Source organism: Erigeron canadensis, chromosome 7 (assembly GCF_010389155.1).
Source record: "Erigeron canadensis isolate Cc75 chromosome 7, C_canadensis_v1, whole genome shotgun sequence".
NCBI lineage: Eukaryota > Viridiplantae > Streptophyta > Magnoliopsida > Asterales > Asteraceae > Erigeron > Erigeron canadensis.
Window position 1 is genome coordinate 13,195,496 of NC_057767.1, and position 72,089 is coordinate 13,267,584.

The 72,089-nt window shown below is 37.4% G+C and overlaps 4 protein-coding genes across 4 annotated transcripts; 2 read left to right on the top strand and 2 right to left on the bottom strand.

Annotated features, from left to right (window-relative positions):
• Positions 1-14,570: 14,570 nt before the first annotated feature.
• On the bottom strand, positions 14,571-16,853 carry LOC122608411 (myb-related protein 306-like). The gene is made up of 3 exons (XM_043781517.1): positions 16,721-16,853; positions 15,788-15,917; positions 14,571-15,258 (listed from the first exon to the last, which is right to left on the bottom strand). Exons 1-3 carry the CDS (start codon positions 16,851-16,853, stop codon positions 14,571-14,573), a joined length of 951 nt encoding a protein of 316 aa, XP_043637452.1.
• Positions 16,854-19,316: 2,463 nt separating this feature from the next.
• Positions 19,317-22,127, top strand: LOC122608614 (pentatricopeptide repeat-containing protein At1g74600, chloroplastic). The gene has a single exon (XM_043781708.1). It carries the CDS (start codon positions 19,317-19,319, stop codon positions 21,984-21,986), a length of 2,670 nt encoding a protein of 889 aa, XP_043637643.1. The 3' UTR covers positions 21,987-22,127.
• A 267-nt stretch (positions 22,128-22,394) lies between these two features.
• LOC122608482 (putative pentatricopeptide repeat-containing protein At1g74580) lies at positions 22,395-24,800 on the bottom strand. Its single transcript, XM_043781586.1, has one exon. The coding sequence runs from the start codon at positions 24,798-24,800 to the stop codon at positions 22,503-22,505; it is 2,298 nt and encodes a 765-aa protein (XP_043637521.1). The 3' UTR covers positions 22,395-22,502.
• A 42,624-nt stretch (positions 24,801-67,424) lies between these two features.
• Positions 67,425-72,064, top strand: LOC122607312 (activating signal cointegrator 1). Its single transcript, XM_043780264.1, has 4 exons — positions 67,425-67,695; positions 69,362-70,000; positions 70,425-70,523; positions 71,643-72,064. Exons 1-4 carry the CDS (start codon positions 67,549-67,551, stop codon positions 71,919-71,921), a joined length of 1,164 nt encoding a protein of 387 aa, XP_043636199.1. The 5' UTR covers positions 67,425-67,548; the 3' UTR covers positions 71,922-72,064.
• Positions 72,065-72,089: the final 25 nt, after the last annotated feature.

Consider the following 72,089-nt stretch of genomic DNA (forward strand, 5'->3'; position numbering starts at 1 on the left):
CACAAACCCATTGCTTATAAACATGGTTTTTCAAACAAAAATCGGACCAAATCATCAAGAACAAGAACATAAAAAGTACAATTTTGTTTTGATCAAATTCTCAAAAGATGTTGTTATTACCTGTGTTTTGTTGTTAGAAATGTGTTTTGATCGTCACAAGGAACCCGAAAGTACAAACGATTTCACTCAAACAACCCAAAATCAAGATGGTGATTTTTAGTGTGTGAAAATGGTGGTGGAGAGACTGACTATGTGTTTTTAGTGAGAGAAAGGTGTTTGGAGGTGATGAATGAATAGTGTGGTTTCTCACACTACAATTTCCTATTTATACCTTTTCTAATTGGATGCACTAGGTATTTTCCAAGGGACTACTTGTGAACATTTTGCACTAGAACAATTATGGACATGAACATTTATGAACCGAACCTTCATATTTTATCGAATTAATTAATAATCCATCACATAATCAAGATTTAAGATCAAATTGACCTTCATATAAGCACATATTTTTACGTCTAAGGTACGTCGAGGACTTAAATAAATTGACTGTCTAGCCGCACCAGAATGGCGAAAGTACGATCTAAGGAACTTAATTAGAATATTTATAAGGTGGTTGTTACACTTTTCACCCCGATAGTTAAACACATAAAATAGTTTGAAAGGGGACTATGACTCACCTTGATATGCCGCATATTATACTCATCTATCCAAAATGGGTATTTCCCATCTATAGCTTCCTTGACCATATATCCATTATGTTCCTCCATCATATTTCAAGCCAAGACTATCCCTACGATAGAACTAATATAAGTAAGTATATTGGTAACACTCGCATCAATTGTGGGATCCAAGTATATTGGTAACACTCGCATCGTTTTGGTTGTAGAGATTGATGGTGTAAAAGTTTACTTTTATTACATGCGTAGTTATAAGTTGTTAGGTTCTCGGTAACTTGGCTTCATTTGTGGTTTCACTTGGCATATTAGGTTATCATATATAAATGCCATATTAGGTTATATTATCCTTATTCATCATTTTATGTGTAACCAACTTTAGCACGAATTAGCATTTGTTATATCAATATATAGCTTGGTTAACATAATTACTTATGCCTATCTCACTTAATTATCTTTGTTTTATTTAGATTACACTTATCTCAGGAAATTTGTTTAAGTGTTATGGGCCATTATCAATTGGGCCAAAATGTGATGGGTTTTTAAGTGACTTGGGCTTAGTTTAGTTATTGGCTTAACCTTATTTGGGTTATGTACTTAATGGGTTATATTGGTTATTGGACTTTATGGTTTGTTGGGCCAAGTGGGCCTACTGATTTATGGTTCTATGGGTTTAGTATTTGCGCCGGGTTAGCCCATTATGGTCTTTTAGTGCATCTTTTAGCCCATTATACAAATGGTTATTTTCCTTTCAAATTTTCTGTTTTTAATTCAGATTTTTATGAAATCTTGGATACTATTTTGGGGTCAAGCCGAATTATTTGGACCTTCATGATTTTTTCACAGTGACTTATATGTATCTAGTATTTTTGTTAATTTTTGGTAAATTTTTAGATGATGTTTGGTGTCCTTAAAAATTATCCAAACACAAACTGTCCCGAATGGGCACTGCTTGCGACATCAGAAGTTTTATAAAATTTCTTGATGTTCTGACTGTTAGAAAAATCCCATGATTTTATTTTTAGTTCACAACACATTGAAATTACTTTCCACCAAGTATGACCTCCTGGAGCCTTTTGGTTTAGGAGATAAAAATTGTCAAAGTTCATAAAATATTCAGACAAAATAACAGCTTTGACCAGTTTCAGTAGAAAATTCATATCTTTCGTTCGGTTCAGGATTTTTGAGTGATTCCAGTTGGAGGTTAATCTTAACTCATTTATCTACAACTTTTATTTTGAAAGTGTTTCTTGAAAATGTCTGAAAATGCCCAGTTTATTCGTCCCAAGTGAAAAGATTATTTCTTTCAGATTTATTTTGGGTCCAAACAATCAACCAATGGTCTCTCTTGCTTATTTTATTCTCTTTATCACCTCTCACATGCTTGTTATTTACTTTTACACTATTTTATCATTAAATTTGCAGATTACAAGCTAATTCAAAATCATCTATCATCATTTATAGTTTAATCTTTACCCAAACAACATCAATAAACTTAGTTCTTGCAAAAATCATCTAGCAATGTGATTGCATGTGACTATCTAACCATTTTATGAACAAATCTCTAAACAAATCTTTCATACAACATAAAAATAAGTTTATTTATGAAAATCATAGAAGATATGTTCCATTTATTTCAACACAAATCGATTTTTATATAGGCCTATCAACTAGTTTGAAAGCTTTCTCATGAATCATCACTTTTGGGTCTTATATGAGTTGAATCCTTGAATCTTTCCTCTAGATCTTGACATGCAATGGCATGAAAGGAGAGATTCTATCAACATGCCCTCATTAAGTATATTTTGAAGAAGAAAATCAAGGAAAAACATGGTTTTTGATAAAAACCTTTTAATATAAACAAGAAAAGATTTAATCTAGCAAAAAGGATGAAGATTATACCCTCTTGAACTTGGTTACTTGATGAGAAAGATGGCAGAATTTTCGTGACTCTTAAAGCCTCTAATAACCCTTATTCAAAGCTTAATACCACCCTTAATCCTTGCTTGAATCCACCATTTAGTAATCTAGCTTAAAAACTCTTATTATTAGTATGTTTAAATGGATTTTAGGTGATGTTTTCTTCTTGGATTAGTGGTGGCTGAAAATGGAGAGGGAGGGAGGTAGTGGAGGAGTTGTTCTTGAGAGAAAATGTGTGTGAAGAGTGTGTGAGAAGTGAGAGTTTCAAGAGAGAGAGTTATGAGTGTTTAGTAAATTTGAAATGAGGTTATGTGAATGTGTAAGAGGGGGGGGGGGGCGGCCTATGGGGAGGTAAATGGAGGGTTTTCATTTTTTTTTTTTTTGTATAAAATTAATAGTGTATATATTGTAGTGTAAGTATAGGTTAAGTGGGTATTTATTTTGTAAGTGTTATGTTAGTTAAATGTAGGTAATTAGTTGTTTTGGTTAAAAATATATAAGTGTATATATATGTCATGTATATATGTATGTATGGATATATTCTTGTATTTTTAGTTGGTTACATAAGCTATTAGTTGTAAACTTGTATTTATTTTTAAGCATATATATACTTACTCATTATTTAAGCACTTTATGTACATATAACTTACAAATATTTTCGAGATGGAAATTTTTATTTTCATGACCATATTTACTTAAATTTGGTTTGGTGTTTAGTTTGTTGGACAGTTTATAGGAATTTTGATTGTTATCTCAACTTGTAAGTCTTACATTATTGTTTATAGAACTTAATTGATTAATAATAAAAAGCTTTTGTTCAAAGGTATTTTATGAAGTTCATTTAGAACTAATTTCTTGCTTGAGATTATCTTGAATGATTTTAGTTATTGTTTATGGCATTTCTAAGACATTTCACTGTACTAGAGGGCAATTGTCAATATGCCTAAATGTCTAGAAGGTCAATTTCCCTAACAAACCTCTAGGGATAGATACCTAGATAAATATAAGTACGTTGCCTTAGTCGGAAAATGAGGGTTTTCACATGTTGTGGTCATAAAAGAGCACGAAGGTAAACAAAATCCTGTTTATTATGTTAGTAAAAGTTTGCTAAATGCTGAAACTAGATACTCACACTTAGAAAAACTAATATTAGCTTTAATAATGGCCTCAACCAAACTTAGGCATTACTTTGAAACACATCCTATCCACATAAAAACTAATTATCCTATAAAAAATGTGCTTAGAAAACCAGAATTGTCAGGAAGATTAGCTAAATGGTCTGTTAAGTTAAGTGCATTTAATATAACTTATGAACCTAGAACTGCTATTAAGTCTCAAGCCTTAGCTGATTTTGTGGCTGATTTTACTAATGATTTACAACTTGAAGCTGATTCAGAAGTTAAAATGTTAACTGAAAATTGTGAAAACTGGGTATTACATACTGATTGTGTAGCAAATGTAAGATGAATAGGTTTAGGAATCATACTAAAATCGCCACAGGGGGATATATTACCTCAATCTATTAATTGTGAATTTAATGCTAATAATAATGAAACAGAATATGAAGCTTTAATAGCAGGATTAAAATTAGTCAAAAATATGGGTATTAAACGCTTGCAAGTTTATGTGGATTCTTTGTTGTTAGCAAATCATTTTAATGGATCTTATACGATTAGGGGAGAAAAGTTGATAGCTTATTTAGAAGTAGTAAAAACTTTAGCTAAATTCTTTGATTTCTTTAGCATAGAGCAAGTCCCGAGACAAGAAAACATAGAGGCAGATGCTTTAGCTTATTTAGGATCCTCACTTAATATTCCACCTGATACTAAAATACCTATAATAAAAATAATGAGTCCGGCCATAGAAACATTACAAATCAAAGCAGTTGATGAACAAGTATTAGGAGAACCTAGCTCTGGGGACAATTCAGAATCTTGGATTGAACCAATTATGAAATATTTACTAGAAGGAATTAATCCAAAACAAGAAAATCACAGGGCCTTCAAAACAAAGGTATCATACTTTTCTATTATACAAAATAGATTGTACAGAAAATCACTCGAAGGTCCATATTTAAGATGTTTGGAAAAAGAGGAAGCACGAGAAGTCATGAGAGAAATACATGATGGTGAATGTGGAAATCATTCTGGAGCTAGAGCATTACGTGCTAAGATAGTAAAAACAGGATATTATTGGCCCATTATGGATAGAGATACAAAGGATTACATCAAAAAATGCGATGGTTGTCAAAGGCATGGTAACCTATATCATCAACCAGCTGAACCAATGTATCCCATTGTTTCTTCATGGCCTTTCATGAAATGGGGAATGGATATAGTTGGACCAATGCCAAAGGCACCTTGTGGAAAAAGATTTATGCTAGCAATGACGGATTACTTTTCGAAATGGATAGAAGCTGAAGCTTTTGTTCAAGTAGAAGAAACTAAAGTAATTTCTTTCAGCAAAAGGAATATACTTGCTAGATTTGGAGTACCGGCTGAAATAATTTGTGATAATGGTTCACAATTTCTTGGAAGAAGAACAACTGGATTTTGTGAAAGTTATGGTATAAAAATGATCACTTCTACTCTCGTTCATCCTCAAGCTAATGGACAAGCAGAATCAAGTAATAAGATTATTGTTAATAATCTTAAGAAGAGGTTGAAAGACAAGAAGGGTTTATGGGCAGAAGAGTTACCATTTGTACTATGGGCTGATAGGACTACTGTGAAACATGCAATGGGACATACACCATTTTCTTTGGTATTTGGAACTAATGCAATACTCCCAGCAGAAATGATAGTGCCAACAGCAAGATGCAGTTTGCAGACAATTCAAGATAATAATCAAGCATTATTTGAAGATCTTGACTTAGTTGATGAACTAAGAGAAGCTGCAAAAATTCGTATAGCTGTGTACCAACATTAGGTGACAAAGGCATACAACAAGAACATAAGGATCAGAAGGTTCAAAGTTGGAGACTTAGTATTGAGAGAAGCATTCAAGAATACTACGAAGAAGTCTGATGGAAAGCTTGCGCCAAAATGGGAAGGTCCTTACTTCATACATTCGGAAGCGGGTAAAGGATCTTATTGGCTCCAAGAGCCAGAAGGTAGAATGCTCCAAAGAGCATGGAATGCAATTCACCTTAAAGCTTATTATTAGTAGGAAATTATTGTTTAAATATGGTACTAACTTGAGCGTCGGAGTGGCATTAATCACATTGATTAATGTCTATTCTTAGAATGCAAATTGTTTGGTTTATTTGTGCAAAATTACATTAAGGATCTTGACAAATGAAGATCATGAGTTATTACACAAGGTATAAAGTTGAAATGGTTTCTTACAAAGTTTGAATTCCGTAAAATGAATAAAGGGTCGAAGGGAAACACCTTCTCAAAACGACTGAGGTTTAACAGTACACCTCTTTTCACCCGAGACGCATGTTAGAAAAAAGTTTTAATTGTGGGTAGACCCTCACAATTGGAACTGAAATAAATGGTTGTTGATTTTTTTTTTCAATCAACGGAAAAAAGGGTTCATGATCTTTACGATCATTCGAAAAAGAATAGAGATAATATCTCTGTTAGAATGAAAAATGATTGTTAAAATGAAAATGAGTGATCGATAAAGTTAACAAATGGTATAATGAATAAATTTCCTTGTCAATGTTTTTTATTGTAACAGGGAGATAAATGTCAAAGAGTCTTGCTTTTTGTAAAGGTATGTGACTTTTAAGGTTTTAATATCTTTGTAATATGCATGGAAAATCAAAGCTTGGAAATAAGGTACGACATTCTGAGATAAAGGTTATTTATATTCATTAAACAGTAGGTTACAAAAGATTATATATACATGCTACTGTTAAAATTAAAATTAACTAGGCCATGACCGTGATACCCAAATAAGCCCTAAAAATACGAGCCTCCCTTGAGAATCACATCAGCAAGACTGGTGTTAACTTCTGGAAACTCTTTCTTCAAGGAAACCACAATAGGTATCAGCTTGGCGATCTTCTTCTTGGCCTCGATGAGTTCTTCGCGAGCGACATTGATCTCAGTGTAGGTTTGGAGGATTTATCCTCTGAGGGCTTGAAGATCATCACCCCATTTGGTCATGATTTCTGTGGTGAGTTCCTGTTGAAGCAAACAGGTAGACTTGGATGATAGGAAGCATGAGATGATATCTTGGAGTAGTTTACTGTGGAGCTTTAACTGTTCATCACAGCGGGTGCTGACTTCATCGATATGTTGCAAAATGAAGATAAATATAAAGAAGTAAAGATAAAAAGGATATAAAATGAAAGAGGAATAAAATCTTTTAACCTTATTCATCCAAACTGGAGAAGAAGATGAAGATGTCATTCTTGAAAAACTAAAGGTTTTTTGAGAGAAAAAGTTTTGAAGATTATTAGAGAAAATGAGGGATAAAACTTACGAGGGACGGTTGAATGGTAAATGGGATATATATAGGCAGAAGTGATAAGGGGTCATGGAGACAAAAGAATAGGTTAAACGTCTCATCACCGAGTAAATTAAAGGATTTAACATGATTACCTAACTGTAGCTCTGCAACGCGCCTTCTAAATAATTAATGGGCATAACTCTTCTAGATTCTAGTAACAATAACGAGCGGAGATATTTTTAAAGCTATGGTTATTAAATTTATATTTACTTAGAAATAAGGTTAAATATAAATATGGGGACAATTGTTTGGGGTCAGATTTTCTATAACTATGATCTTGAACAGAGATATTCCTAACATAAATTTATGTTGTACACGATAATATTTTTATGTTTTGCAGGATCCTGGATTCTATAATCAAGATACAAGATATTCAGGAAATGACTAACGGTTGAAAATATATGTACAACGGATTTCATGAAGGAACAGATTAGAAGAATCAACGTGTCAAAAGAGACTCAACGTTCATTTTCCCACTTCAACACGTTGAATAAACAAAACGTGGAAGATCCCAGATATTTTGGATAGTTAGTTAGATGTTAACATTATAAATAGCGAGCGATTGATCGAAGTATAGACACTTAGTATTCGGTATTCACACTTGTAATCACACACACTTATTCACTGCTTTACTTTCATCACTTCGATCAAATCACTCACACATCCATTGTACTTTGATCAACGAAAATAATAAAAGAACATAGGAAGGGTCGATTGCCGGGGTTTTTTACCTAAGATCACTTAACTGGATCTAGGGTTTTTCCCCGTCAACAAAATTCTGGTGTCTTTACTTTTATTTGCATTGTATTAAGATCTTACTTTTATTCGTATTTAGTTAAGATTTATACTTTATTTTGCATTATTTTACATTATCTTCAACCGTTTTCTTATTTACTCAAAGTATTTCGATCTCAAAGATCTTTACAAACTCGTTTTTAGAACAAACTCTTAGTTTATTTATTTTTGATAAGAAAACTTTCCTTTTTACTTGAAGATCCTTGAACACCAAACCCCACTTACAAATCTTCGGTTCATTAGTTGTCTAAAATCTTTTCTAAAATTATCTTAGGTAATTTTTGACCGAAACAACAAGAATTACAAATTTACATGTGCGGATCGAATATCACTATTAAATGTTGCTTAATACATTGTAGAAAGAAAAACCCCTAATATTCTGAATATCTTGCACCTTAGACTCGAATTTGGGTTTTTTCAAGTTAAAGCCCTCACAAAGGAATTTTATTTCCGCTGGGCTAATAACATGTTGTTAATAATAATGTGGATTAATATTCATAAGCTACTAAAAATTTTCATTTCTTTCTTTCTCTTCTATATAAATAAAACATAAAAAATAAATATATTTTAGGAGTATATATACCCCCTATTTAAGATTGTAGCCCGTGTTAGATGTTAATTTTTTAGGACTCATAAATTGTGTTAGGTCCAGTTTTAGCTATAAACTGGAGCTCTCCAGCTGCATCTGAAGAGAATGAAGAATTGTCTGAAATATTAGAAGTCCAGTTGCATTGTACAGTTTAAGCAACTGATGACTTCCTCCAGTTAAGATCTGAAGACTCAAATCTGAAGACCTTCCAATTGAAATCGAAGACAACAAGTGGAAGAAAGGAAATGGCAATGGCAGCGAAGCCCAGTTGATATTTCACCAGATCAATCAACTGGAGATCCTTCAGTGTAAATGCCTTTACAAAGCTTTACACTGATTACGATGAGGACCTTTTACACTACATCCTATTAACCGGACAATAATCTTGTCTGTGGATAAAAGTGCAAAGATGTAGAGTGGTTGAATAAAGTAATATTTTGTCTTACTTTATTTAGCACACACAAAGGATTATTTACTAATACTTTTGTGTGCTGTCAACCATATTTGTACTTCGAAGTTGAGATCCCAATGCTCATACTTCGACTATAAATAGAGGTCCTTGCCCAAGCATTTCAACAACTTTGCAAACACATACATTCTGCAATATTGGTGAACTTGTGCAATATTCTCTCAATCGCAAAAAGGAACATTTCACAACTTCAAGTGTTTTGATTGTTAGGAGAATTTCCAAGTATAGATCAATTGTATTTCATAGGTTGTTAGAATATTTACATCTTTGTATTATCTTGGTTCCGCAACAACATTGTATTTTATTTAACAATCAATAAATAAAATACACTTGAAAAATACATATTGTCTCATCGATATTAATACTTGTCACTTATATCTATTGCATTGTATTTACTTATTTATATTGTCACCTTAATAAGTAAACCTCCAGATTACCTGGTACACAACCACTCTAAACTGGTCACGTCCATATTAAGTGATTGTGTTGCAAAGTACACTCACCATTGACATAGAGGTGTCTTCAGCACCCATCTAGTAATAGTTGAGACTTACAAATTGTCCAAATTACATTTAATGAATGTATATTATACCATCGATTTTTATCTTCTAAAATATCTTAATTACATCCTTTAAATCAAATACATACACAACTCGACGTCAACACCACTACCAACACTCGCCAGTCATCACCACCAACCGCCGCCATTATAGCACCACCGTTGCATTATGCAAGTACCTTTATAAGGTAATATCACAATAAATGCGTAGATCATAACTTATTGTGCAATTTAAAATAATAAAATGGAAACTTACAAACCAAATAGGTTGGATCAGTGGTTGGAGCTCATATCTCTGCAAACAGAGGTCATGAATTCGATCCTCATGTCCAACAATGCTGGAAATCATTTTCTACCTTTGGTAGAACCTGAAGTAGTCTATCTACTTTTGATAGGGGTAAGGTTCTCTACATCTAAACCTCCTCATACAAAGTCGAAGATTTTTTTGATACCCAAAATCTATAAAAGACGACATTAGGAGTTACTGGTTACCTAAAATGGGAAGTTACAGATTAAAAATTAGATTATACAAACAAATTATATAAAAAAAATGAAAAAATAAAAAAACTTTTACTCGTACATTATTCTTTTATTTTCCTCAATATATAATAAAGCTGGCAAATTGCTATGATCAACTTCCCGTTAAACGAGGTCGTTTATACAAATCTCAAAAACACCAAAAGCACACAATAAAAACATACATACGGAGTTACGGACACTCGATCTTACATTCTTCTTCCTTTTTTAAAACACGAGTTCCGTTATTGTGGCCCCGTTTGTAGTATAGGTTGCCTATCTACTTAAAACGGCATTAATGGATTGCGGCCTTTTTGGCCTTATTTTTATGGCGTTTGATATCAAATAATGTCCAATCCAAATCTCGTTAGCTAAGTTACTTTAATAAATGGAAGGTAAACATTAACATAACTTTTCTTCATTTCCCTCTTTTAGGAGGGGCAATGAGTTGTTTCGACGCCATCATATTTAATAGCCAATCATGGTTCGAAACGTACGTTAGTTGGTCGACCATAAGCGAATTTAAATCACATTTAGTGTGCCAACAGAACACATCACACAAGATATAACATGCATAGCCATATGTTTCTATGCCATAAATACTAGTGTCTATTGTCTATTTCTTGTTTTAGTATTTATAAGGGGGGACGAAGTGTCCATTGGGCTATGAACTTGTTGGCCAAGCTGTGCGGAAACACTGTCAACGGCTATAGCGGTTTGTCGTATGGTTGGGTTGGGAAGGTTGGGAAGCTGGTGGGAAATAGAGAGAAGAAAAAAACGACTTTTATCCCCCTTTATTTCAACTTTTTTAAGAAAAAAAAAAAAAAAACTATTAACTTTTACCTTTTTTTAATTACCTAGCTATATATTCACATATGTTTTATTTTAAAAAATAAACAAACATTATAAAATCACACACGCTTTTGTATGAACATGGTACCAAAACAAAAAAAAAAAACAAAACTTTAAGTATAAAAGCTGCAATTTTTGAGTTTGAGACTAAAAGTGCAAAAGCTGTCAACTTGAGGTACCAAAAACGTAACTTTCTCTTCATCTTTTCAGACTTTGTTATTTCTTTAATAATGCTAGGCTAGTAGGCTGAATACTTGTTTGGATCGATGTGATCATGTAGATGTTTATTGTTTTACTTTATTTGTTAGAATATGTTGGAGTATGTTTTACTATTTATCGTAGATCCATGTTTAACTAGTTCTTCATATTATTATTCATTCTATATCTGCATGTATTAGTTTAATTCGGATGATCGGTCTGTAATCATACACTAGGATTAATACATAAGGATGGAAAACACTAGTCGGTCTTTAACTAGTTGTAAAAGGTGATTCACTTGTAACTGAGGGATCCAGAACCATAGTAATTAGGATAAATTGAACATGATGCTTAACAATGTCAGACGCGAACCTTTGACTTGGTAACGAGCACTGTGATCACCGGAGATAATTACTAACTGGTCATGGCTTAAGAGCCGGGTAACTGAAAGATGAACTAGTAACACATACTTTAAGTCATTAATGCTTAAACAATGAATCTAGCGAGAATTTGTTTACAGGGTAGTGTGAGTCTAGACATCACTAGTAATTTAAAAAGTGTATCTAACGAGAATCTGAGCTGTGATTAAGTTTCCAACGGTCTAGCAAGTAGGTAGAATGGTATTTGGTCGTACCATGAGATTGGAGATGCCAAACAAGTATTTTAATTTAATTACTGTTATTAGGTTTTTCAAATATTTACATTGTTTCTTTAGAAACGGCCTGCCCCGGTAACACTGGATTGCATTTTATTTACTTAGTTATTAGGAAATCGTGACAACCCAAACAAGTAATAGAATTACACATTACTAAATTAGGTAGTGCACCCAAGCGAGGGTCACAAGTTCGAATCCCATCTTGAGCGTTGTGGCTGGCCAGGTTTACCGGGTGGGGTGGGCGGGGGAAGGGGATCGGGTAGGCCCACAGTATTCAGTCTGGATACCCGTGGTCCGGCCCTACGTTGTTCTAAAAAAAAAGGTAGTACAAAGCGTCCCTGCGAACGATTCTGTAGCTTATCACTAAACTATAATACACTAACCGGGTTCTCTGCTTGTAAGTGTCTGTGTTTTCTGATAGTTACTTGTACAACATTTTATAAATTTAAATGCATAAATTAAACCACCATCAATTACTATGGTTCTGGATCCCTCATTTATAAGTGAATCACCTGTTACATCTAGTTATAGACTGACTATTGTTTTCATCCTTATGTATTAATCCTAGTATATGATTATTGACCGATCAGTAGAATTAAATCAATACATGCAGATATAGAACCGATAATTATATGAAGAACTAGTTACACATGGATCTACGATAAATAGTAAAACACACTCCAACAGATCTAACAAATAAAGTAAAATAAATAAACATCTACATGATCACATCGATCCAAACAAGTATTCAACCTACTAGCCTACCATTATTAAAGGAATAACAAAGTTTGAAAAGATGAAAGATATTGTTTACCAACTGAAAGTAAAATAAAAGAGTAGATCTAGGTTGAGGATGAAGATCGGAAAGTGTTAAAAGCTCCAAAACTTCCTTGGAATATGCAAAATTGACCTAGGGTTTGATGTAGGCGAATAGGGCTATTGAATCAGCTCTCTTTTAGGGTTTTGAGGGCTGCTTCAGCTTAAATAGTGAAATAAGTCGCTTTGCTGAACAGGGCCGCCCAACGGCGCTGGCAGCTCCTGCTGCTTCTCGTTTCGCTTCGTTCGGCTCCTGATTCACCTTCTTGTGTCTTGTAACTTCATAGGCTTCCATCTTGAGTCACTTGATGTCATTTACCCTCACTTGCATCTTCCGTGAACCTGCATAAACATAGAATCCATTAAGTACCGATAGTTCTGGAATACTAACTCAATTAGACATTGAAATGAAGCCTTTTGATAGGAGTTTTTATCACAAAATGAATGCTCATCACTATTCTCATTAGTCTAATACTTCGAAATAGGTTGATTTATTTAACTTGTTCATAGTTACTAATTGATGTCATGTGTTGTCTATTGATATCATTGGTTAATGTACCAATAATCCAATATATTGATTGTTTAAGGGGTAAGGATTCCCTCAAGTTAGTAATAACTTGAGGGGTAAAGTTTGGAAGATCTCGTCCTTTGATTAAAAATCCAAGGGTGAGATTCAATAATCATTTTTGAATCTTAAACCTTGATTTTTTTATCAAGGGTCAAGATCTTCTTAACTAGGGAATCTCTACCTTTGTTTAAATGTAATCACACCTTTCATACTTCATGCTAGAGTTGCAAGAAAAAACCGATTAACCGGACCGACCCGATTTGTAATTAGTAACCGAAACCGGTTAGTAACGGGAATAGTAAAAAGCGATTATAGGTTACCAGAAACCGTCGGTTACTAACCGATTACTCTTTTAAAAACCAAAACGGATTATTAACCGGCTAATCACATATTATATACATATTATATATATATATAACCGAAAAGATCGCACCATCAGATGATTTCGTAAGCTTTCAATATATTTATATTATATATATATTAATGTTTCTTTCATCAGATCCAACATCAATTTTTGGCTGTTTTTGAGATTTAGGATGATGAATTTTGTTTTGTGTTTAGAAAATGATGTTTATTTGAAATATGGGTTTGTCGCTCAGATTTGTTGGAAATAATTGTTTTTCCCCATTCTTCACCACTTTCTCAATATTATAATGGGTGCTTAAAGAAAACCAAATAGGTTAACTGGTATCGGTCAACCGACTATTATTAATCGAAATCGGTTAGATAGTTTCTAATTTTAAAACCTAAAAACCGGTTATTAACCAGTACAAGTTAACCGTAACCGGTTATTACTGTTTTAAAAAATAACCAAAATCGGTTATTAAAATTAATAACCAAAATCGGTTAACCGTTTCTTGCACCTCTACTTCATGCACGAGGCACGCCTAGGTGCTAAAGCCCATCTGGTCTGAGTATTGGGTCTTTTCTGATATCCAAGCCCAAGCTGAAGGCCATTTAAGTCGGGCGTTTCTTGTTATGGACTATCTCGTTTTTAGATGGTGTTTACTTTTGATTTTTTAAACAGCATTTTAGATTTGTCTTTAATTGGCACAGTGGAGTCAAATAGATATCTAATCTACACATTCATATTCGAAAAAGTGAAAATAAAATAACCTTAAGGCTAAACTAATGAGCAGATTTTCGATACGGTATCAAATTTAAGCAAGCCTTCTAGGCAAAAAGTAAGGGGTAAAGATAAATATATGGTAAGTTAATTTAAGTAAAAAATAAAAGTTTGTGTTCAAATTCAAAAGCCCAAAAAGTGTGAAATAAAAAAAAAATACATGGTATATGTTTGGTAACGAAACTATAAATAATAAGAGTAAAACTTTGGTCAGATTATAAAGAACTATTGTAAAATTTTAGTATTCAACAAATGTATTTTAATTAGGTTATAATTAGTTAATTACTCATAAGCTACACTTACAACTAGAAAATTACATCTTGCTATTAACTGACCCCAAACAGCAAAAACAAACAGTCTTAATGATTCCTAAAACAAGGCATCACTTTCTTCAGTGGACATATTAATAAAACTTTCATCTCCTTGTGCAGCAGCATCATCAAGCAAACAATTCTCCAAAAAACTGAGTGACTGCATTTGAGAATCCATATATGGCTTAATTTCATCTTGGAACAAGCTTGTTGTCTCTGAAATCTCTGAATTACTTAAGTTTTTAAGCCCTTCATTTGATGGGCCACTTAGAATATGCTGGTTGAAGTTACTTATGCTTTCAAAGCTCATTTGTGATGATTTTGGATGATTCTTCAGCCAGTTTGGGAGCAAGCGTGCAATGTTATCGGCACTTAAAGCATACGAGTTGGGACTAATGCTTCCCAATGGTGGAGGTAGGAACTCCGATTGGTCATTAATGGGTGCAATGAGAGTTGTTGCATATGGTGACTGCTGCCATGAAGTCACGGATTTGGTGCCAAGGGATAGAGCGTCGGAAAGGGCTTGTTTAGCCATGTGCATATTAGTTTGGAGCTTTCTCTCCCATTGACCTCTGCCAGTATCGTTGGCTTCTGAGGAGAATGCCGAAGTTGATATACCGTGATTATGGTTTGCTTGGTCGCCATTGGTGCGAAGGTTATGGATTCTCTTTCGAAGATGGGTGTTCCAGTAATTCTTGATATCATTATCTGTTCTTTGTGGAAGGTATGAAGCTATTGCTGCCCATCTGCAAAATCATATATAAAAACACATTAAATGTACCATATATGCTACCAAATGTCTTCATGTATATTGGATTGAAATCTTATTATATATAATATTATACTCTATAAATTTCCCGAAACCATAAATATGCATCTCTTAGATTTGAATTTTAATTCTAATGTCATACATCTATGCCATCTTTTTTTAATAGTATGATTACCAATTAATCTTCTAAAAACAATCAATTCTGAAAATAAATATTATAATGCAAAAAACAAACGAATATTTTAATCCCATTCAACTTCAAACCTAAATTTTTATGTTGTATACTTGTATGCTTCTTTTAAATTTGGATATAAAACTTATAAAAAAAAACACATTGTGACTTTTATAAATTTTATGGAACAAGTTGGTTCATATTTGTGTACATATTCATGTCATTTTTCTGTTTGTAATCTCCTTTGGTAAAGTGTTAACATTTTGATAAAACAAAAAGGATTTCACATTCCAGCAACATTGTATGTGCCTTAGTAGTGTGTATGAGTAAGTACCTATTGCCAAGAAGGGCTTGTAATTGAACGATCTTCTTGTCTTCTTGTTCTGTAAAATTGCCGCGCTTGATTCCAGGTCGAAGATAATTAGTCCATCTCAGTCTACAACTCTTGCTGCATCTTAACAAACCTGTACAAAAGGAACAACAAAGCAAATTACCAAAGTGCAAAATGTTCAAATTCCTATCCAGAAGAAATACAACAGAATAGATAAATACTTTTAAATAAAAGAAATATATTGTATTTGCCGGATAGAACGTAACTTTTACTATTATTAGCGATCAAACTAGGTTGCGTGTCAAAATTATGCCCTGCCTCGTCATTTATATATATTAGACGACTCTGTACACAATATTTTTTAGCCATACTACATCACCGAACAATCTTTAATATACTAGGTGTTGTATTATACAGTTATATAAAACACGTTTGATAATGTACAGCTAAAAAAATTAAAGTAAGAATGGCTTCCCTTATATTTACCATATTACTTGTTATAACGGTAACAATTATGGTTGTGTTTGTTTAGAACTTAATGGACTTAATATAAAAGTACTTGACCCATTAAATGAATCAAAATAATTTGTTTTTGACTAAATAAAAAAAAAAAAACTGTAACAGACATTTTTCAACCATTTAGTCACTTTATCCATTCAGCCAGTTAGTTATCTAAATGCACTTACAAAAGATTAATTACTCTAATGGTCATAATGTTAAAGCATATTGTTATTTAATCTCATATCCAAAATAAAGGCTTCTTTTATGCAAAATCTTGTAATTGTTTTTGTACTTGGCAATTCTGTTTTTAAGTTATCTAAATAATTGACTCAACGACTTATTGCATAGCATTAAAGTTCTAATTCAAACGTTTGGTTATGTATATATTATACTATTCTGATCATAAAATAACTGAAAAGTAATTGTGAAAAATACCAGTGTTAGTAGGAACAGATCTCCAATTGCCAGGACCATTTTGTTGAATATAAGAAACAAGAGTGATATCCTCTTCAGGTGTCCATGGCCCTTTCTTCACTCCTATGTTATCACAACAAGGTGGCCTTACCATTATTGCACCTCTACAATTCTTCAAGCTCTTTTTCACACTCAATGTGTAATAAGTGTTATATGAAGTTGAAAGAAACAAATAGCAAATAGAAGAGTATATAGGGAATAGGATAAACATTGTAGTAACACTATATATAGATATATAGACGAGTATATGATATGAAAAAGGCAGTGACATGTATACTAGTAGCGGTGGTGATGACTCTAAAGGTTGACCATAAAAGAAAGTTTCAAATATAGTCAAAAAGATGACAGTAATAATATCAAAAAGTCAACTGTGTCATTAATGCAGGTAAAAAAATTCTAACTTATTTGAATCTCTGAGTATTTCTACAGCCTTATATGTGGGAGGAATTGAGTTTAAGACATGAAAAGAATATTCGAAGGAATTTCACAATAAAATCCTCTAATAAAACATGTTTGAGTCCTGTAGAGGGGTTAAAGTTTTATCTCAATTAAATGTCATGTATTCGGGGGGTTTAGTTGAGATATTCTCCTTCTACTAGGTATTGAGGTTGAGAGGCTCTCTAGCACAGACCCAGTTAGACAAAACTAGATCTTCTGTTGCGAGCAAATAATCTACACTTTAAAAGAAATTTGAATCTATAAACTTGATAAAGTTAATGTAGATTGACTTTTAAGTGGAGTAATAACTATCAAGACAATGTTCAAAAAAAGATAAATAACTCTCAAGACATATGCTCGACTTGTGAAAACGGTCTTTTTATTCAATCAAAGAGGTCGTCGATTTCTAAAATCGATTTGCACGGTTTTGTCAGTAAGCTTGTGTATTGTCCATCAAAACTTCATATTTTAATAAAATACATATACCATTTATACGAGGATGAAATTTAACCATCTAAAATAACTAAAATATACTTGCACGAAAAGAGATAGAGAATATGTCGCACTCAAAATCTGGTATGTTGTACCTCCCCTTGATTCATTTTCTCATGGAGGCACTACATATACAATATGTGCAGCATACCCCCATAACGAATGCATCACACCCTCGAACCAAAATTTGCAAAAAGACCTTCTGGTTTAAAATGTGTGTCGTACCTAAGATCCCGACAACAAAGTGACCATTTTTACTCGTTGGCAATGTCCTAAATTTCAAACATCCATTTTCATTACTTAACTATGCTTTTCACAACAAACAAGAAGTTTCAAGGAACCATTTAGCATCAAATTAAGACCTAGCAATAATTATTTTAGTACACCATCACAACATGACCTTTTGGTGACAGTTTGGCCAAAGTATCAAGAGCTTGAAAATAGCTAACCCAAACTACCTTCAAAATCAAGCTTTATTTACTGCGCTATTTTTATAATCGATCGTCCTTTCTTGGTTTCTTGTATTTTCACTTCTTGCGACAATAGTGAGTACCATATCTATATGTAGCATTTCACAGCAACATCAACCAATCTAGCCCATCAAGTTGTGTGCACTTATCACACTATAAAATGGTGTGTGCATGTTTAAAAAATCCTCCAAAGTTGTTAGCCTAAAAATCTTCTTAATTAATAGGATTGTGGTATGTCAAAAATCAGGGGTGCGATTAGGAAAGGGAATTAGTAGTATCCACATGTCACCATCTAAAGCTATTAGGAGGATTTTTAGGCTAATTTTTTAAGAGAATAAATCATTTTCCTCAGTGCCGGCTATTAGATGGATCATGTGGTGCAAATGAGCCTGACCCACCATCTTTTAAGGGCCTAGAATTTTTTTATATGTATATATAGTATGTGACTTTCTCAAGATCCACTAATCAAGTAAAACAAATAAAATCCAATACTTGCTTTGGTATCAACATGCTACATGGCTACATGTCAAGAATAATGTACATCTATTTCTTTTTAATCAAACAAACACCTTAACCCTTCATCAATTTGTTTAATTAGTATTGGCCTTAAATAAAGAAAGAGTTTTGTTAATAACAGCCCAAAGGGCTGTCAGTATTAATTAACTTGATGCTTTAAAATTTGTACTTTGTCTTGCGAAAATTCAGGAGACGGTTATTGATATATAGGGTACTACTTTTTATGTATGTAATAAGCTGTTAATGACAACCCTTAGGGCTGTCATTATCATTTTCCATAAAGAAAAAAAAGGTTCCCTTTTATTTAAATACATATACACCCTACGTTTCTAACTTTTCATTTGCATATTTATACAATTATATTTAATATTTCATTTAATTATATTTTGTTTAAATACATATGTTTTTAACTGTTCAGTTTGTGAAATTTTGCTTTTATTGTTGAAAGCATCATTTATCATCATGATATTATATTATTAACAAGGTACTTTAGAGATCCACTTTTTATCCTCGAGCCATAACCTGAAACCTTAATTTATTTTTGGAGACCACACTTATTTTTCTTAAAAAAAATTAGTGTGCGCAACTACACAATAACCTTTTATTTAAGTGTTCCATTTCCCTCCTAAAAACACCCCCAAATGAAACATCTCACAAATCACAACATTAAAAACAGAATCTCATTTCACAACACCAGATTCCTTTCATTTCTCATTCCTTTACAAACCCCACAAAGACAATCAAATTTCAACCCATATAGTTTTCTCAATGACTCAACAAAATCCCACGACCTTACACTTCAAGAAACCAAAATCATCCACACCCGTTTCCTCATATCCAACCTTTTCAACTCCAATCCCGAAATTCCGAATTTCTTGTTGCGAAACTATTCTAAAGCTTCGGCTTTTGATTATGTACTCAAGGTGTTTGATGTAATGCCTCATCCAAATATTACTTCTTGGAATCTTGTTATATCATGTCAGAATCAAAACTTTAGGTATTTAGATGGGTGGGATAGTTTTTGTAAATTGCGTTCGTTGGGGTTTAATCCGAATCAGTTTACGTATGGGAGTGTGATTTCTGCTTGTATTGGTTTGGAGTTGGTGAATGGCGGTAGGTTGGTTTACTCGTTAGCGTTGAAACATGGGTTTTCGTTGGATGGTTATGTACGTAGCAAAATGATTGATTTGTTTTTGAAATGTGGCGGTTTTGATGACGCTTTGAGGGTGTTTTATGATGAGGATTGTGGGAATGTGGTTTGTTGGAATGCTATCATTTCTAGTGCGGTTAAACGTGATGAAGATGATGTCGGATTAAATCTTTTTCGACAGATGTGTAGTGGATTTCCTTCACCAAATAAGTTCACATTTCCTAGTGTTTTTGCTGCTTGTGCAAAAAAACAAGAACTTGGGTTTGGCAGAGGTGTTCATGGGTTGGTAGTTAAATATGGGAAACTGGAAGATATAGTGGTAGGCACTGCTATAGTTGATTTCTATGCCAAATGTGGTCAAATAGACGATGCTTTGAAAACGTTTTCACGAATGGATGCTCGGAATGTGGTTTCATGGACTGCTATCATCACTGGTTTTGTTCAAAAAGGCGAGTTTCAATCAGCACTTGAATTATTTAAAGAAATGATAATTTTGAAGGAAGAAATTAACAACTACACTGTTACTAGTGTGCTTTCAGCTTGTGCTAACCCTATGCTGTTTAATGAATCCTGTCAAATTCATTGTTGGATTTATAAAAATGGATTTTATTCAGATTTGACGGTAAAGAGTTCTTTGATAAACTTATATGCAAAAACAGGAAGAATAGAATTATCGGAACAAGTATTCAGAGACATGAAAGGATTGATGAATCCAAGTATATATGGAGCAATGATAAACGCTTTTTTTCATAATGGCACTTTGGATAATGGTTTTAGTTTACTACAACTAATGTTTCGTGAAGGCTTGAAACCAGATACAACCTGTATACTGAGTCTCCTGAGTATTATTGATCATCTAGAATTAGGTGAACAAGTTCACTCCTATACGCTTAAAACCGGCATAATCTTGAATCCCTTAGTGAGTTGTTCTCTTTTCACCATGTATTCGAAATGTGGTAGTATAAATGAATCCTATGAGATATTTAAGCAAATCCAACATAAAGATAATGTCTCCTGGACATCAATGATTGCGGGATTCACTGAACACGGGTATGCATATCAAGCTATAGAGTTATCCAGAGAAATGCTTCTTACAAACATCACTTTCGATGAAACAACACTAACAGCTGTCCTTGCAGCATGCTCCTTTCTCGGAGTTTTGAAAATTGGAAAAGAGATCCATGGATTGTGTATTAGACAACAAGATAGTGAACTTGTATATGGTGGTAGTTCAGTAGCTAATATGTATTCAAGATGTGGTGATTTGAAATCGGCTAGAAGAGTGTTTAGCATGATGCCTTTTAAGGATAAAATATCATGTTCTTCATTAGTTTCCGGATATGCACAAAGTGGAAACACTGAAGAGGCACTTCATTTGTTTCTTGATCTAATAGCATCTGGTTTAAAGGTTGATTCCTTCACAATATCATCTGTTGTAGGATGTGTAGGAAATCTGGCCCATTCAGACCTGGGAATCGGAATTGGAATTCAGTTGCATAGTTATATCCTAAAACTTGGATTTGAATCAGAACCTTCTGTTGGTAGTTCGTTGGTCAAGATGTACTCAAAATGTGGAAATCTTGATGATTCTCAAAAAGGATTTGACCAGATCATTGAACCAGATTTAATTAGCTGGACGATTATGATCAACTGCTATGCACAATACGGAAAAGGATTAGACGCTTTAAAAGTCTATGAACTCATGACGAAAGCTGGAACCAAACCAGATTCAGTGACTTTTGTTGATGTGTTGACTGCGTGTAGCCACGCTGGTTTGGTTGACGAAGGGTATTCTCACTTGAAGTCAATGGTCGAAGAACATGGAATTCGACCTGGCCAACGACACTATGCATGTATGGTGGATATTCTTGGCCGAAATGGAAGATTGAAGGAAGCTGAAAGATTTATTAGTAGTATGCCTATTGAACCAGATGCTTTAGTATGGGGGACTTTGCTTGCTGCTTGTAAAGTACATGGAGATGTTGAAATTGGAAAATTAGCAGCCGAAAAGTTTATTGAATTGGAGTCATCATCAGATGTAGGTTATGTAGCTATTTCAAACATATGTGCTGATTTTGGCCTATGTGAAAAAGTCTCGAAGATCAGAAATGAGATGAAAGGTACTAGGATTAAGAAACAGTCAGGATGGAGTTATGTATAACGCTTAATAGTTAATAGAGGGATTCTTTTTAGTAGCGTATATACAAAATTTTGGCAGCGTATGTGCACCACTATTTTTGTTTCAGTGGTCATCTCAATACCACATACAAGCTCTACAACCGCTTACAGTGAATGCAGTATTTCCCATAAGAAATTTTTCTAATTTAAAATTGCCCCTTTCGATGTTTGTATCTTCACTATAATGAGAAAAAAAAAGTATTCGGCAATAAGAAACTCAAACTTCTTTTGCGAGAAAGAGTGTAGCTCATGATTGTATCGTCACTATATCAGCAACTGAGCAGAAAACTTTCCCATCAGATTCACAATTGAAGCTAATATAGAGGCCCAACAGGTTAAAGCAAAAAAATTTGGTGTCTTACAATTGTAAGAAAAAAAAAACTAATCATGTAAATGGGTTCAACTGAACCTTGAGCTATACATAACTCCAGCCGTGAACTGAATTGCAATACAAAGGGGAAAAATCACCCCTACAAATTTTTCAAAAAACATTTATGGATTATGTATTTTTGTTTTTTCTATTCAGAATCTTCTTTTTAAGGAGCTTCTTATCTCTTACACCATCATACAAGAGTTCATATGCAAAATAAGTAATATGACTCTTTCTAAGCATGTCTTCTACAACAATCTTTGGAGCTGCCACTGCCCTTTTATCAGCTTCAAATATGGTATTTACAGTGTCAGGGACAACGTCTTCCCGCACCATGATGTGAATGATACCTACTGCTTCAAGCACTCTATTCTTAACACAAAGAGAATTTATCACCTGCCCAAACGTGGAAACTGACGGTGTGAAACCACACTCAATTTTATCAAGAAGGAACTTGTAGCCGTTGTCAACGTTTCCTGCTTTACAAAACCCATCAATCATGCAACGGAACGTGAAGTCATCTGGTTGGCACCCATTCTCAGGCATTATATTGAAAAGCTTAAGTGAGTCATCCATCTTCAGCTTGTCACTAAAAGCTTTTATCATGATGTTGAATATGGCAGTCGTATGGGGTAATTTATGTGTGTTCACCTTCTTTTGGAAGAGATCAAAAGCTCCTTCGAGATTACCATTTTCACAAAACCCATTAATCAATGTGCCATAACTAATTTCATCTGGAGCTATGCCACTTTTCTCCATTTCCTTGAAAACTTCCATGGCTTTTTCTAATTTCCGACCTTTACAGAGGCTTTCAATCAAGGCATTATACGTAATTACATTTGGCACAAACCCTTTATCAACCATTTCACGAAATGTTCCAATCACATCATCAAACTTGGTAGTTTTACAAAGACCATTTAAGACTGTGTTATACGTGATAGCATCAGGGGTCACATAATCCCACATGTTATGCATAAGTTCAATGGCGTCACTCATCTTCAACTGCTTACAATAACCATCTATTAGAGTATTAAATGTGTAAATATTGGGAACAAAACCTTTAGCCAAAGACTCATTCATGAGGTTACTAGCATCCGATACACACCCCATCTTGCATAGCCCATTTATCAGTAAATTATATGTCCACGTATCAGGACTGCACTCTTTTTTTTGCATTTCTTCCATTAGGTCCAATGCTTGCAAAATAAGGCCTTGTTTAGACAAACCTTTGATCAATGTATTATACATAATTGTATTCGGTTTCACCCCTTTACTTAACGCATCTCTAAAAACCGACATAGCTCTATCCATGTCATCTTCTTGACAACATCCATAGATTAATGACGAATAAGTAAACTTATCCGGCTTAAACCCCTTAAAAACCGCATCTTTCATGATCTTAGAAGCTCTTTCCACCATACCTAGTTTACAGTACCCATCAATAATTGAATTGTACGTAAAATCATCAGGTTCAAGCCCTTTATTTATCATGCTCATTAAGTAGCTCTCAGCCTCCAAAACCTTTGCATTCCTGCATAAACCCGTTATAAGTGTATTAAAAGTTACAACATCAGGCGTTAAACCTTCTCTACTAGCGCCACCCAGCATCTTTGCAGCCTCATCAAGCCTCCTATTCTTACACAAACCCTGAATAAATATATTATATGTAAACACATTTGCACACATACCCCTCTTCAAAACCTTTCCAAAAAGTCTCCCGCTTTCTATAACCTCCCCTTTCTTACAAAGAACATGCAAAACTTTATTAAAACTAACAACATCAACAAACATATTTCTCTCAAGCATTTCATCAAACACCTTACGCGCATCCACTCCATTGTTCTCCTCATAAAAACCACCAATCACCGTACAATACGCAACGGAATTTATCTCACATCCGTACACAACAGGCATATTCTTTAGTAATCGAAGCGCGACAAACGTCCTTTTACTCTTACAAAAAGCCTTAATTCGTATCGTAAAAGTATAAACATCCGAAACAATCTCTTTATCCTTCATCCTCATATACACCTTATGTGCTTGATCAAAAAAACCAAACTCAACCAATATATTCATTATCGCATTATACGAAATAATCGTCGGTTCGCAGTTATAAAAATCCATTCTTTCAAACACATTAACAGCTTCTTGAATCTTTCCTTTTTTACCATAAATTTTCATTGCAAAAATATAAACTCCTTCTAATAAGCTATTGTCAATATTTGATCTCATTTCTGAAAACATGTTTTCCATTGCTTCGAATTCACTGTTTCGACCGAGGTTTTCGATAATACATTTGTAAGTTGTGAGATTATGTTTGAATCCGTCTTCATTTTTTACAGAATAGAATGTTTGTAAAGCTTTTATTGGGTCTTTTTGGTGTTTTAGAACTGCAGCTACATGTTTTGTCAGTAGATTTCGACTCATTGCATTTTATGTTTTTTAAAGATTGGAATTTTAAGTTATACAGTATAATGTTTTATTTTACAACAGAAACATGGGAGCGAGCAAAGGTTCCTTTAAATATAAACAAGACAAGATGAAGCATAAATGGCATAAATATTTGGGTATTTTTGGGATTGCTAAATACAACGAAAGTTGCATAATTTATTTGTACATTTATTATAAAATTTAAAAGTAGACTTTTAATATGGAAAATACAAGCTTTTTATACACATTAAATACAGCTTTAGGGCTGCATTTAGTATTTCCCATAACTATTTTGGAAAATGCTAAATTAACGTGGATAAAGTAATTGTGTGCCCATATCATTAATTTGTTTTACATATAATTGCAACTCCAGAGATATTCCAATTTTATCAAAATCTAGAGTTCGATTTTAAAGATGCACTTTAAAATACTTGTAATGACTCATGGTCAACATCTCGTCATATATAATATGTGCAAAGCTTCATCATAATACGGTCGGTGAAATTTTCCTGGTATCATATCTCGACTGAATGTTCGGAAAAAAACAAGTAGTAATTTATACAATTATATATAAAGATAAAAATTTTAACTCCAAATAAAAGTTAGATATTTAGAGTATACAAGATTATTAAATTAACTTGAATAAAATATATTTTCAGTATGAGTTTTCTCAAGCGTGTTCTACCAAATATTCGATCACGGCTTGCATGATGCATCTGCTCACTATGTAAACTTTTGAACCTTTTTAGTTTTGCTTCAAATGCACACACAATTCCATGATTATTAGTACTTGGTGAATCACCCTCATGATCATCACGTGCCCAATTACATATGGCATGAATGCATGAGCATGACCTTCATTCTCCAAATCTCCACAATCATAATGCACATTACATTATACCGCTAATATGGTCTAAGCTCCAAGATCTAGTTGGACCACGAATAATTGCTACCTGGATTGAAGAACTTTAAAGGCGTTCTTGACATCAATTTTTGCAAATTTTTGACGTTTGGTAAAAAAAAACTCAATTTGGTGATATAAAATGGAAATTTGATGATAGATGATGAAATTTTATGTTTTGAATGTTTGTAATTAATAATTTTTGAGTTTGAATAAAAAGATGACATTGTCATTTAAAGATGGTTGGAGTTCAAAATTAATTTACATATTAGGTTAAAAAATTAAATTAAGAGTTAAGTATACATGAATAAACTCAATAAAGTGTTAATTATGAAAGATTTCTTGAATTTAAAATAAAAAAAAAGGAAAAGATTAGGATGGATAAGAAATGATAGACATAAAATGACATTTTTAAGTTCATAGGAAAATTAAAACGAAAAAATCAGAATAAATAATAAATTGCAATCATGTCCTTGCTAACTATGTTAAATATGTAATTCTGAATATATGTTTGCCCCCTAGAGAAAAAAAAAATAGTATATGTAAGCTCTATATATTATTGTATATTTGTTTTAGATGAGACATGTCGATATCTTCAGTTTATTAGAGAAGTTTTAAAAAGCTTTTTGATATTAAATCAATGAGGGCAGATTTGTCATTTTTCAAAGGTAATAGACTTTTCTTTTGAAATCATTTGGTATTAAAAACGAGGTATTTTTCCTATCAACTCTTTTCTTTACTTTTGGGGAAAAAAAACTCAAAAATACACTTTTTCATCTTTTTTTCTCTTCTTTTCTTTGTCTTTCTATCTAAATAAAAACTCAAGAATGCAATAAAGTGTCTTTATTAAATAAAATGTTAAACTAAAAGAATAATTTAAAAATTAATTAGATTTTTAAATTTTGGCTAAAAGCAACAAAAAAAAATGTTATAAACGTATTCTTGTTTAAGACAATGCCAACAAATACTACAACAAGAACAACAAGTCCCAATTCCTTCATCCGAGATATGAAGGAGGTGAGACATACACATTCCTATCTCTACCAAGTAGAGAGACTGCTTAGTGCTTACAAAAAATATTCTATCCAAAATGCCTACAAAATGGCTACAAATATTACAACTAAAAATATACTTCAGTGGATAAGAAAATTTCAGACTAACTTGAACTTCTAAAAATACAATAAAAAACATATATTAGAGTTGGTCTAATAGTGAAGTATTTCTGTATTTATCTGGAGGATTCTCTTATCATATGATGCAAGAATCTATCATTGGTTTTTATAGTTACGAATCAAAATTAGATAAAATAGTAAGAAGATAAGATTCCCTCAAGTTACCTAGTCATGTTTGGGTATTGTTGACCCTTAAATAAAAATTAAGGGTCAAGATTTAAAGATGATATTTGAATCTTAACCCTTGATTATTATTCAATGGTCAAGATTTTCTTAAACTTAACTCAAGTTAAAAAGTTAACTTTCAAGGAATCCCTTTTCAAAAATAAGACCAATCATCATACTAAATACGTGTCACACTATTCATTCCATCTAATTTTGACTGTGTATTCCATTTCATTAGTTAAAATTTATTAGGTAATTAGGTCATCTTTAATGGTGTACTCAGTTTGCCTGAGCACGCCAATCACTTCAGTAATACATCAACAAACTGTTCCAGCACACTGGTAACTTCAGCAATACATCAGTAAACTGTTCCAGCACACTGTAACAAGAAATTAAACTCATTTTGACTTCAACCCAACACACTAAAACTCAGTCGCCCATTCCACATCATTAACTATTAAATTATTAAAACATATTATTAAACTAAAAAGAATTAAATGAAAGTTAACATATTTTTGAAAAAAAGATTGTCACTGCCCACTTTATTGATTGCTTACAATATGTTCTGCACTTTGGTATAACAAAACTGTTAAACAAATTGTTGTTTTAATGTTAACAAATTGAGTTTCAATTTGCCAAGGCTTTTAACACTTTGTCATGCTTTTAGAACGTTGATAAAAGTAGTTTTTTGTTACAATATAAGATATCTTTCTTTTAATTACTAAGAGATTTCTTTCAAAATTAGAGATGTTTTTCGGTTATGAAAATAATAATCTTACATTTAATGGGTCTCGACAAAATTTACATTTTTGACCTTAATTAGTTTTGTTAACTATTTATGTTTTAAACAACTTGCACAATAAAAATTTGTGTTTTGATATGTTTCTTAAGAGATTAGAGATCCCCTCAAGTTATTCCTACTTGAGGGGTAAGTTAAGGGGATCTTAATATATAATTTAAAATTAAGAATTATAATTTAAATGTAATTATTGAACTTTAACCCTTGATTTTACAAAGGTGGAGATTTTCGTAACTTTACCTCTCAGATTACTACTAAGTTAACAGAACTCTTACCCGTAAATAATATGTCAAGACGTAAATTTTATTAAGACCCGATAAAAAAAAAAAAATGGATCAATCCGATAAAACTTACCAATCTATAATATAACTAAAAGTGGAGGTTGGGGGTACACTTGGCACCTCTAATCTTTTTCCTTGAGGCTAATTCTCCATCCTTATTAATCTTTTTTTTTTAATATTTAGTTTCAGGGGAAATAATTTGTACATGTACATCAAGGACTATTTTTGTAATTTTATATCTATGACACTTTTATTTTTACTATCACATCTTTATAATTGTTAAACAATTATCAAAGTACATATATTATTTCTCTTTCATATTCTTTTATTTTGGTTCATTTATATAAAAAAGTTTCTGGTAAAATGCTTCAAGAAAATGAACCTACAATCAATAAAAATTGGTATTTTGTGCATAGTGATGAAAAAGTTGATGTACAACCAGGTTCAAATATAAACTTTTTTTTGAAAAGTCACTAGTTTTTTAAAAGCTTTTATCTACACATTTTTTTTTAATAAATTTTAGCCTACTAATTTAATAATTTTTTTTTTTTCATATGATCAGGTGAAACATTGATTGATGATATTGACAAAAACAGCTACCTTGTACATGATGAAGAAGAATTCGAGGTCCACTCAGGTTTGTATACGTACTTCATTGTTTTTTTACTTTAAATAAAAATTTTCGTGGAACTATGATCACTTGGATATATAGTCATTGTCAACAATATCATATAGTTTTCTGTTGCAGTTAGGTGAAATAAATGATATTGATAATGATGATAACGATCTACATGATAAAAATGAAACTGAGCCAGCCAACGTTTTCACCGAATATGATTGATGCTTCATCATTGGAAAAGAGTTTAATAGCTCAGACGAAGCTTATACTTTCTCCACTGAATACGGTCTTTTTAAAGGTTTTGGTATTCGAAGACATTATTATAACAAACACGCAGTCACAAATGAAATATACCGACAAGTATATGTATGTAATAAGCAGGGTTACAAGAACGCTAAGCGAATAAAAAATGATGGAAAACCATGCTGCATTATGTCACACCCCGACTAAGGCGGAAAACTCGGGATGCGACGCATAGTACACGCGTCATGGATATTACATAGGAAGATTAAATGAATCCACAAATATAGATAGTCTCATCATAGATTATCACAAATATTTAACATAAATCCAAACACAAATAAAGCATAATATATAGATAGGCATAATGCCAAACTAATACAAACAGAACATAAGATGACATAGCAGCAACAAGAAATCCTAGAGTCCAAAGTCTGCTATAAAGGCTCCATGCTACTCTCCTCAACCACCTCTAACCTGTGCACCTGAAAGGATACTTAAAAGCGTTAACACAATAGTTGGTGAGTTCGTAGGGTTTCAGTCTAGATTGTCAGGTTAACGTGATGCATTTCATGTATAGTAAAAGTGACCATGTCACCAAGTTGCCAGAATCACAAGGTTGCCAATATCACAATGTTGCCATGGACTTATCAAGTTTGTCTTAGTGTAGTCAGGACTTACGGTTCAACAACCCGCCAATGCATCTAGTGTAATCAGGACTTACGGTTCAACAACCAGCCGATGCATCTAGTTTAGTCATAACATAAATCAACAAGTATCCAAGTTATAAAATCATATATGCATCCAAAACATGTTATCAAGATGTATCCAAAATAGGTCGTCACATTATCGTATCAAACAAGTCTAGTCTTACAAGAAAACATTTTGTATTCTTTCAGCCCCAAGAAAACATGTAAAAAGGGGACTACGAAGCTCACCTGAACGCTGCCAACAAGATTAAGCTACGCAGGATATCAGAAAGCAAGTAACCTACACACAACAATCTGTTTCAAGTTATCACAATTAAGTATGTGTTTCATTATAGGTAAACATGCTCATAACGTGCCGCCAAGTGTTGACTATGTTGTCCAAAAGCATACTAGTTTGACTTTGACCAAATTTTATAAGTTTGACCAAAATTGACCAAATCGACTAAAGTTGATCAAAATTGACTAAACGGACCAAAGTTGACCAAAGTTGACTAAACCGACCAAAGTTGATCAAGGTTGACCAAATCGAGGTAGTAATCGAAGTCTGAGGTCTCAATTGAATATTGAGGTCTTAAATTGATTTTGGGGTCTTATTTCACTAAAAAACGAAACTGAAAATAAGAGGCTAGATTTAAGAGGCTTAATTTGAGAGGCTAGTAAATCTGGGGTAATATTTCCAAATACTAGATCACATTTGAAATACGAGGTCACAAACTGAAATACGAGGTCACATTTGAAATACGAAGTCACATTTGAAATACGAGGTCCCATTTGGAGATACGAGGTCACATTTGAAACACGAGGTCGCAAATGGAAATACGAGGTCACATTTAAAATACGATGTCACATTCGAAATACGAGGTCGCAAATGGAAATACGAGGTCACATTTGAAATACAAGGTTGCAAATGAAAATACGAGGTCATATTTGAAATACGAGGTCACATTTTAAATACGAGGTCGCAAATGGAAATACGAGGTCACATTTCGACGGGGTCGCAAACTGTGCTATTCTTCCCCAAAATTCATTCTAGAAAACCCTAATCGTTTCTTTCGATCTGAAAGGTGTTTTAAACATCAGATTGTACTTTTAGACACCCAAATATGATAGAAAAACAATACAAACGTTGGAAACTCGGAAATGGACTAAAACTCGAAAACCCGTTTGAACAAATTTATAAAAAATGTACAAAAATTCTTATATCCCAAGATTTTGTTAACGAAATGACATGAAACTTTGACAAAAGCTGTAGTATATGATTCTAAACGTTTTGGACGTAAAAAGTTTGATACTTGGCGGGTGTAGTGTGTGCATTAAAAGAAAAACCAAAAACATTCAAAAGAAGAGCATAAAAAGGGTTTTGATTCTTACATTAAATCTGACCAAAAGAGATGTTTGTAATGATGTTACGATGGTAGAAACTCATTTTTTGACACTCAATCTAAACAAAAGTAAGGTTGGATTTCATTAAAACTTGATGTAAAGTGAGGTAGTATGGTGAGGTAGCAAAATGGGGTAGGAAAGGGTATGTGTGTGTTTTGCTTGGAGGCTAAGTTGGGGGAATGAGGGGTTTGTGAAAGAATAAGACTATTTATATGTAGGATAAAATAGAGGGTTTTCATACAAAGTCATCTTACTTGACCGTACCAAAAACGATGCGGCCACCAAAATATGAGGCCGACTCAAATACGAGGTTACACCAAATTACGAGGTCGTATTTACTGACAAATTTATTTTGACTCGAAAGCTTAAATGGTCAACTCACGGGTGTTATAGTCTCCCCAACTTTAGGGAATTTCGTCCCGAAATTCAGATCACGCAATACGTTTCATTTCTAGGATACACGCCTAGTTTTCAAGTATCAATTTATACAATAAGCCTCAAGTATCATGTTTCCACATTAATTTGTGAGACATCAAGCCACACACTATGTTTAAGTCAGGTAGTCGCACATCAAGTCCAAATCAGGTAGTCACACATTAAGTTCAAGTCAGGTAGTCGCACGTTAAGTTCATGTCAGGTAGTCACACATTAAGTTCATGTCTACTTACTAAGCTTCATGTATCGTGTTAGGCGAACAAGTGTGGATACTTCTGCTTCATTTGATCCTCCCATTCCCAAGTAAACTCTGGGCCTCTACACGAGTTCCAACGAACTTTTACAATAGTATACTTATGCCTCTTAAGCTTTTTCACTTCTCGATCCATGATTTCAACGGGTTCTTCTTTGAAACCCAGATTGTCGTCTACTCGTATTTCGTTCAAAGGAACATATGTCGTCTCATCAGCTAAACACTATTTAAGGTTTGACACATGGAACACATCGTGTACATTACTAAGTTCTTGGGGAAGTCTCAAACGGTAGGCAACAACACCAACTCTCTCTGTAATCTCAAAAGGTCCAATAAATCTTGGTGCTAGTTTCCCTCTCTTGATTGAGTGACACCTTAAGCATCACTCAATCACCAACCTGAAACTCTAAAGTTTTCCTTCGGTTGTTAGCATATTTATTTTGTCTGTTTCTAGCCTTTATGAGGTTTTCCTTGATCTGTTTAACCCTTTGGGTAGTTTCCAGGATGATCTCTGGCCATATCAACTGCATGTCTCCCACTTCGTGCCACGCAAGTTGTAACAACCGCGAAATTTGACTATTTGACTTTAAGTGTAATTTGATGAATTATGGTATCTAATGCTATCTTTAAGTCTATTTTGTGGTTAAAATGACTAACTTTATACTCGATGAGTCGATTGGCGGTGTGCTAGATGATATGTCGTGGGTTATGAGTTAATTAGTGGTATGATGGTCAGTCAACCCATGGATCAAAACCATGGTCCATGACTTAGTTAAGTCAACCCATCCCCCCACCTACCTTATCCCTTCCCTTCCTCTCATTTCTTCTCATCTCTCTCTCTCTTAATCTTTTACAAAACACACACACACACACACACACACACACACACTCATTCTTCTCGTTCTCTCTCTAAGTTAATTCACAATCTATGGTAATTCAAACTTAGTTAATGCAATAATAATAAATCTTATCATCCTTTTAACATCATATCAAGAACTTGGGTTACAAAGTGCAAGGAAACATCTCATTCGGGTTAAATTTCGGGTTTGAGAGCTTGGTGGAGATTTTGGTAAGTTAGACTTGCTCCATAACCTTTATTCTATGTTTATTTACTTGTTTCTAGTTGATTACAAGTAAGTTCGGGTCATGAATCGGGTTTGGGTCAAAAATTAGGGTTTCATTAGGGTTTGTGAAGGTCAAGAGTGATTTGAAGCAAATTGTGGATTAATAAGTGTATTTGTGTTGTGGGTTTTGTCTATTTATGCTCAAAAACGATTTAAATGTGTCCATAATCAACTAGAAAGTCAAAAATCGAAATGTGGTTGTTCTTGGGTTATTCATGGCCGAATTTATGCAAGATTTTGTGTTAATGAATCAAGTTTTGGTAAGGGATTGTGTTGGTTGAAGTTGAAACATGTTATGTATGTCAAAAGCTGAGTTTATGAGCTGCAAATTCGTGTCTTGTGTCAAGAAATGGAGTCTAAATGAGTTTTGGGTTGTTTGGGTGTTGGAGCTGCTTGTTTGGGGGCAGAAATATCTCACTGCGGCGCAGTGGGAAGGGTCAGACCCCACTGCGGCGCAGTGGAATGTTGCTGATCAGTTTCTGAACGTTTTTCCTATGTCAACTTCAAACGCTTATAACTTTTGAACCGTAAGTCCGTTTTAGGCGTATGACCTATCGTTGGAATCGTGATAGAGTCTACTTTATCATGGTATAATCTTTATAGCTTCAATCCACTACCATTTCCAAAAATGATGTGAAAAAGTGTCCTTGTTCATATTCGGTTGAATCAATAGTGATGACGTACCCTCCCAGCGGTACGAAGGACCTAACTCTATGGTACGAAGGGTCATCCGTCACGAAGGCTTTTTACAAATAACAGAACGAGATAAGGATCATTTTCCTACAAATTCGGGATTTGGCCTTATCATCTCCGATGGATAACCAAGGAAATTATATCTCCAACCTAAGACTTAGGAAACCCTAAGTCGCCTACTTGTTCTCCAAGAAAATCTTCTTCTATATAAAGAGGAAGACGGAGCCCACTAAAGACATCGAAGATCACACAAACCACGAATAAGCTCACTTGGCGTAAAGAGGCAAAACTCTACCATTGGGGAGTCGCCAATAAACGACCTTATTCACCTTAAATCAACCATCACTCTAATCTCAGATTCGGTGCAGAAACATTTGGCGCCATCCATGGGACCCTATACTTAGATCTCACCACCACTTTGAATCCTGTTTTTTGTATTGAGTCGAGGAGAATAGCTGACGTCCCACTGGGATTTGGGCAGAGCTCTCAGCAAACGACCGAGAATCAACCTGCTAGGAACTCTCCACCCAGGCCTGGGCCAACAACTGAAGCGTCGACCAACGGCGATCGGCACATTGATCGTCATGAGAGGGAGAACGCTGAGTGCCCAGTACAAACACCAGGCGAACAGGGAGGATTTGCGTGGGGGTCTTCATCAGGAACCCCGCAGCTATTCGACCCAGATTATATTCTTCGAAACTATAGCCACATTAACCATACCATCAGGTACCTCCGGAGTATCGGAACGCTCGATAGTGTTACCAGGACCTTAAACTTCGACAGCGAAACCGAAGATGAATATGACGCCGACACTCCTCCTAGGGGACTCCGGCGGTACCCCCGGATGCCGAGATCCCGAGTCAAGACCGACTACGGGTTTGGATTGGGAAGCGAGGGACTTCGGCCCAGAACCCCTCTGTATCGCGTAACGTCGGAAGGAGAGGGGGCCCCAAGACAAGATAATCTAGCCTCCGAGGTCAGCGCGTAGGCGAATGTTCCCCCGGGGTCGGCAGGACTCAGGGCCCCACTGGAAACCCCATCCCAGCTAGGGCCTACTTCGACGAAACCGGATGCAACAAATGGCACCCCTTCAGCACAGGTCTTCCCAGGGCCTTCGGCACAAGTCCTCCCAGGACCCTCGGGGCAAACCTTCCTGAGGCTTGGGCAGGTTCACTCAGGACCTATGGGACACACCGGACCATCGGGACAAACCACCTCGTGACCTTCAGGGCACGTTTTCCAAGGATCTTCAAACCAAACGCTTCAAGGCCATACTGGCCAAAGTCACTTGGCACCCTCGACCCAAGTTCCCTAAGGATCTGCAGCACAGAATTACCAAATACCTCAGGGTCAAGGTCACAGAGGCGTGCACGGTCCCGCAATGCATCAGTACCCCTCGGGCACTTATGGGGCCCACCCCTCAAGAGGAATGCATGGCAACCAACAAACAGGACAAGCACAACAGTATTATGCATCGCAATTTACCATGCCACCACAAGGGGTCCCGCAGGGCACCGGAGGACAGCAGTATGCTATGTCACTTCCCGGAGCATATGGTCTGCATGGTTGGGGGGCTCCCGTATACCAGAATGCCCTAGAACTACAGTTAGTCAGAGGAAGCACGGAAAACTCACCGTTCGTGGCTTGGATACAAAATTACCCACTCCCAAAGGACCTAAAGTACCCTTCCCATTTGGGGACATAAAAAGGAAAGAGTGACCCCGACGACTTCCTAGAAGCGTTTGAGGGGGCGGCGGAGATGAAGGTCTGGAATGTACCGACTGCGTGCAGAATGTTCAGGTATGCACTTGAAGGGGACGCCAGAGAATGGCTGAAGAGCGTTACAAAAGGATCCATCGTTAGCTTTGATGACCTTAAAGAGAAATTTAGAGCCCGTTTCAGCCAGCAGAAAAAGCATAAGAAGATTCATGCAGCCGCCCATGGGATAAAGCATAAGGAAACAGAGGGTTGCAGAACATTCAGAGATCGATTCACCATGGAGACAGAGGACATTGTGGATCTTCCCGAGTCACAAAGGATATCCGGACTACTCCATGGCCTTCGGAGTAGAGGGTTAGTTGAATTCCTATACAGGGACCTCTCGAAGACATACAAAGCGGTTTTAAAAAGGGCCCACGTGTATTTAGACGCCAGAGACACCGCTTTGAAAGGAGACACAAGTCCCACACAGGAAAAGGAAACTCTGGCAAATAGGAAGGGGAAATGGACAAGCGAAAGAGAAAAACCAAGATATACTCCATATCATAAGGATGACAAAGGGTATCTCAAGGTAAATCTTCCGGAGCTACACAAAAGCCCGAAAGAAATATTACTCACCGAGCATGTTGCAAAAATCTTCCCCATCCCTCCCAGACTAAGTGGAAAGATTAGGAAGGACACAGAAAAATACTGCGAGTTCCACAGGGACCATGGCCATGACACGAACGCGTGCTGGTAACTTAGGAAAGCCATCGAGGAAGCCATTAACGAAGGGAAACTCTCGCACCTGGTAAAAAGCGTCAAGCAACAGCAGAATATGAAGAAAGAAGACAACGTAGAGGAGAAAAAGAAAGGCCATGAGAAAATAATTTATACAATAACGAAAGTCAAACTGGGGTCAGAACATTCCCTCCCCAGGGTTTACAAGGGGGACATGGGACGCATCACCTTCCCCCAAATTTTTAAAACTTTCAGAGATCCACTGGTAATTTCCGCAGTCTTAGAAATATCCAAATTAAAAAATATCATTGTGGACACCGGAAGCGAGTGTAATGTATTATATGAAAAAGCTTTCTGGAAACTGCATCATGTGGCACGAATGAACTTTAAAAGGACAGAAGCCTCGGTCCAAGGGTATTCAGGAAGCGAGGCTAAACCATTGAGAAAGCTAGCAGTACAAATGACAATAGGGGAAGGATGCTGGGAGCGAAAAGAGGGGATTACTTTTCCGGTGGTAGACGGAATATCGCCTTTCGAAGCAATCATCGGAAGACCTGGGATCCAAAAATTTGAAATGATACCCTCCGTAGCACATGGGATGATCACGTACGAATCAAACGGAGGAATAGGGACCTTGGTGACAAAGGAAAGCAAATTATCCAGAGAAGGACAAGACGGTCCTCACTACCTCTCATGGAGTGAAGGGCCTTACTACGGGCACCTGCATGGATAACGATGCGTCTAAAGGCAAGACAAACATAGAAGAATAATTAGCCCTCTCTTTTTTATTTTTTATTTCCTTTCATAAAGCCTAGAGGATATGGGATGTAACCTCACTATTATTAATAAAGGCTTCTTTCTTTTTTCCTTTTAACATATCTCCTCTAGAAAAGGACGCACATAAGCGCAAAAATCATTCCAAAGTGGGGACGCCCATGTAATGGAATTTAAAAATGTATAAGGAACTATAGTCCAAATAAACACCTATGAATATATCCACAGCAAACAAGCATACAATCAAATGTGAAAAATAAAATTGCATAATATGCACATAAAGCATTAAGCGGTCCATAAGACCGCACTATGTCCATAAACCACAATCACGATATTGTGGGCAACAAAAAACAACAAAAACACATTATCCAGAAAATTACAGACATAAAAGAAAATTGTTCAAAACAGCACACTAAGCTGTTAGAGAAGATGTCCAATGAGGCACATTCGCCAAACCAAAGGCACACAGGCCTCAAATATTCACTGGGGATCAACAGGGGCTTCAGGTTGGATCACATCAGGAGCAATTTTCAGCAGATCGTCAACAGCAATGTTGGGGTCAGCAATGACCTTATCCAGGTAAGGAAAGACAGCGTCTCTCCATTTCTGGTCAGCAACTTCAAGGTCATGAGAGGCAGTAGGAATAAAATCTCCCGTGCACTGTAAATCACATTTGCCTTCCACGGCAAATTCCTCCAGCACAATAGACCTCTCATCAGCTCTCTCGGCTGAAGTTAGTTCTCCCAACAATTGTCCAACCTCATCACTATACAACAAAGACCTGCCAACGTAAGGAATTACCTCTGTAACCAACTTGATACGATCTTGTTTCATAGTCTCAATCTGATCACGCAACAGCCTGCTACTTTCACGTTCATCAGCAAATTCTTGTTGCAACTTCAACACAGCTTCATTATGGACAACCGCATCCGCCTTCAACATGTTTACTTGCTGCTTCAAGCTTTGGACAATGTTAGATGACTCGACAGTGGTAACAAACCGGGCCTCCCTAGCTTTCAAATCTTCAACAGTGGCAACCAGTGATTGCACCTCTAGACTCTTGGACCTTAGATCAATGGACATCCTGGAAAAACGCCTGGCAATAACAGCATCAAGATAGGTATGGAACTGACGATCCTTTTTGAAGACCCGGAGAAAAGTTTCATTATCCATGTTGTCAATCTTCTTGACATCCTCAGCAATCATGTCCTCACCATCCAACCAAGTAAGGATCTCCTGCTCGTGAAGATCTGTAAGAAAAGAGAAAATTAACACATCAACATAGTAGGACATTAATAGATAAATAAAGGGTCATACCTGTTCGGGGAACAGAGGACCTGCGGATTTCAGGCTCTTTTGGAGTATCACCAACCTTTTTCCTCTTTACACGACCTGCAACAGACTGGGAATGAGAACTTCCTTCTTCTTCTTCCTAGCAGCAGAGACACCAGTAATTTCAACTTCAGACATGTTGATATTCAGGATAGGGGGATCGACAGCACTCGACACTTCTGGGTCATCACTCTGAACACCCGAAGAACCAACATCAGCAACAAGACTACCTTGCCTTTCAATACGAGGAACCTCAGTTACCACCTTCATACCATTCCTGACAAATTTCCTAAAAGTCATATCTACAAAAGCAAAAGAAGCACAACGATCGGAAACACTAAATAAGCAAAGGCTACCAAAAACAACATACCAGATCCTTACCATCTATATCTACACCACCAGGCAATGTATCAGTCAACTTCGCTTTGTACAACATGACATCAGGATATAAAATGACTTGAATAGGGTGCAATCGAATTTCACGACACAAATCATCGATCACATATTCAGGGAAGGGATTTTCATATTTTTCATGTTTACACAATAACTTCCTATCAGTATAGGATTCATAGCCACTTGGAAATAGAGATACCTTCATAAATAGAAAATCACTTTTCCAATCACGGATATCCAAACCACCCCTTTTAAAACATCCAGCTTTCGATCGGTTACCCACTGTAACCCAATCACCAGAGGGACATGTTTGGACAAAGTACCTAAATAGCTCTAACGATGGTTCACCGCCATATGCCCTACACATTACTTCAAAAGCAACTATTCTCGACAAGCCTAGCGCTGTTATTGTGGAAATGTGGATATCAAAGAAATCAAGCACAATAAGCATAAAGGGGGGAAAAAGGTACCTAACATTACCCTCAGTCACGGACTTAATATAGAAACCGACATACCCATCAGGGGGAGTAAGAACAGTATCACCATCAGAGGGAATCAAAAAAGATGATATTTTTCCAGGAAAAAACCTATCGACGAACTTGTTCAATCGCGACCATGTTACGGTCGATTCAGTTGTCTTAATGGCTCCTTTTGACATCGGAATATAAGAATCACAAAGATAAACACAAAGATGCAAGAAAAAGAGGGAGAAAACCACGTACCTACTGGTGTTAATCGGAAGAGGGACAACTCGGAAACCCTAGGAGAGAGAGGGGATATTTTTGGAAGCAGAAAAAATAAAAGAACAAGACGAAGATCGAATTTATATATGACGTTGCATGAAGATCGCAATTGTCCATAAGTCTTCTAGGGATACGTGTTCATCTACTCCTTTAATTATCTTGAATTCAAATAAATTAAAGGCGGTTTAACAATTTTACACAAAATACCCCTGAAGATTGTGACGAAGCACATACTAGTCCAACGCAACGATTATTTAGAAAAAAAAATCATCACCTTGGACTGGGGGGCTTGATGACGTACCCTCCCAGCGGTACGAAGGACCTAACTCTATGGTACGAAGGGTCATCCGTCACGAAGGTTTTTTACAAATAACATAACGAGATAAGGATCATTCTCCTACAAATTTGGGATTTGGCCTTATCATCTCCGATGGATAACCAAGGAAATTATATCTCCAACCTAAGACTTAGGAAACCCTAAGTTACCTACTTGTTCACCAAGAAAATCTTCTTCAATATAAAGAGAAAGACGGAGCCCACAAAAGACATCGAAGATCACACAAACCACGAATAAGCTCACCTGGCGTAAAGAGGCAAAACTGTACCATTGGGGAATCGCAAATTAACGAACTTATTCACCTTAAATCAACCATCACTCTAATCTCAGATTCGGTGCACAAACAAATAGGACACTTTAGGGTTTTGGCGTAACCGAGTCAAGTCCCAATTGTTGGACGTTTATAGTTTGACTTTAACTTGTTGTAGCCGCTCAAGGTGAGTTTGTATCTCCCTACTCTATTGAGATTCGGGCTGAAAAGTGTACATTGTGTGTTTGTTTGTTAAATTTAGTTGTTTGTTGATTGAATGACGATTGATGGATGAATTGAATTGTTATGTGTATGTTGGTATTGAGAAATAATATATTAGGATAGATGTACATACATAGAAGTTGACTTCACTTTCAAAAGGTTTGAGATGTGGAGGGATAACCGCTGGTATACCCTGTATACAAACATCGAGGACTCTTTGAAAGCAAGCCTCTTAAGTGTATGTATGTATAGATTGATCATATTGTTGGTTTAATAATTGTTGGTTTAATGGTTGTTGGATTGATGGTTGTTGGGCTTGCATTGTGATGGTTATGCATTTGAGATGATATGGTTGTCTGATGAGACAAATGAGTATATCCAGGAATAGACGTATACACTGGTGTTGAGTCATCCGGGTTTATAGATGTATATTTGCCGACGTTTTTGAGATGGCACATTGGTCATGGTGATGACATGTGAGTATCGTTGCATAGATGGCACGATGGCCATACATATCATACGCATTTTGGCTTTGGCATGCATAACATCCACATCATGACATTAACTTTGCATTGGTTTATTCCCATACGCTTTATTTTATCGTGATGCATTGGTTGGATGGCATGTAAGACTACCTAGTATGCGGTGATTGTCTTTATTTCATTTAGTTGCCTACGATAATCCCTTAATTTCATTTAGTTTCCTACGAGAATCCCTTCTTGTGCTATATGATTTCCGTAATATTTCGAGCCCTAGCTCGGGGTGTTACAAAATGGTGGCCCATGCAAGGTCGTAGAGATTAGGCGGTTTTACCTAGACTACGGCTTAAGTGGTTTGAATTTGATTGTGATTGAGATGGTTGTTGTTGATCGATAATAATTGTTGATTTAGGGAAAAGTGAAGTCATGACGTTAACTTGATGTTACATTGTGGCAACCCTAAAAGAGCGTGATTAAGTATTTTATGATTACCCGGTGTTATAACAATTTAATGACATCACGGATTGCACACGCTTGGTTTAAAGCATAATAAGGAACCGATATGCTTTTTGGGAAGTTGATTAGGTGGAGGGTTAGCCGCCGGTACACCCTGTATACAAACTCGATCGATAACTAGAAAGCATATTGGATTCATGTTATACTTTGAATCATTCGTGCTAGTTTCTTGGATTGTATGATGAACGGTTGTAGTGAGCTTGGCATGATAAGTAATAATTCCCCTTAGAAATCTATAACTTTTGCCCTAGCATAATGGTATGAAATGTGTATGTTATATCGATATGAGAGCATTGACAACTTGTGTGACTAACATGTGAGTATTTTGAGACTAACTTCGGGTCAACGTGTTAATTGTTTTTATAGAAATGGTAAGACCAATAAGAGCTGGAGCTGACTATAGGGCTAACTAGGAAGAACCTCAACCGGAAGCTCAACCGAAAGTGCAAGGAGGCCGAGGTGGATGTCGTGGTGGTAGAGGTCATGGTAGAGGCCGAGGTAGGGGTCGTGGTGAAGCTCCTAGGCCTAACTTGGCGGATGTGATTGCTCAAACGATCACCAATATCATGCCAACTATTGTTGCCTAAGTCCAAGCAACTCTTGATGGGAACAATGGGGCACAACCTAATGAGCATCAAAATGTTGGAAACCCAGAAAATGTGAATGATGAGGTGCTCAACATCATGTTGTAGTAGGTGAAGAAGTAGAACCCGAAGGAGTGGATAACTATAGGGCTAGGTATAACCAACATGGAGTGTACCGCCAAGGTTGTCAATTTAAAGATTTCAAGAATTGTGGGGCACCAGAGTTTGATGGGTTGGGTGGGCTCGTGGATTTCATAAAATGGTTTGAGAGGATCGAGGCGGTGATTGAAAGAAGTCATTGCACTTACGATGACCGAATTTATTTTGCCTCCGGTATGTTCAAGGAAGATGCTTTGAGTTGGTGGAACCAATAGAAAGTCTTGGGTCGGACCCACAACTTGGAATGGGTCGACTTCAAGAACAAAGTGAAAGAAAAATTTTGTCCACTCCAAAATTTGACCATCGAGTTTGTCCATCTCAAAATGGATGGGGCCGATTACAAGGGCTATATGAGACGATTCCAAGATTTGTCTACCCTTGTTCCTCTTTAAGTGAGCACTGAGTCTCGGGCCATCGAGAAGTTTGTTTTAGGCTTGACTCCCCAAGTCCGTTCTCTCATCAACCCGTTCATGCCTACTACTATGGCCGAGGCTATCAGCCGTGCCAGTAGTGTTACCGAGGACTTGTTACGAGGTGGTGTGTTGAGTAAATCATCATCATCAAACAAAAGAAAGGAAGCGCCAGAGTGAAGTGGGGTGAACAAAATGGGAAGATTTGACCCCAAGAATGCTAACCGGGGTAGAGTGATGGCGGCGGTGGAGCCGATGAAGAAAGCTTATGTGGGGCCCAACCCGCTTTGTGGGAGATGCAATGGACACCACCCCACCAATGTTCAATGTGGGGCATGCTTTAATTATAACCGTTTGGGACATTTGGCGAAAGAATGTAGGGCACCAAGGGCGGGTGCGGGTCCACTAAATGTAGCTTCTCTTCAAGCTCTTCCTCCTCATGGCAATCAAAGAAGGGGTGAATGTTTTATATGCGGTAGCCCTCATCATTACCGTAACAATTGTCCTCAATGGGTGGGACAACAAGGGCAAGTAGCCGTTCACCCCAATCAACTGCAAATTATTGGGCCTAACCAAAACCGGGGACAACAAGGACACCAAGTGCAACCCTAAGGTCGAGCCTTTGCGGTCAATGCAAATGAGGCCCGTAACGATCCCAATGTTGTTGCAGGTACCTTTCTTCTTAATGGTCAATATGCAACGGTTCTATTTGATTCCGGGGCCGATTATAGTTTTGTGTCCTCTAGCTTTGTTCCTTTGATTGATGTGCATCCGTGTGCCCTAAACTATGTGCTTGATATAGAAATGGTAAATGGTGCCTTAGCAAAACTTAGTCAAATACTTCATGATTGTATTTTGACTCTAAACGACATCGAATTCTACATCGACTTCATGCCCTTTGAAATCGGTAGCTTTTACATTATTGTGGGAAAGGATTGGTTGACGGCGGTAAATGCAACTATTGATTGTGGTGAGAGGGTTGTTAAAATACCGTTGTCAAACGGCACAATTCTTAGAGTCCGAGGTGAAACTTCCGATTCTCCAAATTCTAAAGTCTTTAGTGCTACCGTCTCAAAGGTAGAATTGAAGACCGTTCCTATTGTTTGTGAATTCCCCGATGTTTTTCTGGAAGACTTACCGGGACTACCCCCATCTCGTGAACTTGACTTTCGTATCAATCTTATTCCCGGAGCCGCACCCGTGGAAAAAGCTCCTTATAGGATTGCCTTAACCGAAATGCAAGAGCTCGAAGCTCAACTCAAGGAACTCCAAGAAAAAGGGTTCATCCGTCCTAGTCAATCTCCTTGGGGTGCTCCCATTCTTTTTGTCAAGAAGAAAGATGGGTCGTTTAGAATGTATATAGACTATCGAGAATTGAATAAACTTACGGTGAAGAATCGATACCCTCTTCCTCGAATCGATGATCTTTTTGATCAACTTCAAGGTGCCAAACATTTTTCCAAAATTTACCTCCGCTCGGGTTATCATCGACTCCGGGTTCATGAAGATGACATTCATAAAACGGCTTTCCGGACTCGGTATGGGCACTTTGAATTCACCGTTATGCCTTTCGGGTTGACCAATGCACCGACGATGTTCATGAATTTGATGAACCGGGTGTGTCGCCCTTTCTTGGACAAGTTCGTCATTGTCTTTATTGATGACATACTTGTTTATTCGAAAACGAAGGAAGAACATGCCGAACACTTGCATGAAGTACTTGAGTTGTTGAGAAAGGAGAAATTGTATGCTAAATTCTCCAAGTGTGATTTTTGGTTGGAGAAGGTTCACTTTCTTGGTCACATGGTGAGCAAGGACGGTATTCACGTTGACCCAAGTAAGATCGAAGTGGTTAAGAATTGGAGGAGACCTGAAACACCCCCTGAAATCCGTCAATTCCTTGGATTGGCGGGTTACTATAGAAGATTTATTGAAAATTTCTCCCGCATTGCACAACCTCTTACACTCTTGACTCAAAAGGAACGAAAATTCAAATGGGGCGATAGATAAGAACAAGCCTTCCAAAATCTTAAGAATATGTTGTGTGAAGCACCTATTCTAACCCTCCCCGATGGAGTTGAAGATTTTGTAGTATATAGTGATGCTTCTGGGCAAGGTTTGGGTTGTGTCCTTATGCAAAGGGGCAAGGTTATTGCTTACGCCTCCCGCCAATTGAAGGTACACGAGAAGAACTATTCGACACACGACTTGGAATTGGGAGCGGTAGTGTTTGCTTTGAAGTGTTGGAGACATTACCTTTATGGCACCAAGTGTGTGATTTATACCGATCACAAAAGTCTACAACACATCTTTAATCAAAGTGAGTTGAACATGAGACAAAGATGTTGGCTTGAACTCCTTAATGACTACGATTGTGACATCCGTTATCACCCGGGCAAGACCAATGTGGTAGCCAATGCCTTGAGTCGGAAGGAAAGAGTTAAACCAAGGCGGGCTAGGGTTATGAGCCTCACAGTAGGACCAAACATCCGTGATCGAATTATTGAAGCCCAAGTACAAGCCACCCTACCGGAAAACTTTGGTAAGGAAAATTAGGATGGTATGGAGCAACAATTTGATTGAAAAAGCGACAACGGGCTATATTTAGTAGAAAGGCTATGGGTTCCCATTTTCGGCAATCTAAGAACACTTCTCATGCACGAAGCTCATCGATCACCTTATTCGGTCTACCCCGGGTCGGATGAGATGTATTTTGATCTAAGGGATTTCTATTGGTGGCCGGGTATGAAGCGGGATGTGGCTAGATATGTGAGTGAGTGCCTTACTTGCTTACAGGTGAAAGCCGATCATAAGAAGCCACCCGATTGTTGGTGCAACCGGTGGCCCCCAAATGGAAATGGGAACACATTGCAATGGACTTCATAACGAAGTTACCGAAGACAAGAAGTGGCTGTGATACGATTTGGGTGATAGTTGATCGGTTAACGAAGTCGGCTCATTTCTTGGCCATCTGTGAAACCGATGGTGTTGACATCTTGGCTCATTTGTAGGTCAAGGAAGTGGTGTCTAAACATGGAGTTCTGGTTTCTATCATCTCTGATAGAGATACCCGGTATAACTCAAATTTATGGAGGGCCTTTCATCGTGCAATGGGTACATGACTAAATATGAGCACGGCGTTTCATCCTCAAACAGATGGGCAAACCAAAAGAACAATACAAAGACTTGAAGACATGTTAAGGGTGTGTGCCATTGATTTTAGCGGGAGTTGGGAAGATTACTTGCCTTTGGTGGAATTTTCATACAAAAGTAGCTATCATGCTACCATCCAAATGGAACCTTTTAGAGCTTTATATGGTAGGGTTTTCCGATCTCCCCCAGCTTGGGCGGAGATTGGTGAAAGCCAACTCATTGGGCCGGAAATTGTGGTTAAAACAACGAAGGTGATCTCCCAAATCAAGGAGAAATTGCAATTGGCCCGTGAAAGGCAAAAGAAGTATACCGACATGAGGCGGTGGAGTTTGAAGCGGGAGATTATGTACTATTGAAGGTGTCACCATGGAAGGGTGTTATCCGTTTTGTGAAGCGGGGAAAACTCGGGCCAAGATATATCGGTCCTTTTAAGATTATCGAACGAGTTGGGAAGGTTGCTTATCGGTTAGAATTACCACAAGAACTTGGTGGAGTGCATGATGTCTTCCACATTTGTAACCTACGTAAATGTTTGGCGGACCCACCACAACATGTGCCTGTGAACAAGATTCGGGTGGATAAGAAGTTAAATTTTGTGGAGGAGCCAGTGGAGATCTTAGACCGCCAAACCAAGAAGCTCAAGAACAAGCGTTACATAATTGTTAAGGTTAGATGGAATGCTAGACGCGGAGCCGAGTTCACTTGGGAGCGTGAGGATCATATGAAGTCCAAGTACCCGGATTTGTTTAGTAATTAGTGTTTTGTTAGATTTCGGGACGAAATCCTTTTCTCGGGGGAATAATGTAACAACCGCGAAATTTGACTATCTGACTATAAGTGTAATTTGATGAATTATGGTATCTAATGCTATTTTTAAGTCTATTTTGTGGTTAAAATGACTAACTTTATACTCGAAGGTTCGATTGGCGGTGTGCTAGATGATATGTCGCGGGTTATGAGTTAATTAGTGGTATGATGGTGGGTCAACCCATGGATCAAAACCATGTTCCATGACTTAGTTAAGTCAACCCATCCCCCCACCCACCTTATCCCTTCCCTTCCTCTCATTTCTTCTCATCTATCTCTCTCTCTCTTAATCTCTTACAAACCACACACACTCATTCTTCTCTCTCTCTCTCTAAGTCAATTCACAATCTATGGTAATTCAAGCTTAGTTAATGCAATAATAATAAATCTTATCATCATTTTACCATCATATCAAGAACTTCGGTTCCAAAGTGCAAGGAAACATCTTATTCGGGTTAAATTTCAGGTTTGAGAGCTTGGTGGAGATTTTGGTAAGTTAGACTTGCTCCATAACCTTTATTCTATGTTTATTTACTTGTTTCTAGTTGATTTCAAGTAAGTTCGAGTCATGAATCGGGTTTGGGTCAAAAATTAGTGTTTCATTAGGGTTTATGAAGGTCAAGAGTGATTTGAAGCAAATTGTGGGTTAATAAGTGTATTTGTGTTGTGGGTTTTGTCTATTTATGCACAAAAACGATTTAAATGTGTCCATAATCAACTAGAAAGTCAAAAATCGAAATGTGGTTGTTCTTGGGTTGTTCATGGCCGAATTTATGCAAGATTTTGTGTTAATGAATCAAGTTTTGGTAAGGGATTGTGTTGGTTGAAGTTGAAACATGTTATGTATGTCAAAAGTTGAGTTTATGAGCTGCAAATTCGTGTCTTGTGTCAAGAAATGGAGTCTAAATGAGTTGTGGGTCGTTTGGGTGTTGGAGCTTCTTGTTTAGGGGCAGAAATATCTCACTGCGGCTCAGTGGGAAGGGTCAGACCCCAGTGCGGCGCAGTGGAATGTTGCTGATCAGTTTCCAAATGTTTTTCCTATGTCAACTTCAAACGCTTATAACTTTTGAACCGTAAGTCTGTTTTAGGCGTATGACCAATCGTTGGAATCGTGAGAGAGTCTACTTTATCATGGTATAATACTTATAGCTTGAATCCACTTCCATTTCCAAAAATGATGAGAAAAAGTGTCCTTGTTCATATTCGGTTGAACCAATAAGACACTTTAGGGTTGTGGCGTAACCGAGTCAAGTCCCACTTATCCTCTAAGGCTGAGTTACTCTTCTAAAGCTACGACTAGGGTTTGATTTGTGATTGTAAAATGTGTATTTGATAGGTGGCGCACACGAAGCAATTGTTGGACGTTTAACTTGTTGTAGCCGCTCAAGGTGAGTTTGTATTTTCCTACTCTATTGAGATTCGGGCTGAAAAGTGTACATTGTGTGTTTGTTTGTTAAATTTAGTTGTTTGTTGATTGAATGACGATTGATGGATGAATTGAGTTGTTATGTGTACGTTGGTATTGAGAAATAATATGTTAGGATAGATGTACATACATGGAAGTCGACATCGCTTTCAAAAGGTTTGAGATGTGGAGGGATAACCGCTGGTATACCCTGTATACAAACATCGAGGACTCTTTGAAAGCAGGCCTCTTAAGTGTATGTATGTATAGATTGATCATATTGTTGGTTTAATAATTGTTGGTTTAATGGTTGTTGGATTGATGGTTGTTGGGCTTGCATTGTGATGGTTATGCATTTGAGATGATATGGTTGTCTGATGAGACAAATGAGTATATCCAGGAATAGACGTATACACTGGTGTTGAGTCATCCGGGTTTATAGATGTATATTTGCCGACGTTTTTGAGATGGCACATTGGTCATGGTGATGACATGTGAGTATCGTTGCATAAATGGCACGATGGCCATACATATCATACGCATTTTGGCTTTGGCATGCATAACATCCGCATCATGACATTAACTTTGCATTGGTTTATTCCCATACGCTTTATTTTATCGTGATGCATTGGTTGGATGGCATGTAAGACTACCTAGTATGCGGTGATTGTCTTTATTTCATTTAGTTGCCTACGATAATCCCTTAATTTCATTTAGTTGCCTACGAGAATCCCTTCTTGTGCTATATGATTTCCGTAATATTTCGAGCCCTAGCTCGGGGTGTTACACAAGTGGAGATCGACACTTTCTTCCATATAAAACCTCAGAAGGTGGACATCCGATACTAGAATGGTAACTCTTGTTGTATGAGAACTCTACTAGTGGTAGGTGAGTGTCCCAACTACCACCAAAATCGATGACACAAGCTCTCAACATGTCCTCTATGGTCTGAATTGTCCACTCACTCTATCCATCTTTCTGGGATGATAGGCTATGCTCATATCTATTCGCGTTCCTAAAGCTTTTTGCATTGATTTCCAGAATCCTGACGTAAATCGGCTATCTCTGTCACAAATAATTGATACTGGAATACCATGCTTAGCTATAATCTCTTTAAGGTACAATCGCGCACACTGCTCCATCGTATAATCTTCTCAGATGGGTATAAAATGAGCTGACCTAGCCAGTCGATCTACTACAACCCATATGGCATCCTTACCACTACTGGTTCTTGGTGACAAAGTCCATGGTAATACTTTCCCATTTCCATTCTGGAATCTCTGGTTACCTCAGCAAACCTCCTGGTTTCTTGTGTTCTGTTTTAACCTTCAGACATGTTAAACACTTGCTCACATAAACCGCCACATCATTTTTCATTCCTGGACACCAAAACAGGTCGCGCAAGTCTTGATGCATCTTATCTATCCCTGGATGAATAGAATATCTTGTTTGGTGCGCTTCATCCATTATTAGCTTTCTTAATCCACCATACATTGGTATCCACACAATCGATCGCAGAAATACAGCCCTCCATCTTCTTTTTGAGCAAATTGTTCTACCATACCTCCCAACCTTTCTTTATCAATATTTTCTTTCTTGTTTGCTTCTACTTATGCCCAAATCACTCTATCCTTCAGACTGTTGTCTACGGTAATGCTCATAGCTCTAATTCGTCTTGGTCTAACTCTTTCCTTCCTACTTAAGGCATCAGCTACCACGTTTTCCTTCCCTGGATGATAACGGATCTCGCAGTCATAGTCGCTAAACAACTCCAACCATCGTCTCTGGCACATATTAAGATCTTCTTGATTAAAGATATGCTGAAGGCTCTTATGATCTATGTATATCACACTCTTCGTCCCATATAGGTAATGTCTCCAACACTTCAGCGCGAAAACAATAGCTCCTAACTCTAAGTCGTGAGTTGTGTGATTCTTCTCGTGGATTTTTAGCTGTCGAGAAACATATGCAATAACTTTTCCTCGCTGCATCAATACATATCCTAAGCGTTGTCCCGATGCATCACAATAAACGATAAAGTCATCAGATCCGTCGGGAAGACTTAAGATTGGAGCATCACATAACTTCTCCTTCAATAGTCTGAAGGCTTCTTCTTGTTTCTCGCCCCAATCAAAACTTCTATCCTTGTGCGTCAACAACGTTAGGGGTTCTGTGATCTTTGAGAAGTTTTCGATGAATCGTCGGTAGTAGCCTGCTAATCCAAGGAACTGTCTGATCTCTGTTGGTGTCTCTGGCCTTCTCCAATTCTCCATCGCTTCTATCTTGTTGAGATCAACCTTTATTCCATCCTTATTAACCACATGACCCCAAAACTTCACCTCTTCCAACCAAAATTCACATCTTGAGAACTTTTCGTACAACTTTTCAGTTCTCAGAAGCTCTAACGCTTGCCTCAGATGCACTTCGTGCTCTTTCTTGGTCTTTGAGTAGATGAGGATGTCATCAATGAACACAATGGTGAATTGATCCAAATAGGGCTTACATACACGGTTCATGAGATCCATAAAAACAGCAGGCGCATTCGTCAATCCAAATGGCATTACCAAAAACTCGAAGTGCCCATATCTCGTGCTAAAAGTTGTTTTCGGTATATCCTCTTCGCGAACTCTTAACTGACGGTATCCTGAATGAAGATCAATCTTCGAGAAGTACTTAGCGCCTTGCGACTGATCGAATAGCTCATCAATACGGGGTAACGGATATCGGTTTTTGATCGTTAGCTTGTTCAACTCGTGATAATCAATGCACATGCGAAAGGACCTGTCCTTCTTTTTAACAAATAATATCGGTGCGCCCCAAGGCGAAGAGCTTGGTCGAATGAATCCTTTATCTTGTAATTCTTGCAATTGTGTTGCTAGTTCTTGCATTGCGGATGGAGCCAAACGGTACGGTGATTTAGCTATTGGCATAGCGTCAGGTACAAGATCAATGTGAAACTCGACTTGTCTAGGTGGGGGTAATCCCACCACATCATCAGGGAAGTCGCACACAATAGGAATGTCGGTAATCTTGACTACTGTATCAGTAGCACTCTTAAGATGTCGGTCGATGGTTTCTGTTCGCTCACCATGAATTTCTAGTACATGTCCATCACTCATAGGTATTCTAAGGATTTTAGCGCGACATACGATGGATGCATCCACACGGGACAACCAATCCATCCCAACGATAACGTCAAAGCTACCCATTCCAAATGGAAACAAGCCAATGTAAAACAAATGGCCCTCAAGAGTTAGAATACACTAGCTACCTCTATTTCATAATAAGTATGCAAGTAACATGTTGGCACATTTAAGTTGCACAAAAAGTTAATAGACACAAAAATATAGTCGGCTCTAGAGTCAAACAACACAGTAGCATCATGATCATTCAGAAGAAATGTACCGGTAACAACGTTAGGATCATTTGCAGCTTCCACAACATTTAGGGCAAAAACTCGACCTCTGGCTTGCTGACCTTGGTTTGCTCTTGGTGGAGGTGGACCGGCAATTCAAAGTTGGTTAGGGTTTGTTGCTACTACTGGGGCTAGCTGACGGTTAAGCCGGGGACATACATTTCTGTAATAATCAGTGTTCTCACACTCATAACAATTTCCACGTTTAGCTTGGGGGTTTCTGGCATTCGGTGGCACTACATTCAACGGTGCAATGTTCAGTGGTGCTACTTGGACTTTGGGTGATCTGCAATCTTTTGTTATGTGAGAAAGTTTCTGACAATTGTAGCAAATTCTACAAGGTGTTACCAACGAATAATGAGTATTACACCTGACACACAGAGGGTGTTGCCCAACATACCCCTTAGGCACAGTCTCTACTACTGTAAACACCTTCCCCGTCTTGGCCCACTTATCTTTTGTCACCTTTCCATTTGCTTGTTTCCCCCCAATCCTTCCTCTTCTCATTCGACTTACTCAAAACCCCACTTTGAACCAACTCATCAGTAATAGCCTCAGATCTCAACACTGCTTCGTGCATAGTAGTGGGGGTCGTCCCTGCCATAGTCAATCTAATCTAGGGAATCAAGGCAGAGATGTACTTCTGAATACCCTTGGAATCTGGTGTCACTATATGCGGAACAAGCCTGGACAACTCTTCAAATCGGTTAGTGTACATAGCATGCTCAGCTCCAGTCATCTTGAGTTTTTCGATTCTCTTTCCAACCTATTAACTTCCACTGTCAAACAAAACTTCTTCAACATTATTTCCTTATACTCTTCCCACGGCATAGCTACAACAGTAGTTCTTTCTTTAACTCGCAACTGAGTGTTCCACCATGATAAAGCTTCTCCAGTGAGGGACCCAACTACATACTAGACCCTCCGATGTGGAGCACACTCACTTAAATCAATCACAGACTCCATTGTCTCCAACCACTAAATGAACTTTATAGCACCACCTTTTCCATCGTAGTCTTGTATCCCACAATGGCAGATATCTCTATAAGTACAACCCTTCTGGGTCCCATCATCATCAACCTCTACTCGAACATTTCTCCTAGGCCTCGGACCAACATACACGCCATCTTCAACAAACTCCACGTCTGGGTTGATGTCCCCTTGTTCCTGAGCCACCTGTTTTGGATCAGCTCCCTCTGGTTCAACTTCCACTGGTTCCTACACAGCTTCTGGTGCTCATCCCTAAGTCTGATTCTGGGGTTTACCCATTGCTGCTGTCACTTATGCCACAATAGTTGGCATTGAAGTTGTCAACTGTTCACCAAAGATAGTGGCTAAGTCAGGAATCTCAACATGACCTGCAACACCACCACGGCCACCATGGCCTCTCCCACGACCTCTTCCTTGATTTCCTCCATGACCGCCCTGATCTCCTTGAGTTTTAGCATTCGGGTTAGCTCTTGTTCACGCCGTTTTCATATATTAGGAAAAGACGTGATCAGCGTTAGATTGAGGAAATAGTCGTTCGTGACCTCATTTACGCACTCTTAAACATACTCGTGTTAATTTTCTAGAATTCTATACATTTATGCATTCATTACCACATGCAACTCAAGAAATCAAGTATTACGTCTGAAGTTAAGCATTATCATCAATATCAATCATGCAATACAAAGTAATATCACAATTAAACATTCAATAATCACGGCAAAAGGGCAAGTCGAATCTGACCTCTACATCCAGCCCACCATTCATGTATGTATACAGGGTGTACCAGCGGCTAACCCTCCACATGTCCGGTAAATTAAATGCATCAATCAAATTTTGACAGCTAAAGCGCGGTCCGAATCTAACACCTACATCCGTTGCACTAGTGGTGTATGTATACAGGGTGTACCAGCGGCTAACCCTCCACACCCCTAGTACATCTAATGCAAGGTCAGATCACGGTACTGGTATGCTCTCTAGGTATTGGCAAGGTATGTATACAGGGTGTACCAGCGGCTAACCCTCCACCGCTCCACCTAACCAACACCTATTAAGCAACCCAGGGTTGCTACCACACTTTAACCATCGGGGACGCGATCAACGTTGCTAACAATTTCCATAGGCACATATATCATACGCAAAAAGTTGATCGGGCTTTTCTGTGATGATATATCGCCATACTTCATTGCTAACACCACTTCATCTCGCTGGGGACAATAGGTAAGTAAGAGTATAAATAAACATCATCATCATGTTGACATTAAATTCATCACAATTACACCTACGAACTCCACCAGATAACAATATGATTCCTAGGTGGCTGAGTAGCATGGTTCTAAAAGATCATACATCTCAATCAATATGAATCAACAACTTGCATACCACATAAGGAATCACATAAGGTTCTCTTTAAACAAAATGCACACATAATTCCTATCATGCATGCTACATGAGGTTCTTAGGTTATAGTCTAGGCAAAACCACCTAATTCACTATAACCTGGCTCTGATACCAATCTGTCACACCCCGACTTAGGCAGAAAACTCGGGATGCGATGCATAGTACACACGTCATGGATATTACATAGGAAGACTAAATGAATCCACAGATATAGATAGTCTCATCATAGATTATAACAAACATTTAACATAAATCCAAACACAAATAAAGCATAATCCAACTCCCACGCAGGGGATCAAAAGTCAGGCTTAATGCCATACTAATACAAAGAGAACATACGATGACTTAGCAACAACAAGAAATCCAAGAGTCCAAAGTCTGCTATAAAGGGTCCATGTTACTCTCCTTAGCCACCTCTAACCTGTGCACCTGAAAGGATACTTAAAAGCGTCAACACAATGGTTGGTGAGTTCATAGGGTTTCAGTCTAGATTGTCAGGTTAACGTGATGCATTTCATGTATAGTAAAAGTGACCATGTCACCAAGTTGCCAGAATCACAAGGTTGCCAATATCACAACGTTGCCATGGACTTATCAAGTTTGTCTTAGTGTAGTCAGGACTTACGGTTCAACAACCCGCCAATGCATCTAGTGTAATCAGGACTTACGGTTCAACAACCAGCCGATGCATCTAGTTTAGTCATAACATAAATCAACAAGTATCCAAGTTATAAAATCATATATGTATCCAAAACATGTTATCAAGATGTATCCAAAATAGGTCGTCACATTATCGTATCAAACAAGTCTAGTCTTACAAGAAAACATTTTGTATTCTTTCAGCCCCAAGAAAACATGTACAAAGGGACTACGAAGCTCACCTGAACACTACCAACAAGATTAAGCTACGCAGGATATCAAAAAGCAAGTAACCGACACACAACAATCTGTTTCAAGTTATCATAATTAAGTATGTGTTTCATTATAGGTAAACATGCTCATAACGTGCCGCCAAGTGTTGACTATGTTGTCCAAAAGCATACTAGTTTGACTTTGACCAAATTTTATAAGTTTGACCAAAATTGACCAAATCGACTAAAGTTGATCAAAATTGACTAAACGGACCAAAGTTGACCAAATCGAGGTAGTAATCCAAGTCTGAGGTCTCAATTGAATATTAAGGTCGTAAATTGATTTTGGGGTCTTATTTCACTAAAAGACAAAATTCAAAATAAGAGGCTACAATTAAGATGCTAAATTTGAGGCTAGTAAATCTGGGGTAGTATTTTCAAATACGAGGTCACATTTGAAATACGAGGTCACAAACTGAAATACGAGGTCACATTTAAAATAGGAGGTCACATTTGAAATACGAGGTCACATTTGGAAATATGAGGTCACATTTGAAATATGAGGTCGCAAATGGAAATACGAGATCACATTCGAAATATGAGGTCACATTTGAAATACGATGTCACATTCGAAATACGAGGTCGCAAATGGAAATACGAGGTCACATTTGAAATACGAGGTCGCAAATGGAAATACAAGGTCACATTTGAAATACGAAGTCACATTTGAAATACGAGGTCGCAAATGGAAATACGAGGTCACATTTTGACAGGGTCGCAAACTGGGTTGTTCATTCCCAAAATTCATTCTAGAAAAACCTAATCGTTTATTTTGATCTGAAAGGTGTTTTTAACATCAGATTGTACTTTTAGACACCCAAATATGATAGAAAAACAATACTGATGTTGGAAACTCAGAAACGTACTAAAATGTTGAAAACCCATTTAAACGTTTTCGACGTAAAAAGTTTGATACTTGGCGGGTGTAGTGTGTGCATTAAAAGAAAAACCAAAAACATTTAAAATAAGAGCATAAAAAGGGTTTTGATTCTTACATTAAATCTGACCAAAATAGATGTTTGTAATGATGTTACGATGGTAGAAACTCAGTTTTTGACACAAAATCTAAACAAAAGTAAGGTTGGATTTCATTAAAACTTGATGTAAAGTGACGTAGTATGGTGTGGTAGCAAAATGGGGTAGCAAATGGTATGTGTGTGTTTTGCTTGGAGGCTAAGTTGGGGGAATGAGGGGTTTGTGAAAGAATAAGACTATTTATATGTAGGGTAAAATAGAGGGTTTTCTTACGAAGTCATCTTACTTAGACCGTACCAAAAACGATGCGGCCACTAAAAAACGAGGCCGACTCAAATACGAGGTTACACCAAATTACGAGGTCATATTTATTGGCAAATTTATTTTGACTCGAAAGCTTAAATGGTCAACTCACGAGTGTTACACATTAAGAGAACAGGACGTAAGGCTACGCTACAATTGACTTTGTCAATACTAGGAACTTGGGTTGTCGACAAATTCCTTGATGATCACAATTATCCTTTAGACGACCCATCAAGAGCGCCACGACAATGATCTCACAAGGTATTTCATCGTACCAAAGAATGTCGTGATCTTGTAACTTTGTTGTCAAAAACAAGTGTGAGACCTAGTGAGATCACCAAAATAGTGAATGTGTATAAAGGTGACCAAGAGGACAAGCTCACACGAGTTTAGTGTTCTTCGATTATTAATGGTGAGAGAAAAACTAACTTAGGCAAAGAGTGTCATGGAATAATCATGCATTTTCAAGAGAAAGCCGCAACAGATTAAGATTTTTACTTTGCACTGGACTTAAATGTTGATGGAACATTTATAAGTGTGTTTTGGGCTGACGGTAGGTCACAATCATCTTTTAATCAGTTTGGTGACGTTGTTGTTTTTGACGTGAATTACAAGACAAATAAATTTAGCTTACCATTTGCTCCATTTGTTGGAGTTAACCACCACAACCGAACTATTTTATTTGGAGGCGTGTTGTTGTAAAATGAGACCGAGTCAACATTCACATGGCTGTTTAAACAATTTTTGAAATTTATGCATGATTCCTCACCCTTTTCAATAATTACTGACCAAGATTTGGCCATGGGTAAAGCAATTGCAAAGGTATTTCCTAAAACAAGGCATCGTTATTATGCTTGGCATATTCGAAATCATGTTTTGGAACATCTTCGACCATTACGTACTCAATATGACGATTTTCAAGATACTTATAATACGTGGGTTAAAATCCAAAATATTGAAGATTTTGAAAAAGGGTGGGAGGAGTTAAAGGAGAAGTATCACATAGATGATAAGAGTTGGTTGGGAAACATGTATAAGTGGTGTCACTTTTGGGTAAAGGCTTATTTAAAAGACACATTTTTTGCCTGCATGACAACTAGTGGAAGAAGTGAAAGAATTCATTCATTCTTTGATGGCTATGTGAACTCTAAGACCATGTTAAATGATTTTCTTGTACAATATGAAAAGGTTGTGAGTTCGCGAAAAATGCCGAAGAGGATGAGGATTTTAGAACTTCAAATACAAAACCTACATTGGACGGTGATCATCTATTTGAAGCAATGGCAGCAACGTGTTATACTCGAAATATTTATGAAATTTTCAAGAAAGAATGGAAGGCTACTAGTGATTGCGATCATGAAAAGTTAAGCACAGATGGTGATCTGGTGAAATATCGTGTAGAATTCTTGAAAAGTAACAAGGAAAGCTGGAAGACGGTTGAATACAGAGCTCATTCAGACTTCTTCGCTACTTGTTCATGTACAAGATTCGAGACTTCGGGAATTTTGTGCAAGCATATACTATATATTATGAAGAGATAACTCATAACATCTATTCCTGATCACTACATAATACCGAGATGGACAATGAAAGCAACTTATAATGTAGGAAGTACCAGAAGCAGATGGATGGGTTTTAATGACCATGGTGTCGAAGAAGTTAATTTCATGAGTTTGTGGTCCATTAGAGCAAAGTTCAACAAGGCACCTGAAGAGGGTCGAGATTCACCGACTGAAATTAAAAGACTTGATACATTGCTTGATGAGGTTGTTGAAGAGCAATACACAAGAAAGAACAATACACCCGAGGTGGACTTTGAAGATGATTCTACTACACCCATTGTCACACAAGATATGTCACAACAGATTATGATACCTGATCCCATACTCCCTGTCAAGACAAAAGGTCGTCCAAAAATTGCTACAAGGATGAAATCTAGTATAGAGAAGGCTTTGGAACCAAAGAAAATAAAATCTTGTAGTTATTGTAAAGGAGCAGGTCACAATAGAACTGGTTGTCAGCAGAAAAAGGTATATGAGTGTTCTAATTTAAATACTTATATTGTTATTTTCTACTTACTAATTGTAGTTTTTAGCTATTGTAGATGGATGCATCCCTTGATAGGGATAGTGATGGGGATAGTGATGATGATAGTTTTGAGGTTGATCCAAATACTAAGGATGATATGGAAAGCAACTTTGTGGATGATAATGATACCACATCAGAGCCTTTAACTGAGGTTGATATTTCCACCTATAACGAAAGATATGACCCTAGGTGGTGTGCTAAATCTGGTTCGTTATATGAGGATCTTTCCTTGTGTAAAGATGTTGTGGATCGATTCGCTACTCCTGCATAAGTGAATCGCCTATTGCGTACCAATAATGTGGAACTTCAAGATAATGTGAATGGTCTTTTGGCCTAATTGAATGTTGTTGTTCCTGCTATGAGGCAGCATTGGGAATCTTTACTTAATTCTTGCAAACGAAAACAGTTTTGTAGTGTTCGACTTTGCTTAAGGTTTTGGCTCAAGAACAGAAAATAAAAGAAGTAGAAAAGAATACCTTCTCTATTTATGATGATTGCGTGAAGGAGCTCGAGGCTGACAAATCGCGTTTGAAAAAGAAAGTCAAAAGAGCTAGATCTAAACTTGATGATATTACCTCTAATCCATCTTCTGAAGTTGATGCATCTTCCTCTGTCCTTATTGGAAAGCTTAGGAAAGACCTTAATGACGCTCGTTCTGAGCTAGCTAGGAGGGAAAAGGGATGGGAGTTAGAACATGAAAAGTCAAATGCCTTGATTCATTAGCTCGAAGAAAAATGTATTTTGTTGAAGAGAGAGCGTGATTCGGCGGATGAATGTAAGCGTTGGGGTTTAGTGATGGGTTAGGTCTAGTGGAGGACCGAATGCGCAGAGCTCCTGAATTTGTAAAAGGATTGCATCGTGTACTGAAGACATGTTATCTTCAATCATCTCTTCAAGTTGATATTTCAGATGCACCAGGGCATAATGCTTAAGCAACTGCTAAGTGTCAACATGCTCTTCTTGATATTACTTCGCTGAAGCTGCCATGTGTGGAAAAAATGACTACTCTTGCCGAGCTATACTTGGACGCGCTTAAACTTGGACTTTCTAACAGCTGTGATGACAAATTGTTCTCTACTTCTTAAGTGTTTCTTGTATGTTTAGTTTGTATTTTACTCATGCTTTTGGATGATCCATTCTCTTTACTCGCACTATTAGTATTATCATGTTTAAACTTATGAATGGTGAGCCCCTGTTGGCACCACTTGGATGTTGCTCTTTTACTTGTGTGTTTATCTGTTTTTTGCATCTTTTATGAAGTATTACGTTGTATGCCTTATTTTGTTCTTTATGTGTTCTTGCCTTTTCATGTGTTGAAAAAGTATAACAAGTAATGAGTTTTACTTATTGAGCTAGAGCGACTCAATTTTTTTGTTTTGTTTCATTATTTGTTTTCCCAGGGCGTCCCCAGGTTTTGTCATTCCATGGAACCTATCCTTTTCGTGATTCGAGGACTTTTCCTCTGAATCCGGAGTTAATTTGTGAGGTCACTCAACCTTGTGCCATCCCCTTAGGAACAACCTGGCTCCATAGGATGAGACCATAAATTGGGGCGGTCTAACCCGAATGCAGTATAGCATTATAGAAATGTGCTTAATTTCAAAGTAATTTTGAATTCCATAATGGCTATGATTGAGTATTTGGAATACTAAAAGTGCAACATTTCATTACTTCAACAGGAAATACATAGTAGTAACATCGGATAAGGCAATGCCTCTGCTATAATAAGTTACAAAAGATTCAGATGAAGCACTATAGCTTACGTCGATGTTCATTTAATACGACAGGAGCATCGAATGAGGCAATGCCCCGGCTATTGTAAATTACAAAAGATGCAAATAAAGTCTCTAGCATATATCGATGTCCATTTCATATATATAAATCTAGAAATAGTACCTACGGAAATGCATCCCGTTCCAAGGTCGCGGAACAGGTTCCCCGTCGAGGTGAGCTAACTCGTATGATCCATTCTGGTGAGCTTTTGTTACTTCATATGGTCCTTCCCAAGAAAGCCCCATATTTCCTTGGTCCTGCATCTTGCTTGCTTTGTTGTTCCGAAGCACATAATCTCCTACTCTGAACCAACACGGTTTCACCCTTTTGTTGTAATACTTTTCCAACTCTTTTTTGTACTTAGCCTCTCTTATTGCCGCTATCTCCCTTCTTTCTTCAATAAGACTCAGATTCAATCTTAGCTCCTCCATTCGGAAAGTCGGCATTCCAATTTCAGCTGGTATGACTGCTTTTGTCCCATATGTCTGACTAAAAGGAGCATACATTGCTTGTTTTCTCCATTGTCCTATATGCCCATAAAACATGGGACAATTGGTCAACCCAATCACCACCTTTTCTTCCCAATGTTGCCTTTATTCTTATCACTATACTCTTATTGATTCGTTCCACCTGGCCATTACTTTGTGGGTACACTACTGATACGAATATTTGCTTCACTTTTAGCTATTGGCACCATGATTTGAAAGGATCATGAGCGAATTGCTTTCCATTATCCAGCACTATGACCCATGGCAGTCTGAACCTGCATACTAATTGCTCCCATACAAACTTTTTGACTTATGCTCCGGTGATCCTTGCCACTGGTTTTCCTTCCACCCATTTGGTGAAGTAATCTACCGCGACGATTAAAAACTTGGCTCCTCCAGTTCCTTTTGGGAATGGACCAACAATAGTCATCCCCCATTTATAGAAAGGCCATGATGAAGTTACTAGGACTAAGTTTTGTTTCCGCTTTCAAGGTACTGGTGCATGCAACTGACATGCTTCTCATTTGCGTATTTCATGTTCCGCATCTCTGTACATATATATTTCATGTAAAATATACTAACATGTCCAAGATTTGAAACATCAGATAAATATGTTGAAGGCTGATGTCGTAGTTCATGATGAGGCTATTTTGAAGTTGCAGTAGAAGTATGTTGAGGAATGTGAGGGTAGCAGGTTGTTGCGTGAGCAGGTTGATTCTTTGAAGCAGGATCGGGTCAGGTTAATTACAGAGGTGATCCCTTATGTGAGCAAGTCTTTGTTGTATAGTGATGAGGTTGGTCAGTTGTTGGGGGAGATGACTTCAGCCAAGAGAGCTGATGAGAGGTCAACCGTGTTGGAGGAGTTTGCTGCTGAAGGCAAATGTGATTTACAATGCAGAAGAGATTTTGTTGCCACTGCCTCCCATGACCTCGAAGTAGCCGACCAGAAATGGAAAGAAGCTGTCTTTTCTTATCTAGAGAAGGTTGTTGTTGACCCCAACATTGTTGTTGAAGACCTGCTTAAGATTGTTCCTGATGTGATCCAACCCGAAGCTGTTGTTGACCCTCAGTGAATGGTTAAGGCCTGCGTGCCTTTGGTTTGGCGTATGTGCCTCTTTGAACAACTCCTCTTTTGCTAACAGCTTGTCATGCTGTTTTAAACAATTTATCTTTATGTCTGTCAATATTTGTGGATATTTCCTTTTGCCTACAGTGTTGGAACTGTAGTTAATAACTAATAGTTGTAGTCTTATAGACTGCTTTGTTAATATTATGGAGTTTTGCTTTTGCAGCTCAGGAGTTGCTGTTTTATTTAGTTTTGAAACAATGTTGCAGCTTGAGAGCTGTCTAACCATTGCAGTCTTATAGGCTGCTTTGTAGGTATTATGCAACTTCGGTAGTCGCTTTTGTAGCTTAGGAGCTGCCCTTGAAGCAGTTATCACTGCACACCTATTTGCATGCTATTTTATGTGGATATGTCTACAGGTGTTTGTTTGGACTATAGGTCCTTCTATTTGGAATTCCAATATATGGGCGTCCCCATTTTGATGCACATGTATCTTTATGCGTATATATTTTTACTTTTTCTATGCATATATGCGTCGTTTTCAGAGAAGATATTTTTGAGAAATAAGAAGCCTTTATTTACTAATATAAGTGAGGTTACATACCATATCCTCTAGGCTTTATAAAATAAAAAAGACTAATTGTTCTTATAAATGGGGCTTGCCTTTGGACGTATCACTATCCATCTAAGCGCCCATAGTAGGGTCCTTCACTCCATGAGAGCCAATGAGGGCCGTCTTGGCCTTCTTCAGATAGCCTCTTTGCCTTTGTCACCAAGGTCCCTACTCCTCCGTCCAATTCATATTTGATGATACCATGTACCACGGACGGGATCATTTCAAATTTCTGGATCCCTGGTCTCCCTAGGATTGCTTGGAAGGGTGATGTTCCGCTTACTACCAAGAATGTGATCATCTCCTTTCGTTTCCAACGTCCCCTTCCTATTGTCATTTGCACCGACAGTTTTCCTAGTGGTTCAGTTGTGCTTCTGGAATACCCTTGCACCGAAGCTTCCATTTTCTTAAGTTCATTCGTGACACAGGGTGTAACTTCCAAAACGCCTTCTCATATTGCATTCGCTTCCTGTATCCACAATAATATCCTTTATCTTTAATATTTCTAGAAGTGTTGAGATTACCAGGGGATCTCTGAAGGCTTTGCTGTTATAGGTTGAAGGAAACGTGATGCTCCTCATGTCTCCCCTGTAGGTCTTTGGGAGCGAATGTCCTGCCCCAGGCTTGTTCTTCATGATGGTATAAATAGTTTTATCATGGACTTTTTTCTTGTCATCCACGTCATCCTCTTTCTTCATGCCTTGCTATTGCCTGACACTTTTTACTAAGTGCGAGCGTTTTCCTTCGTTGATCGCTTCTTCTATAGCTTTTCGGAGTCGCCAACACGCATTCGTGTCATGGGCATGGTCCCTGTGGAACTCGCAATATTTTTCTGGATCTTTCCTGTTTTTTCCGCTTAACCTGGGCGGGGTGGGGAAAGTCTTTGCGACACTCTCGGTGAGTAGTATTTCTTTTGGGCTTTTGTGCAGTTGCGGAAGATTGACCTTGAGGTATCCTTTGTCATCCTTGTGATACGAGCTATATCTCGGTTTTTCCCTTTCGTTTGTCCATTTTCCTTTTCTACTTGCTGGGGTTTCATTTTCTTGTGTGGGGCTTGTGTCTCCCTGCGAGGCGGTATCTCTAGCATCCAGGTATACGTGAGCCCTTTTCTGAACCGCTTCATATGTTTTTGGGAGGTCCCTGTGTAGGAACTCGATTAGCCCTCTGCTTCGGAGACCATGTAGTAGCCCGGATATCCTTTGTAACTCAGGAAGATCTACGATGTCCTCTATTTCAGTGGTGAATCAGTCCATGAATGATATGCAACCTTCCGCGTCTTTCTGTTTTATTCCGTGGCCAGTCATATGGATTTTCTTGTGTTTCTTCTGTTGGCTGAAACGGGCCCTGAATTTCTCTTTAAGGTCATCAAAACTAATGATGGATCCTTTCGTAACATTCTTCAGCCATTCTCTAGCATCTCCTTCGAGTGCATACTTCTGCATGCAATCGACACGTTCCAGACTTTCATCTCTGTTGCTCCTTCGAATGCTTCCAAGAAATCGTCCGGGTCACTTTTTCCCTTGTATGTTCCCAGATGGGAAGGATATTTCAGATCCTTCGGAACGGGATAGTTTTGTATCCAGGCAACAAACGGCGAGTTCTCAACACTTCCCCCGACCATTTATAATTCCAGCGCGTTTTGATATACTGGAGCCCCCCAGCCCTGTGGGCCATAGGATCCTGTGACGGGGACTGGCATGGTGTACTGCTGTCTCCCGATACCTTGTGGAACCCCCTGGGCCGGCATAGTGTATTATGATGCATAATACTGATAAGGTTGTGCCTGCCCCGTTGGCTGATTGCCATAAGTTCCTCCTGAAGGTTAGTACCTGATGTGTTGTTTTTATTCTTGTCTTTAAATTTATGTTGTACAAGTAACTATTTAACCTAAACACACGTAACGAGCAGAGAACCCGGTCAGTGTAATATAGCCTAGTGGTAAGTTACAGGATCGTTCGCAGGGACGCGTTGCTTTACCTAATTTAGTAGTACATGTAATTCTAGTTTGTTTGGGGGTTTGTCACTAACTCCTAATAAACTATTACCTAACAATATCTATCCGGTGTTACCGGGGCAGGCCGTGTCAGAAGACACAACGTAAATCAAATTAAAATGAGGAAAAGCAAATAACAGTAATAAAATTAAAATACTTGTTTGGCATCTCCGATCTCATGGTACGACCAAAAATTATCCTACTGGTTTGTTAGTCTGTTGGAAACCTAATCACAGTTCAGATTCTCGTTAGATTCACTTTGCCTAATTAGTAGTGATGTCTCTAGACTCACACTACCCTTTAAAACAAATTCTCGCTAGATTCATTGTTTTAAGCATTAATGACCTAAAGTTTGTGTTACTAATTCATCTTTTAATTATCTGGCTCTTAAGCCATGGCCAGATATAATTCCCTCTGGTGACCACAGTGCTCGGTTACAAGTCAAAGGATCGCGTCTGGCATTGTTAAGCTTCATGTTCAAATCATCCTAGTTACTATGGTTCTGGATCCCTCGGCTACAAGTGAATTACTTTTTACTTCTAGTTATAGACCGACTAGTCGTTTTCTGCCCTAGCATATTAGTCCCAGTGTTTGATCATAGACAACCATCAGAATTAAACTAATACGTTCAGATATAAAACCAATAGCAACATGAATTACTAATAAACATGGATCTACGATAAACAGTAAAGCACATTCCAGTAGAATCTAAACAAACACAGTAAAACAATAAACGTCTACATGATCACATCGATCCAAACAAGTATTCAGCATACTAGCCTAGCATTATTAAAGGAATAACAAAGTCTGTAAAGATAAAAGACATTGTTTGATAATATAAAGTAAATAAAGATGAAAGATCTAGACCAAGAGTGAAGATCGGAAGGTGTTAGAAGCTCCAAAACCTCCTTGGAACCTGCAAAGTCGATCTAGGGTTGTTGTTGGGCGGCTAGGGTTGCTGAATCGACTCTCTCTTAGGGTTTTGAGGGTTAATTCGGCTTAAATAGAGGTGAAAGTCGGTTGCTGAACTGGGCTGACCAGCGATGCTGGTGGGCTTACCAGCGGCGCTGGTCCTGGGCTTTAATGGGCTAGCGGCGCTGGTGATAGAAGAGCAACGCTAGTTCTTGATGGCCAGCGGCGCTGGTGGCTCCTGCTGCAGCTTTCGCTTCTTCGTTTAGCTCCCGAATCACTTTCTTGTGTCTTGTAACTTCAAAGGCTTCCTTCTTGAGTCACTTGATGTCATTTACCCTCTCTCGCATCTTCCGTGAACCTGCATAAACACATTACTCATTAAGTACCAATAGTTTCGGAATGATAACTCATTTAAGCATAGAAATGAAGCCTTTCCTTAGGGGTTTTTATCACAAAATGGACGCTCATCCGTACCGTATTGCTGTGAGGAGTATTGTTGTGCTCCAGGTCCGCTCATGTTCCCAAAGCCTTGGCTTGGAGGCATTTGATAGCCCTGTCCTACAGATCCGTGGGGGGGGGGGGGGGGTATGGCCGAGAGGTCCTGGGTGACTTTGACCAGTAGGTCCTTGATGGCTTTGGCCCGAAGGTCCTTGAAAGGTTTCACCCGAAGGTCCTTGGTAACCTCCAGATGGGGCATTAAGTCCGGAGGGGGAACTGTTCATTGCGTTGGGTCCTCCTGGGATAGATCCTGATTGAGGTACATTGGAGTATTGGCCCCCAGGTCCTGTGGGTCCTAGGGGAACATTAGTCTGGGCGCTGGCTCCGGAGGCTGCATTTTCTTGCCTCGAGGCCTCGGTTTCTTCCGGCTGTGTCCGATGCGGGGGTGTTCAGGTTCGAAGGCCCTCACTTCCTAGTCCGAACCCGTATTCGGTTCTGACTCGGGATCTTGGGATTCGAGGGGATCGTCGGGGTCTCCTTGGAGAGGTATCATAGTCATCTTTTGTTTCATCGTCGAAATTCAACGTCCTGGTGACGCCGCCGAGTGCCCCGACGTTTCGGAGATATCTAATGGTATGATTAATGTGATTATAATTTCAAATAATATAGTCTGGATCGAATAATTGCGGGGTCCTAGATGGAGATCCTCGCGTGAACCCTCATTGTCCCCTGGTGTTTGGCCTGGGCGCTCAGTGTCTTCACCAGTCCAACGATTAGTTTGTTGTTCGCCACTGATTGGTGTTTCAACCGTTGGCCCAGATCTGGGTGGAGAGTTTCCAGTGGGCTCGTTCCCGGTTGTTTGCTGGGAACTTTGCCCAAATCCTGGTGGAACCTCGGCCATTTTTCTCGATTCGATACAAAAAACAGAATCTAAAGTGGTTTTGGGATCTTAGTATGAGGTCCTACGGATGGCGTCAAATGTTTGTACACCGAACCGAGGTTAAAACAATGGGAGACGATGGGTGATTATGGTCGTTTATTGGTGGTTCCCAAAAGGTAGAGTTAATCTCTTTACGCCAATTGAGTTCTTTTAGCGACCTATATGTGATCGAGTGTACTGAATTGGATGCCTTTAGTGGGTCTTACGATCCTCCTTTTATAGGGGGAAGTGTTCTTGGAGAACAAGTAGGTCGCTTAGGGTTTCCTAAGTCTTGGGCCAGGGATAAAATTTCCCTAATTATCAGCTGGAGATGATAAGGCCAAATGTCGAATTCATAGGGGAATGATACTTATCCTTTTCATTTATCTGCCTAAGCCTTCGTTACGGACGACCCTTCATATCACTGTGTCAGGTCATGCGTACCGCTGGAGGGATATGTCATCAAGCATGTTAAAAGAACTAAGAAGAAAACAAAACCAAATATATGTGGTTGCAACTCACGACTTAGCAAACTAGTAAATTAGTTTGTAAAAGAGACAAAATGGAACAGAGCATAATAATACTTGCTTTGAAAAAAAAAAAATTGGAGCATGAGAAATGAAAGGGAATGATGATAATGAAATTTGGTTTGTCATTTGAAAAAAAAAATAAAGAATTAGAAAGAAGAGATGTATGAGTTGGATTATTAGGCCATGAATGTGAAGTTTGGCCATGAGTCGGGAGACGAATGGGTTACAATCTATAATATATTTAGAGATGTGATAGAAGTAAAAGTGGGTCATTGATATAAAATTACAAAAATAGTCCCCTACTGTACATATAATTTGTACTGCCCATGGTACAAATTATTTCCCTTTAGGTTAATTTAATAAATGTCCGACCTTATTATTAACTAAAAACTCGTTTTATCTTTAAAAGTCTCTCAAAATTATTTATCTGTATATATAACCTAGAAAAACCCTCACATATTCTCAACACATAAAAAAAACCTACGGCAGAAAAAAAAAAAACCTACGATCGACTACCAAAAAGGTTTTATTTATTTATTTATATACTTTTTCATATTTAATCACCAGTATTATTATTTGACATTTAATTCTTATGTTATTGTTATTATTATCTCTTTTAATTTAGTTTGTTTTCCATTATAGGTTCTTTTTGGCTTCTTCTTCAACAACAAAAAATAAGACCACATTAGTTCATCTTAAAAATCTTAAGCTAACACATGTTAACCATTATCTATGACTCTATGTTGTGCATGTATGGATTGTTTCGGAATGGAACAACCCAAAAAAAATCAAAATGTTCAAAAATGGTCTTTGTTGATGAATTTGTATGTATTTTTCAAATTATATACTTTGTTGAAAATTTTATATTTAAGTAAATTTGAAAAAAAAATAAATAAATAAATTGAAATCAATATTTATATAAAGTTAATTTTCATATGTTTTCTCGTATTGATAGTTATCTAATCATATTTATGTAAAAATATATATACCTAGCTTTAGTCCCACGGATCGAATCAAACCCTCCGAAAATCTAAAGACATTATTAACCGACAGCCAAACACCCCCATTTGTCGTCCGCTCTACACCTCTTTCAATTCGATATCCCCCCACCTCTGTCTCGATCGGCATCACAACTCGTTTACTAGAAAGAAGAAGATGGAAACGGCAGGAGAATGGTTAGAAAAGGCATTACTAGATATTTGTAAGAAAACACAAGGTTTGGATTTAGATGAAGATTTAATATCTGGGCTTGTTTCTTATTGTGACTTTGCTCCACCCCTTGATGCCAAAGAATACCTTGATGTATTTCTCTTTCTCTCTCTCTCTTTTTTTTTTTACTCCATGCTATTCTAATTTTTTATGTTTCTTGCCATTATAATTTTTAACCTAATTTTATTTGTATCTATATTTAGTTGGTGGTTTAGTTGAAATTAAATATCTTTCTAGTTTCCCCAACGTGGAGTTAGCTCACTTGGTAAGGGTTTGGGAGTAGAGTAGATATGCTGTTCAAAAATAAAAAAATAAAAATGTTAGGGTGCGTTTGGTCGTCGAAAACAACACCCTTGTTTTCTAAAAAAACATGAAAAATAGAAAACGCGTTCTAATCATAGTTTTCTAAGAATATTTTTTCAAGAAAATAGAAAACAATGTTTTCCACTTTTCAATGGAAAAGTTGAAAACATTTTTTCCGTGTTTTCCATTTTCATTTTCCATTTCTCCCCTCCCTTTCTCTCACATCCCTAACATATTTTCTAGTTTTCTAATTAAAACTCGTTTTCAAAATTTTTATTTGTTTTCTAGAAAATAAAAACCCTTTTCATTTTTTAGAAAATTAAAAATAGAAAACCATAAAACATTTTCTACAACCAAACGGAGCCTTATGGTTTCCCGTATTGGTATTGAATTCCGTATAGACTCTTTAATATGCATTACTGTTAGTTAGGAGTAGGCGAGATGTTTCATTTGATTTCTTCATGATTGAGTTGGGATTGGCAATGCCGGAATACGAAATTGCGGATCTGTGCTTGTAATTTGTAGACAATAATTATAGAACGGAAGGAGCTAAGTTAGTTGATTGTTATTGCTGCCATCTTTTGGTGACAAACTCTTCCCTTTTTTTTTTTAGGTCAAATATTCATGATAGTGATTGCAGGAAGAGAATGTTCATGTAGTTAAGACTTAAGACATAGAAAACACTTTTTTTCCTTATATGCCTTCTAAATACTATCCCAACTTCTAATACTTCGTATTATCTGGTGTGGGGGATTCTTTTTATATTTTGACGGAGACATGGTTTTAGCTTACTCTGCGGAGTAATTTTGTCTTGAGTGTTAGATTCAATTATTTTTGACATGAATTTTTTAATTTCTGCTCTATGGGAACATAAATCGAAATTTATTTTCACATGTGTGTTTCATTTTTAATAAGATGACTTGAGAAGATTCTGTCATTGGTCTTGTTTACTAGCTTTTTGGAAGCGAAAGTGTTAGATTTATAATCATCTGTAGTATTATTGTTGGCTTCCATGGTCGTTGCCGGGATTCTTAATAAATGGTTTTTCTTATAAGCTTTCCCTTTAATAATCACTTGCTGAAAAGCTCCCTTTCTCAAGCTCCTCAAAAATAGCTTATTTAGGCTGATAAGCTGTTTTATTGGAAAAAAAAACTTGGCTGTTTATGAAAAAACTAATAAGCATAAGTAACCTTTAGGCAAACACCACCGTATTATACAAGGTACTTTCAGGTGTCCATGCATTGACTGAAGATTGTTTATAAGACAGAAAACATACTTTAACTTCTCAAAATACCTATCTTCACGGCTGCTCAACCATCATCTTCTGTGTTTAATATATGTAATTATAGACCCATTTATAATCCAAAGTAGGATGAAAATCTAAATGCATACTTGAAAAGAATGGTATAGACTGTTGAAATCATATCATGTATTGTCTTTCTCTTAACATATACAGAATATAGTTGGTGAGGAAGCCGGTGGACCTGTGATCTATGAATATTTGAGACGAAGAGGTTATACAGACACTATCACCACATCTCGCGATGGTCCTACTAACCAATTACGCGAGTACGTCAAACCACCAGCAAAAGAGACTATTAACATGACTAGAAAAGCAGTAAAACCACCAAAAGAGAATACTGTGACCACTTCCAAAAATGTCCCAGCTCAGATCACACAACCACAAAATCAAGAAACAGGATTCCAAAGTAAGTCAAAAAAGAAGAAATCTGGTAAAGCGATATCTCTTGCAGAGGCTTCGAAAGGGTCTATCATATTTCCTAAGGGACAACCGTGTTCATGTGAAGCCCGCAGGCATAGACTTGTGAGTAATTGTTTGTCTTGTGGAAAGATTGTGTGCGAACAGGAAGGAGAGGGACCTTGTAGTTTTTGTGGGGCCTTAGTGCTGAGAGAAGGCAGCACATATGCTGGACTAGAGGAAGAAGCGGGTCCTGTATCTGATGCCGATGCCGCAGCCGAAGCTTATGCAAAAAGGCTTGTTGATTATGACAGAAACTCTGCTGCACGTACAATTGTGATAGATGATCAAAGCGATTACTATGAGATTGAAGGGAATAGTTGGCTGTCAACGGAGGTATATTGCTTGTTAGTTTTTTTTATCTTATTATAATGGTGGCAACAAGAGCAGCTGTGGCTGGTTGCGTAATATGATTAAAACCAGTAGTTTTTGGTATATCTTGGTTGAGCCGACATAAAACACCTTCTGTCCTAAAAAGATCTTATATCAAATATGATGTCAATTATTATTATCACTCTAGTTGTCGCCTTGTTTATAATAAAATGATCTAAAAGGCTTCAATGTTGTATGAATTTAAAAGACATGGAGAACTTTTAAGCTGTCTGACCCCATTTGATCTGGCTTCCTAGTATATCTGTCGTTTGACCTGTTAGAGATGAAACGTAATCTGACTCCTAACTCATAAGTGGTTTGAAGTGGCCACTACTAAATATAAACTGGTATGTGATTGCTTTAATTTTTAGCTCATACTGGCACACAGGAAAAGGAACTTCTGGAGAAGAGAAAAGAGGAACTTGAGGAGGCTGAACGTGCTAACCGCAGCAAAGTTGTCATATCTTTTGATTTAGTAGGGCGTAAGGTACTTTTGACCTTTTTTTTAATCGGAAAATGGTAGTTGTTAATCCTGGGACCCCCAAAGAGTCAAAGCCTCCCCCCTCCCCTTTTGGACCATTAGACCAAGACCTCATTGACTTGTTTACTTTTGTCATTTCTTTATGCATCCTCTTAGTCCCTTTCCCCTTGAATATCTTCTAAATGTAGGTAGTATTTGTGTGTCGCTATCTTTCATCTGGACTTAAACATCACAAGTTTTAACTGTGTGGAAATTAGAGGTGTAAATGAGTCAAGCCTGCTCGATACCTAGTTGAATTCGATTCGTAAAAAGCTAGTTTTGAGCCGAGCCTATACGAGTTTGAGCTTAGCTATTGACTCGTTTAGTAATCGAGCTCGAGCTTCGAACACATAACTCGATTAAGGCATTAAGCTCGCGAGCCTAAACGAGTTTTCATATTTTAATATAAAAATATATATTATTTATATATATACATACATATAATATTAATCGAGCTTTCAAATAGTAATCGAGTCGAGCCTAAACGAGCATTTTTCACGAGCTTCAAATAATCGAACTTACTTTTGATTACTTATCGAGCTCGAGCTCGAGTCAAGCTTGAATTTGTTTAGTTTATTTTTTTTTTTTTGACAACGAGCCGATCTCGAGTCGAGCTCGAGCTTTCTTAATACATCACAAGCCGAGCTCGAGTTTAAACATTAGGGTTCGAACGAACTCGAGCTTCTAAAACGATCTCAAGCTCGAGCACTGCCAAGATCGGGCTCGACTCGGCTCGTTTATGAGTTTGCCTGTTTCTAAATACACTTTGTGTGACTTTCAACATACTTGACCTACTTCATAATTGCTTTTTCTTTTCTTCTTAATCTGCCCTTTTTATTGAATGGCAAAAACATATATTCTACTTTACAACTTTGTGTTAGCGGGACTTGAATTGGTTGAGGGAAACCTTAGTATCACCTTGCTAATGCTAGGCCGAAAGCCTAAAAGTCTGTTAGTAAAAACTTCACCAATGTGACCTGTTAAAGGAAAAAAATTGGCATCCTTAGGGCAGGTGCTTGTGAAGATTGTCAAACTGCTAGCTTTCTATATTATTGCTTGTTTTGAAATGTTAGAACCTCATTGCAGGTTCTTTTGAATGGAGATGAAGCCTCAGAACAATTGGAAAATAGTATCTTGCTGAAACCTGCTAGTGAACGAGAAGTGAACCGCATCAAGCCTAATCCGACCCTTGATATAAAACCAATTTTCATCGACCCTGGCCCCAGCAAGAAAAATGGCAATGGGAAGGCGGATCATGTGAAAAAGGGATTATCCACTCGTATGTGCTTGGAAATTAGTGGTAGGGTGCAGCATGACTCCAGTGAACTAAAACACCATGACCATTTGGATATCAGCAGCTTCTGATATGAGTTATTTGGTGACCAACTGTAAAAATATTTTCCGGATCTGAATGATTGTTTAGTTACGCATACTAGAACAGATAGATTGTTCCGTAATGCCATGTTACATTTTATTCATAATTGGATGTTGATGTGTGCTTCTCATGCTATATATTCTTCGACATTTAGGACG

Coding starts and splice junctions, on each gene's coding strand:
- LOC122607312 (XM_043780264.1), top strand. CDS start 67,549: ATGGAAACGGCAGGAGAATGGTTAGAAAAGGCATTACTAGATATTTGT. Junction 67,696..69,361: donor ATGCCAAAGAATACCTTGAT/GTATTTCTCTTT, acceptor TAACATATACAG/AATATAGTTGGTGAGGAAGC. Junction 70,001..70,424: donor ATAGTTGGCTGTCAACGGAG/GTATATTGCTTG, acceptor ACTGGCACACAG/GAAAAGGAACTTCTGGAGAA.
- LOC122608411 (XM_043781517.1), bottom strand. CDS start 16,853: ATGGTAAGGCCACCTTGTTGTGATAACATAGGAGTGAAGAAAGGGCCA. Junction 15,918..16,720: donor ATCTGTTCCTACTAACACTG/GTATTTTTCACA, acceptor CCTTTTGTACAG/GTTTGTTAAGATGCAGCAAG. Junction 15,259..15,787: donor CAAGCCCTTCTTGGCAATAG/GTACTTACTCAT, acceptor ATGATTTTGCAG/ATGGGCAGCAATAGCTTCAT.
- LOC122608614 (XM_043781708.1), top strand. CDS start 19,317: ATGAAACATCTCACAAATCACAACATTAAAAACAGAATCTCATTTCAC.
- LOC122608482 (XM_043781586.1), bottom strand. CDS start 24,800: ATGAGTCGAAATCTACTGACAAAACATGTAGCTGCAGTTCTAAAACAC.